At 37.9% G+C, this 72089-nt stretch overlaps 3 protein-coding genes across 7 annotated transcripts; all 3 read left to right on the top strand.

Annotated features, from left to right (window-relative positions):
• The first annotated feature begins 13722 nt into the window (after positions 1-13722).
• On the top strand, positions 13723-17928 carry LOC145819462 (uncharacterized). The gene is made up of 5 exons (XM_082913462.1): positions 13723-14689; positions 14807-15684; positions 15808-16095; positions 17128-17421; positions 17593-17928. Exons 1-5 carry the CDS (start codon positions 13723-13725, stop codon positions 17926-17928), a joined length of 2763 nt encoding a protein of 920 aa, XP_082769588.1.
• A 3380-nt stretch (positions 17929-21308) lies between these two features.
• On the top strand, positions 21309-51953 carry LOC114278275 (transducin family protein / WD-40 repeat family protein). 3 transcript variants are annotated; one of them, XR_014362718.1, is made up of 16 exons: positions 21309-21802; positions 22838-25546; positions 26915-27374; positions 35361-35589; positions 36469-36633; positions 37037-37309; positions 37432-37677; positions 42586-42978; positions 43088-44512; positions 44625-44681; positions 47389-47817; positions 48671-48919; positions 49828-49961; positions 50576-50833; positions 50917-51095; positions 51283-51953. XR_014362718.1 is itself a non-coding variant. In XM_028220301.2 (16 exons), exons 1-16 carry the CDS (start codon positions 21388-21390, stop codon positions 51376-51378), a joined length of 7692 nt encoding a protein of 2563 aa, XP_028076102.2. In that variant the 5' UTR covers positions 21309-21387; the 3' UTR covers positions 51379-51953. The 3 variants fall into 3 exon arrangements, 2 of the variants coding, with proteins under 2 accessions (XP_028076102.2, XP_028076103.2); XM_028220301.2 differs by having other exon boundaries at positions 48696-48919; XM_028220302.2 differs by having other exon boundaries at positions 21354-21802; positions 22858-25546; positions 48696-48919.
• A 7502-nt stretch (positions 51954-59455) lies between these two features.
• LOC114278274 (uncharacterized) lies at positions 59456-65642 on the top strand. Of its 3 annotated transcripts, none has more exons than XM_028220298.2 (3): positions 59456-59801; positions 62614-63581; positions 64842-65642. In XM_028220298.2, the coding sequence occupies exons 2-3, from the start codon at positions 62638-62640 to the stop codon at positions 65323-65325; spliced, it is 1428 nt and encodes a 475-aa protein (XP_028076099.2). In that variant the 5' UTR covers positions 59456-59801; positions 62614-62637; the 3' UTR covers positions 65326-65642. The 3 variants fall into 3 exon arrangements, with proteins under 3 accessions (XP_028076099.2, XP_028076100.2, XP_028076101.2); XM_028220299.2 differs by having other exon boundaries at positions 59487-59801; positions 62534-63581; XM_028220300.2 differs by having other exon boundaries at positions 59488-59801; positions 62576-63581.
• The last annotated feature ends 6447 nt before the right edge of the window (positions 65643-72089 follow it).

Raw genomic sequence — 72089 nt, 5'->3', positions numbered from 1 at the left:
AATTCTTATTATTATTAACGTTCTGCTCCTTGCAAGTAAATATGTTAACATTTGTGTTGATGGGAAATCGGTACAAACTTGTGTAGATATTGAAAGAGCTGAGTACATTGGTATAACTCTGGAACTACTCTGCATTCCGGTTACATTTAAAGATTATCTGTAATGTGCTATAATCTGTAAATTACTAGTGATTCCGCATAAGAATTGCGTACAAACTATTAATGCTGTGAAGTTGGTTAATAGGAAGAAATCGTTAATGTAAGCTCGTGTACCGGAAACATGATATTGAATAGGAACATGACTTTATATGATACTTTATACATGATGCTTTGTATGTTAGTAACCGTTGAGAATTATGCTAAATATCAGATTAACCTATGAATAACTCAATCCAAGGGAGAATCGAATATTAATAACATTATTATGTGACCCACACTATGAAGTGAATTATGCTGTTCAGTTTATCCGTTCCGTTATACTATGATATGAGATGAGTTGTTCGGTATAATCCGTTAGACCTATTAATTTCTGGTATGGAACAAAGTGTTGTACGGAACTAAGTGCTGCAATGCGAGTCACCTCTAGAATCCGTACGAGCCGCCTCTTGAGTCCATACATATGTGAACTGGGCTTAAAGCCGTTTTGTGAAAGTTATGAGGCCTGTGGCCGTTCTGTGAAAATTATGAGACCTATGGCCGTTCTGTGAAAATTTTGAGGCTTATAGCCGTTCTGAAACATCTGTGAGGCCTATGGCCAATTTGTGACATCTGGGCCTATGGCCATTCTGTATGATCTGTTAGTATGAAACAAAGTGCTGCACGGAACTAAGTGTTGCTATACGAGTCATCTCTAGAATTCGTGCGAGCCACCTCTTGAGTTCATACATGCATGAAAAGGGCTGTATACCATTCTGATAAGGGCTATATGCCATTCTGATATGGGCTATATGCCATTCTGATAAGGGCCAATTTGTGAAGCTATGAATCTATGAGGCCGAGGGCCAAATTGTGAATGTGTGAACCCACCAGGCCAAGGGCCAATCTGTGACATTGTGAGCCGACGAGGCCGTTCTGAATATTAGTACAGAATCAGATTAACCACCTGTCTTTTACATTGTATACGCATTGCTTTGTATTATAATTCCAGTTGAACATTGAGTTATTGAAGTACTATTACTCACTGAGATTGTCTCACTCTGTATTTTGTCTGATTCTGTAGGTAATTAATTTGGAGGTCAGCCATAACCCTCGATGCTCGTCTTCCTTTGTCAACCTCTATGTGTGTACCTGTTTATCGTGAAGTTTGTTGAGTTTGGCTTATACTCTGATTGTCTATAAATGTAGAAGTTTCCAATGTTTTTGTTATACGCATATTCAAAGGGCGGGGTTGTATATGTATATGTAAATATTTATCATCTGATTCACTGTTTGTGATCCTGGCATGATAGTGGTCGCTCAATGGATGTAGTTTCTTTTATTCCATGTTATCTTATAATATTTAATGCTTCCGTTTAGGCCTCATATGTATGTATACCGAATTTTATGTCCATTTCTGAAACGGTCATGCCCAAACTTTTAGGGGCGGGTTTGGGGCGTGACAATTACACTCTCCACCCCCTTAAATAAGTTTGGTCCCTCAAACTTGTTTTACCTTAGGGTGAAAATAATTCTGGGTACCGTTGTCTCATTTCCTCCTCTCTCTCCCAAGTCGCTTCTTTCCCATAATGTTCTTGCCACTCCACTTTCACTATAGGGATCACTTTACTTCGTAGTTGCTTCATCTGCCGGTCTAGAATCTAAATTGGTTTCTCTTCATAAATCAATTTATTGTCACGACCCAAACCCACTCCTATAGGTTTAGCGTCGTAACCGGCCAGTAATCCTTGGATTACCAAAGGCCTCATAAGACTTACTTGAGATTAGGGGCTGCGGAAGCAATTACATAAAGAAATATACATAGTCCATCGAGCTGTGCAGACATACATGGAGCTAAAAATCTTAAACTTTATACACATACAAGTGACATCATAGGTACAGTATTTACACGTCACTATCAGGTACATACAAAAGAGAACTGGTTCATAAAACAAAAGAAACAGTCTTATACATCCATATTGACATAGCCACAAACATGACTTGATCTAGAACTTCCTCGTGAGGCGCAAAAGGTGGCTAACCAACACAAAATATCCCAGGCATCATCTTAAGCCTGATCACGAGCCTGCTCACCTACATACATAATAAATAACTAGTGAGCGGAGGCCCAGTGAATAATAACGAAGTAAAGGGGTAAATAAATGATATCCCATAACTGTGGCTGAACCTGAAATTCAAATTCGTATTCACATTCTGAGCACATATAAAATTCAGAGTTCATGCTTAGTCTTACATAGTACATTCATTAGCACTGACAGATCACATACGGAATGTCTTAAATCATACTTGTCAGTTCTATGGAAGAACCTCCGGCCGAGTAAGAATAACTTGTCAGTCCCATAAGGAACCTCCGGTACCAGGATCTTGCATATACTTGAATCATAGCACAATGTCATAAGTGCTTGTTAGACTTGGACAATCATTCATAGCATAAAACATGATATTTCATATAACAGTTCTTAATTCGTGTACAGAAAATAATTTACTTGAATATAACTTTACTAAGTTATTACTCACAGATAATTGGTAGCTCCAAATTGACGGCAAAGTAGGCAATTCACCTATCCTGAGGTGCGTGACCTACATAACATGGCAGATTTATACATTGAATACACACGCTCGGAAATTTCATCTGTTCTTAGTGTGTTCCTAGCCTTTAACCTCTTATGGGGTCTTAAACATGGCCTAGGAGTGCCTAGGATGTAATGAGGATGCAAAAAAATACATTTGAAAACATTTTTCAAATTTTGCTGAAAACAGGGTCCACGCTCGAGCGTGACTTTCCTCGCTTGAGCAGATATACAAAAAGTGAGGGTTCGCTCGAGCGTGACTTCCCTCGCTCGAGCGGACTGTAAACTCAGAAAAAGTACTGGTTGCTTGTTTTTCACGCTCGACGGACGCTCAATCTTGGCTCAAGCGTGAGGCTCAGACCCTCGCTTGAGCATACTGCAAAACATGTGAACTTCTGGATACATGCATTTCACGCTTGAGTGGGTATCATGTCGCTCGAACAGAGGTGCACGCATTCAGATTGCTCGCTCGAGCGCGAACTCCTACGCTCGAGCATAGATTCAAATTCTGGAATTTCTAAATTTGATCTCCAAGCTTCAAACCCAAACTAAACACCTCAAAACTCATCCTCTTGGGCCAAAATGCTGGAAAACATTTAGAAATTCACAAAACATCATGATTTAAAGATCATTCCATGAAATCAAGGCCCAAAAGCATGTCAATTGTTCACAAATTCAACTTAACTTCATGAATTCTCAAAAACATGACATGCATGGAATGGTTGAGCTTCAACTTGCTAAAGCATGATCAAATAAAATGAGAGGATGTAAAACGTGATGAATTTCTTCAACTAAGCTCAATTGGTGACATGCATGAGAGAATTCCTAGTAAACATGCTCCAAATGTAATGAAATGTACATGTATGCTTGAATTGGTCTTCCTTCCTACTTCTTAAGCTTGGTTCATACATTTCCTAGCTCAATTCACTTAAATTCATGGGTGAATCAACTCAACTTCAAGACTAAAGGTTTGGTCTCTTACCTAAAGTCTTTAATTCTTTGAGCTCTTGGTGAATCCTAACTCAAATCTCAAATTCTCCTTTAATTTCCTAGCAATTCTCCCATTTTTGCCTCTTGAGATTAACTCTCACTCTCCAATTCTCTCTTCCCCTCACGCTTATGAGCTTAAAGGAGTAGGGAATGAGGGTGTCAAGTAAAATAAGGGAGTCAAAGTAGCCTTATATAAGCTTAATTAAAGTGGCTTAATTTAAAATTGACTTAAGTTAATCATATTGACATTAATTATTCTGATTTAATCGTTCCTATTCAAATTTTAATTAAACCTATTATAAAATTCTATAAATTCCAAATAACACATAAATCAAATCAATTTCAGAATCAGATGCCGATAAGGCCTTCTATTCACAACCGAAACTAAAACATGAACAGATTTTCCTACGTCAAACAGATATGAACACAAAAATGATGCAATGCACATGTAATTAACTCATGATTTCTTCTTAATTACTTATTAGGCATACATAAACATGAATTAGCGCTAATCATGGGTCGGGGTTGTTACATTTATCATCCAAGGTAATTTGTTGATAATCTATAACATGGGACGGATCTTGAAGATAACTTCGTAACATTGATACATGAAACACGTTATGTACTTGCTCCATATTAGATGGAAGAGCAACACGATAGGCTACTGGACCTACCACTTCCAGGATTTGAAACGGACCAACGCATCAGAGTGCTAACTTACCCTTTTTGCCAAATCTTAAGTGTCCCTTTATTGATGTGACTTTCACAAAAACATGATTACCCACTTCGAATTCTAAATCCCTTCGCCGGTGATCTACATAACTCTTTTGTCTACTCTGTGCAGTCTTTAACCTTTCTTGGATAGTTTTAATTTTCTTTGTTGTCAATTGAACAATCTAGGGTCCAAACAACGACTTGTTACCAACTTCAGTCCAGCACACGGGAGTGCGACACTTTCTTCCATATAAAGCTTCATAGGGTGCCATTCCTATGCTTGAGTGGTAACTGTTGTTGTATGCAAATTCCGCCAACGGTAGATGAGTCTTCCAACTTCCTTTGAAATCCAAAGCACACATCTGAAGCATGTCTTCTAACGTTTGTATGGTTCTCTCAGATTGTCCATCTGTTTGAGGGTGGAAGGCTGTACTGAATTTCAATTCTGTTCCCAAAGCATCTTGTAGACTCTGCCAAATCTTGATACAAACTTTGAATCTCTATCGGACACGATTGAAACTGGAACACCATGTAATCACACAATTTCATCCACATAAATGGTAGCCAGCTTGTCTGCATTGTATTGAGTCCTTACAGGTAGAAAATGGGCTGACTTAGTTAGTCTATCAATAATCACCCATATGGAATTCATGCCCCGAGGAGTTCACGGTAAACCGACAATAAAATCCATAGTTACATGTTCCCATTTCCATTCCGGCATTGGGAGGGGTTGGAGTAAACCCGCCGGTCTCTAGTGCTCCACTTTTACCTGCTGACATTGCAAACACCTTGAGACGAATTCAGCAATTTCCCCCTTCATACGAGGCCACCAAAAATTATTCCTCAAATCTTGATACATTTTCGTATTACTGGGATGCATCGCAAATTTGGAGTTATGTGCTTCCTCCATAATTCTTTTCTTGATTGCTGGCACATTTGAAACACACACTCTGCCTTGAAATTTTAATACCAAATTTTCAATCATGAATCCAGACTTTGGCTTTGTTTTCATTTCATCACAAATTTTCTATAGGAATTCGTCTTCTAGTTGTCGTTACTTGACTTCTTCCATAAATGTCGGTTGAGTTGATATCGCTACTACTATCACATTTTGGCCATGCAACACAATTTCCACGTTCATTCTTTCCAAGTCATGTAACAGCTCCTTCTGCCTCGTGAGCAAACTTGCTAAATTCCCCGTACCCTTTCGACTAAAAACATCTATAACCGTGTTAGCTTTACTAGGGTGGTAATGGATTTGTAGGTCATAATCCTTAATGAGCTCTAACCATCGTCTTTGTCGCATATTTAACTCCTTTTGGGTAAAGAAGTACTTGAGGCTCTTGTGATCGGTGTAAACTTCACAAGTAGTTCCATATAAATAATGCTGCCATATTTCCAAAGTAAAGACTACTGTAGCTAGCTCAAGGTCGTGCGTAGGATAGTTCTTTTCATGAGGTTTAAGTTGGCAAGAGACATATGCGATGACCCTTCCGTTCTGCATAAGTACACAGCCCAACCCTTTGTAAAAAACATTACTATAAATTATGAATCCTTCAGTACCAAATGGTAAGGCAAGGACAGGTGCTATAGTAACCTTGTCTTTAATTCTTGAAAAGCGGATTCCTATTGTTCTGACCACTCAAACAAGACACCTTTTCTGAGTTAACTGCGTAAGTGGCACAACAATTTTGGAAAAATCTTTAACAAATCTTTGGTAGTGCCCGGCTAACCCCAAGAAGCTACGCATCTCGGTTACATTGGTAGGAGTTGGCCAATTCACAATAACTTCAATTTTGTGTGGGTCGGCAAAAACACCCTCATTCGTTATGACATGACCCAAAAATCCCACTTCATGCAACCAAAATTCACATTTTTTCAATTTTGCATACAGTTTCTTATCCCGAAGAGTCTGAAGAATTAACCGTATGTGGTTCTCATGAGCTTCCACACTTGTTGAGTAAATGAGGATGTCGTCAATAAACACAACCACAAAGTCATCTAGGTAGGGCTTAAAAACTCGATTCATTTGATCCATAAAGGTCGCTGGTGCATTGGTAACCCCAAATGGCATAACTAAAAATTCATAATGTCTGTAACGGGTCCGGAAGGAAGTTTTCTCAATATCTTCAGTTTTAACCTTTAGTTGGTGATATCCAAATCGCAAATCTATTTTAGAGAAGACTTGAGCACCCTGTAGCTGGTCAAACAAATCATCGATCCTAGGCAAAGGATACTTATTCTTTATGGTCACTTTATTGAGCTCTCTATAATCCACGCACAACCGGAGGGTCCCATCTTTCTTTTTCACAAAAAGAACTGGTGCGCCCCAAGGAGAAGTGCTCGAGCGAATAAACCCTTTGTCAAGGAGGTCTTACAATTGGACCTTCAACTATTTCATTTCAGCGGGTGACATTCTATAAGGGGTCTTGGAAATGGGCTGAGTTCCCGGCACTATATCAATTGTAAACTCAATTTCATGATCAATTAACTCTCCCTGTAACTCTTCTGGAAAAACATCTGGAAAATCCCGAACGATTGGAATTGCGTTAATGCCCCCATCCACTGGTTGTTCACCCAAAATACTACACAAATACCCCTGACAACCCTTTTGTAATAACTTATACGCCTTTATTGCAAAAATCAGATAGGATGGGGAAATTACCCTCTGTCCCTTGAAAATAAAGTCAGATTGTCTTAGGGATTGGAAAGTAACTTGTTTCGACATACAATCTATAGTCGCGTGATACTTGCTTAACCAATCCATCCCTAAAATTATGTCAAAATAAGCCATGTCAAGAGGCAGCAAGTTGGCATCTACCCAAACATTTCCGATTAGGATTTCATATGAAAAATAAATAGACGCACATACCATGGACTCCCCCGGCGGTGAGGATACACACAAGACATAAGGTAGTGGTTCCATTGGCCTATTTAAATGACTAGCAAATGCTTTTGATACAAAAGAGTGAGTAGAGCCCGAATCAAATAACACATGTGCGGAATAACCATTAACAGAAAATGTACATGATACCACAGCCTCGGTATTCTGCACGTCCCCCGGAATTAGCGCAAATACCCTCCCTTGTTTAGCGGTATCTTTAGCGTTGGCGGGTTTCATAGCTCTCTTTGTAGTTGGAGTTGGATTTGAACGGACTGAACTTGTGGTAGTCTTATTGCCATTCTGACGATCTTTTTGCGGGCATTCTCTGGCTAAATGATCTGTCTTGCCACACTTGAAGCATGCCCCTATTACCCGATAACAAATCCCACGATGTCTCTTTCCACAATTCGGACAAATTGGTGCAGAGTCACGGGTAGAGGTAGATGTACTAGAGGTTCTCGAATTCAGTTTCTTATTTGGTGGTGTCACCGAACCTCTTGAGGCTTGGGTATTCTGTCTTTTCCCTTTCTATTCCAAGACCCGGCTTTGAGCGGCAATGTTACCTTCAGTGATTACTGCCCTTTCCAACACATTAACATACGTAGGTAATTTCAGCACGTTGATCCGGTCGAGAATAGCAGTCCGTAACCCACCTTCAAACTTTCTTGCCTTCTTGTAATCCGTATCCACCATATATGGTGCGAAACGGGCCAATTCAGCAAATTGAGCCTCATATTCTGCAATAGTCCTGTTCCCTTGTCTCAAGGTCTCAAACTCGGTCACTTTCTTGTCTCGCATACATTGGGGAAAATACTTTTCATAAAACAGCTCCAAAAATCTAGCCCATGTTAACCCTTGATGTGCAATTCTTGTAAGCATCCACCACCTCCGTGCTTCGTTTTCAAGAGTGAAGGCATCAAGTTGTACTTTTTGGGCTTCAGTACAAGGAAAAACCTCAAATAATTTTTCTATACCCAACACCCACACTTCTGCTTTCATTGGTTCAATTCCCCCTTTGAATGAGGACGGCTTCATCTTTTTGAATTCCCTCGTGAGTGTAATTGTTCGATCCTCAGCTTGGTAGTCTTGTACCTCTGGTGGTGGTAGAGGTACTGGTGGTGGTGGTTGTTGCTGTTGTTGTTGTTGTTGCCTCAAGGTTTCTGCCATCTCCATAATCATCCTTTCCATTCTATCCAATCGTACAGAGGTAGCATCTTTCGGATCATCCGTTCTTGTCCTCACCATGATCTACATAACGGTTAGTTATAGTACATATATAAAAAAAAAAAAGATACACAAGTAGGCATGGGCCATAGTCATTACCAAAATTTACATATATATCAGTGATTATTGAATGCACAATCTAGCTACCACATATCATTTGGTACGCACCAAAAATTACATGCATGTAACTTAAGTTTTTTCTAGACACTCTAAAGCTCAACGAACTCGTGTGTAAGGTAGCAACTCGTGCTCTGATACTAACTGTCACGACCCAAACCTGTCCCTAAAAGTTTGGACATGACCGGTCTAACCTAAGGTCTCAACTTTGCTATAATAAGTTTTACTTAATATTGGGGCCAAAACGAAAGCAAAAATAATAGAATAAAACATTCATTAAGCTGTTACTACATGCCGGGATCTTAATGCGTTACCATAAATAGGTACATAACATTCTATACACCATTTACATTACTGGATGTGGAAAAGGGTAACGACCCAAAAGTTAGGTATTAACAATATATACACATGTCTACTCTTCCGAATTCCAACAAAGCATACCAACATACGGGTTTCCCAAAAATAAACAAAAAGTCACTTCGGGTGCCTCAGCAAAACGAGTCCAGCAAAAGGCTCCTGGGCTGACCTAAGGTTATCCCGCGACCTGATCACTTACAAAACATCCGTAAAAAAAATGGAGTGAGCAAGGCTCAGTAAATGATAGTAATACGAACATATCAGGAGTACAAGTATAATTTAACAGTGCATATTCTTAAATCATAAGTTGGTCTTATTCATATTTTCCTTTCTGAACGGCCTCAGGCCCATATAAGATAAAACAGCCTTAGGCCCAACGTAATACAGAACGGCCTTAGGCCCATCAAAATACAGAACGACCTTAGGCCCATCGAAATACAAAATGACCTTAGGCTTATTCTAATAACAAAATGGCCTTGGGCCCAAGCGAATACAAAACGGCCTTAGGCCCATCATATTACTCCTAATCTGTTCGTATTACTATCATTCACTGAGCCTTACTCACTCCATTTTTTTTATGGATGTTTTGCAGGTGATCAGGTCGCGGGACAACCTTAGGTCAGCCCAGGAGCCTTTTGCTGGACTCGTTTTGCTGAGTCACTCGAAGTGACTCTTTTGTTTATTTTTGGGAAACCCATATGTTGGCATGTTTTGTTGGAATTCGGAAGAATAAACATGTGTATATATTGTCAATACCTAACTTTTGGGTCGTTACCCTTTTCCACATCTAGTAATGTAAAGTACAAGTTTCATGAAAAGTGCAGACAACCAGATATGAGCATACAATTAGAATCAGCAACCAATCAAGAAACGCTTTTAGACTAAGCTAAATTCGGTTGTTGATTGTAATTGCAATTGTTGCTCGGTATCCTTATCGTAACTCTTTATTGATTCCTTCTTTAGTTAGTATCTAAGAAGTGTGTCAGAAAATGTGTATATAATTGTAGTTTTACTTTTTGGTCTCTATCTTTATTGGTTTGAAGACTTTGTTTTTATAGATTAGGTATAGGTTAACTTTTAGATTTTGTTTTTCTTGAAGATGTATTATATAAATTGGTATTCATGCTAACGGATGAAGCAATATAAATTCTCTCCAATCTTTATTGCAAAAATTCTCCAACTTCTTTACTCAAGTTTTTGTCTAAAAAATTCCAAGTGTTCAAGTGTTCAAGTCTTCCAAGGTTTTCCAGTATCTCAAAATCTATAATATAATCTTTGTAAGTATAATATATATTAATATGACGTGTGAGTAATCTTTCGTTTTCCTTAGATATTTCAAAAGGATAACTCTTCTGCTCTAAAGTTTATTTTCTTTTTGGGAAACTAAGTGCTTGTTTTTAGCACATGCAATTTAAACACATTATTCTATTTAGATCACAAACATCTTATTTTGATCATATCACCTCTCTACCACATCACTTTAACCCCAACTCATATTTCACATTTTTTTCGGTAAAAAGTCAAAAGTATACTAATTTAGCACTTCTCAAACAACCCCTAAGTTTATGGAATGATTGCATGCTTATTAATATTACATGCTTTGAACTTTCTTAGTTTCTATTGTTTTCTATTTCATTACTGAGTAACCTTAGTGTAATGACCCCGACCTCCGATTAATGCTAATTCGTGATTAATTATGCTTAACAGTAATCTAGAAAGGATTTGGAGTTTATATGCATGCGTATTACATTATTTACGTGTTTCTATCTGTCTGCGATAAATGATCTGTTCATGTCTCTAACTTTAAATTGCGAATTGAAAGCCTTATCGGCGTCCGAATCAGAAATTGACTTGATTTATGTGCTAGTTAGGATTTATAGAATTTTATGGTAGGTTTAATTAAATTTCGGTTCGGAGCGATTAAACTAGATTAAATAACGTTAAATTACATTAGTCTAATTATTTACGAAATTGCCCTTTTGTGGGCCACTACCTACAAAATTGTTTGGAGCCTTTGATACATCACTCTTGTCCAACCTTTAGAGACAAAAAACGTGAGAAAGAATGGGAGTGTGAGAGACTTGTCTTCAACAAGAGATTTGAGCTTGAACTTGGAGGAATTGAAGAATTGTGTGCATACTTGAGCTTCTAGGCTTGGAATTGAAGACTTAAGGTAGGAGAATTACCTTCTTAATTGTGAATTGAGTTAGTTCTTGCATGGTTCATATGAAATTACTTACCTAAGCCTAAGATTAGCTCAAACATGTTGAATTTAAGCTTAATTCATGCATGCATGTTTATATCATAACAATTTGAAGTGTTTTCATGGAATTTCTTGCATGCAAGGCTATGTTCTAGTTATAGTCCATGAGTTCATCATGATTTTGAGTTTAATCTTGCATTTGGCTACATTCTTGGAGCATTGGATTCAATTGAACACTTGCATGTTTTGTTCTTTATTAATTCTTAAAGTTTTACTTGGAATTGTGTTCAATTGACTCACCCTTGGGCTTTGATTTTACAAATTGAGCTTTGAAACATCTTATACTATGAGTTTACAAGTGTTTTTCCAAAAATGAGCCCAAAAGGATCGAATTTGATGCATTGTAGTTGAGTTTTGAGCTTGAGGTTCGAATCTGGAAATTCCAGATTTTGGACTCACGCTCGAGCGTACATACTGGGTTCATGCAGTACGCTCGAGTGGGTAAAATGACGCTCGAGCAGTAATTTCATGTATTCAGCACTTTGCATGTGTTTTCAGTCCGCTCGAGCGGGGTAATTCACGCTCGAGTGAGGACTTGTGTATCACGCTCGAGCGGGTATCGAGCGCCCATCGGGCGTGAATTTCATGCATCCAGCACTTTTACTGTAGCCTGCAGTTCGCTCGAGCGGAGTAATACACGCTCGAGCGTATTCCTTTTGTCTGCATGTCCGCTCGAGCGTATAAGTACACCCTCGAGCGGGACCCCTATTTCAGCAAAGTTTTGAAAAGTGTTTTAAAGTGCATCTTTGCATCCCCATCCCATCCTAGGCATTCCTAAGCCGTGTTTAAGACTCCATAATGAGGTTAATGGTTAAACACACACTAAGAATAACGAACTAAGTTACGTCTAACTCGAGCGTCTGTTTCAAGCGGATAATTGTATGCGTGTTCGTGTAGGTCATGCACCTCAGGACAAATGAAGAGCCATTTTACCATCTAGTTTGGCCGACCAATTGTTTGTGAGTAATAACTCTGTAAAGTTATGTTTAACTTTAATTATTTTCCAATGACATGAGATGATAAGTTCTGAAATGCTATGTTTTGAATGAGTGAACGATTGTCCAATCTTCCTTGAAATGTAAACGTGGTATCCTTAGCCGAGGCCTTCGCCCAGGGGACACAATACTGAGGCACATGGTCATGAGGCCCCAGCCCGGGGGTTAATACCGTGGCACAGGCCCTCGCCCGGGGGAAACAATATCATGGCACGGATATGTTACCCGGTACCGGAGGTTCCATTATGGGACTTACTATGCTTGACTAACATTATATGTTGTGCTAAGGGGAATGTAGCACACATGATTTGAATATGGATATGACTGTGATTCTTTTCTAATACGAATATGATTATGTTTCCGATCTGATAAGGGACTGATTTCTGATTTCTGTATTCAATATGGTCATCATTCATTAAACCCCTTTACTCTGTTATTATTCACTAGGCTTTAGCTCACTCCTTATATTATGTATGTACGTGAGCAAGTACGAGACCAGGCCCGGGGTTGATGGCCTACACCCTAGTTTTTTCAGCCAACCATTGCGCCTCCCGAGGAGGTTCCAGTTGAAGTCAATCACCATGGCTATTTTTGTAGTTATGCTAGTCTCTGTCTGTTTGTAAAGTCAAGATCTGGAAGCTACAGTCTGTAAATATTTGTGAATATTGGTGTCCCTTGACTAGTATGCTTATGAATATAAATGTATTTGACTTACTCTGTCCCATGTACGTCATCACAGCTCATTGGACTTTGGTCTAGTTGCTTCCGCAGCCTCTTATTACTTGCTAATCTACTAAGAGGCCTTTGGTAATCCGAGGATTACTGGCCGGTTACGACGCTAAACCTATAGGGGCGGGTTTGGGTCGTGACAGAGTGGTATCAGAGCACGAGTTATACCGCACAAACAAGTCCATATGAGCTCAGGATGTCCTAGTAAGAGGTAGGGACATTTCATCTGCATGTCTTCGAGCATTGTCGGAAAGTGAAAGTATAACCTAAGCATATTCTTATGAACTTGGATAAAATAATGAAGATTAATTGCCAATATTTATAAATTTGTGTTTACCTATAGCAAATGGACAATACAAGAGGTGATGACATAGCGGGCTCCTCGGATGCCCGAATGAACAGAATGGAACAAATGCTTGCCACTTTAACCGAAGTGCTAATGCAACAACAGAGGCGACAACCCTCACCACCTTCGCCCCCACCAGCTCAAGTTGAAATGGGCAACAACAACATGATTAACATGACTCAAAAATTCATGAAGATGAAACCGCCAACCTTCTTAGGTGGCATTGAACCATTGAAGGAAGAAACTTGGCTACTAGAGATGGAAAAATTGTTTGAAGTGTTTCCCTGCTCTGAAGTACAGAAAGTTTTGTTGGCCACCTACACTTTGAAAGACGAAGCTTGAAGATGGTGGTTACTAGTTCGGAATGGTAATGAGAATATGACATGGACTCAATTCAACTCAGTTTTCTATGACAAGTACTTTCCTCAATGCTTCCGAGATCGGAAAGTTTCAGAATTTCAAGAACTTAAACAAGGCAGAATGGCCGTAGTTGAATATGAAGCTAAGTTTACCGAACTGGCTCGTTTTTCTCCACACATGGTAGACACGGATTACAATAAGGCACGAAAGTTTGAGGGAGGCCTGGATTTAGAAGTATTTGATCGAGTGGGTGTCCTGAAATTGCCTACTTACGTGGAGGTACTTGACAGCGCATTAATGGCAGAAGCTACTATAGTAGCAAAGAAACAGACTGTAAACCCACCAACCGAATGGAAGGGCAAGAGGACCGGGTCCAATTTTAGACGGGACCAATCGTTTTCAAAGAGACAAAACACAGGATCCTCCGGTAGTTCCAACCTGAGTAGTGGGTCTATACCGACTTGTGCAGATTGTGGCAGGAGGCATAGAGGAGTATGCCATCGCGTGTCAAGCGCCTGTTACTGGTGTGTCAAAGTGGGCCATATGATGAAAGATTGTCCAATGGGATCAGGGAATACCAGTCACCCCACAGCCAGTTCAGCAGGGTCTGTTTCAGCGACCAAATCAAACTTCAGAAGTAATGCCAGGGGCAACAATGGGAATGAAGCATTGAGGCAAGGAAGAGTATTTGCTTTAGTGCCCGGAGATATGCAAAATACTGAATCGATAGTGTCATGTACTATTTCTATTTATGCTCAGAATGCGTATGTGTTGATTGATTCTGGATCCACACATTCATTCGTATCGCATGCTTTTTCTCAGAAATTAACTAGACCGTTAGAACCCATGAACTGCTTACTATCTGTATCTATACCATCTGGGGGTTCCATGATGTGTGCTTGTGTTTATCCGGCATGTGATCTTGTAATTGGAGAGATGACATTGTATGTCGATTTAATACCCTTGAACATTATTCACTTTGATTGTATTTTGGGAATGGACTGGTTGACTAAATACTGTGCTACCATTGATTGTGCAAATACAACTGTTGTGTTTAGACCACCGCGTATGCCTGAATTTACTTTTATTGGGAATGGGGTAGTTTCTCCCCCATATCTGATTTCAACCCTGAAAGCCAGAAAATTACTTAGGAAAGGATGTAGGGGATACTTGTGCTGTGTACTGACTGCATCACCTGATGACACTAAGGTAGAAGCTATCCCTGTGGCCTGCTATTTTCCTGATGTGTTTCCCGATGATCTGCCCAGGGACTTGATTGATAGGGAAATAGAGTTCACCATTGATGTAACACCTAGGACACAACCTATCTCCAAGACTCCATATAGGATGTTGAGTTCTGAACTGAAAGAACCGAAAACCCAACTTCAGGAACTCCTAAACAAGAAATTTATTCGTCCAAGTACCTCACCTTGGGGTGCTCTGGTATTATTTGTTAAAAAGAAAGACGGATCCTTGAGACTGTGCATTGACTACCAGGAATTGAACAAGGAAACCATTAAGAACAAATATCCATTACCCCGAATAGATAATTTATTTGACCAACTCCAATGGGCCAAAGTGTTCTCAAAAATTGATCTTCGATCCGGATATCATCAGTTAAGGGTTAAAGCAGAAGACGTAGAGAAAACTGCATTCAGGACTAGATACGGACATTATGAGTTTTTAGTAATGCCTTTTGGGGTAACAAATGCACCCGCAGCTTTTATGGATCTAATGAATAGGGTCTTCAAACGATATCTTGATGTATTCATTGTTGTGTTTATTGATGACATTCTGATTTACTCTAAAGACAGGAAGGAACATGAGAATCATTTGAGAACTGCCTTGCAGATTTTGAGAGAAAAGAGGTTGTATGCTAAATTATCCAAATACGAATTCTGGCTTGACAGTGTAGCATTCTTGGGCCATGTAATTAATGGGGATGGTGTTTCTGTAGACCCCCAGAAGATTGAAGCTATTGTGGATTGGCCTAGACCGACGAATGTGACAGAAGTTAGAAGTTTTCTGGGATTGGCTGGGTATTATAGGAGATTTGTGAAAGATTTCTCAAAGATTGCAATGCCATTAACACAATTAACACAGAAGAATGTACAGTTTGACTGGAATGACCAGCGTGAATCAGCTTTCCAAGAACTAAAGACCAGGCTGATAACTGCACCAATCCTAACCTTATCTATTGGTACCGATGGGTTCCAGATTTACAGTGATGCTTCATATAAAGGGTTGGGCTGTGTATTGATGCAAAATGGAAAAGTCATCGCCTATGCTTCTCGACAACTTCGTTCTCATGAAAAGAATTACCTGACACACGACCTTGAACTAGCGGCTGTGGTGTTCGCTTTGAAAATCTGGCGTCATTACTTGTATGGGGTAACTTGTGAAATGTATACCAACCATAAAAGCTTGAAATACTTCTTCACCCAAAAAGAATTGAACATGAGACAGAGGCGGTGGTTAGAACTGATCAAGGACTATGATTTACAAATTTTGTATCACCCAGGGAAAGCTAATACCGTGGCAGATGCTTTGAGCCGAAAATCAATGGGAAGTTTATCATGCCTGCTTACCAGCCAAAGAGAACTAATGTGTGATTTGGAAAGGAACGAAATCGAGATTGTGATACGGGAACAGGGCAAAATACTGGCCGCTATCTCCGCTCAGCCTGCAATCATTGAAGAAATCTGAGAAATGCAACTTGAAGACGAATACATGAAAAAGGTCATGGAAGAACTTGATTCCAAGCCGAGGCCAAGGTTTGTATTTGAAAATAATGTGCTGAAATTTCAGAACCGTCTTTGTGTACCTGATTATGGTGACTTAAGAAAACATGTGATGACCGAAGCTCACAACAGTAAGTTTGCCATGCACCTGGGGAACACGAAGATGTATCATAATTTGAAGCAAAACTTTTGGTGGCCTAGAATGAAAAAGAGTATTGCAGACTTTGTGTCTAGATGTTTACATTGCCAATAGGTTAAAGCTGAACATCAACGATCCGCTAGTTTGCTACAACCACTCCCAATACTGGAATAGAAATGAGAGCACATTACCATGGACTTCATCGTGGGATTGCCTCGTTCTTCTCGAGGTATGGACTCTATTTGGGTTATAGTTGACCGTTTAACTAAGTCTGCCCATTTTCTGCCTGTCAAAACTATTTATAACGCTGATAAATTGGCTAATATCTACATGACTGAAATTGTGAGATTGCATGGAGTGCCAGTATCTATTGTGTCTGACAGGGACTCAAAGTTTGTATCGAGGTTTTGACAGAGTTTACAACAGGCTTTGGGAACTGAATTGAGACTAAGCAATGCCTATCACCCACAGACAGATGGCCAAACTGAACGAACGAATCAAACTCTGGAGGATATGCTCAAAATGTGTGTGTTAGACTTCCAGGGGAATTGGGAGACCTACTTGTCATTAGCTGAATTCGTGTACAATAACAGATATCATTCAAGCATCGAAATGGCTCCTTACGAAGCTTTATATGGAAGGAAGTATCGTTCTCCGATATGTTGGGCTGAAGTAGATGATAGACCTTTATTGGGACCGGAACTTGTGCAAGAAACAACCGAGAAAGTGAAGCTGATACAGCAGCGTCTGAAAACTGCACAGAGTCGGCAGAAAAGCTATGCCGATGTTCGAAGGAGAGATAGGGAATATGAAGTTGGAGACCATGTGTTCATAAAGGTGACCCCGATAAAGGGTCAAACTCGGTTTGGTGTTAGGGGCAAATTGGCGCCAAGGTATGTTGGACCTTATGAAGTTTTCAAAAAGATCAATCCAGTATCGTATCGGGTAGCCTTGCCTCCAGTAATGGAACATATGCATAACGTTTTTCATGTATCGATGCTTTGAGAGTACTTGAGAGATCCATTTCACATCATTGAACCGACACAAGTGCTTCTGAAAGATGACTACACTTATGAGGAGAGACCTATCCAGATTGTGAGTCGCCTAATCAAAAAGTTGAGAAATAAAGAAATATCATTAGTGAAAGTTGATTGGCAGAACCACGGAGGAACCTACGCAACTTGGGAAACCGAGGAAGACATGATGAAGAGATATCCGGATTTGTTCTCTTTGGACCCAATGTTAATTCCGAATGAAGGTAATTCGAGTTTGGAGGACCAAACTCTTTTAAGGGAGGAAGACTGTAATGACCCCGACCTCCGATTAATGCTAATTCGTGATTAATTATGCTTAACAGTAATCTAGAAAGGATTTGGAGTTTATATGCATGCGTATTACATTATTTACGTGTTTCTATCTGTCTGCGATAAAATGGTCTGTCCATGTCTCTAACTTTAAATTGCGAATTGAAAGCCTTATCGGCGTCCGAATCAGAAATTGACTTGATTTATGTGCTAGTTAGGATTTATAGAATTTTATGGTAGGTTTAATTAAATTTCGGTTCGGAGCGATTAAACTAGATTAAATAACGTTAAATTACATTAGTCTAATTATTTACGAAATTGCCCTTTTGTGGGCCACTACCTACAAAATTGTTTGGAGCCTTTGATACATCACTCTTGTCCAACCTTTAGAGACAAAAAACGTGAGAAAGAATGGGAGTGTGAGAGACTTGTCTTCAACAAGAGATTTGAGCTTGAACTTGGAGGAATTGAAGAATTGTGTGCATACTTGAGCTTCTAGGCTTGGAATTGAAGACTTAAGGTAGGAGAATTACCTTCTTAATTGTGAATTGAGTTAGTTCTTGCATGGTTCATATGAAATTACTTACCTAAGCCTAAGATTAGCTCAAACATGTTGAATTTAAGCTTAATTCATGCATGCATGTTTATATCATAACAATTTGAAGTGTTTTCATGGAATTTCTTGCATGCAAGGCTATGTTCTAGTTATAGTCCATGAGTTCATCATGATTTTGAGTTTAATCTTGCATTTGGCTACATTCTTGGAGCATTGGATTCAATTGAACACTTGCATGTTTTGTTCTTTATTAATTCTTAAAGTTTTACTTGGAATTGTGTTCAATTGACTCACCCTTGGGCTTTGATTTTACAAATTGAGCTTTGAAACATCTTATACTATGAGTTTACAAGTGTTTTTCCAAAAATTAGCCCAAAATGATCGAATTTGATGCATTGTAGTTGAGTTTTGAGCTTGAGGTTCGAATCTGGAAATTCCAGATTTTGGACTCACGCTCGAGCGGGAAACTCTACGCTCGAGCGTACATACCGGGTTCATGCAGTACGCTCGAGCGGGTAAAATGAGGCTCCAGCGGTAATTTCATGTATTCAGTACTTTGCATGTGTTTTCAGTCCGCTCGAGCGGGGTAATTCACGCTCGAGCGAGGACTTGTGTATCACGCTCGAGCGGGTATCGAGCGCTCATCGAGCGTGAATTTCATGCATCCAGCACTTTTACTGTAGCCTGCAGTTCGCTCGAGCGGAGTAATACACGCTCGAGCGTATTCCTTTTTTCTGCATGTCCGCTCGAGCGTATAAGTACACCCTCGAGCGGGACTCCTGTTTCAGCAAAGTTTTGAAAAGTGTTTTAAAGTGCATCTTTGCATCCCCATCCCATCCTAGGCATTCCTAAGCCATGTTTAAGACTCCATAATGAGGTTAATGGTTAAGCACACACTAAGAATAACGAACTAAGTTACGTCTAACTCGAGCGTCTGTTTTAAGCGGATAATTGTATGTGTGTTCGTGTAGGTCACGCACCTCAGGACAAGTGAAGAGCCATTTTACCATCTAGTTGGGCCGACCAATTGTTTGAGAGTAATAACTTTGTAAAGTTATGTTTAACTTTAATTATTTTCCAATGACATGAGATGATAAGGTTTGAAATGCTATGTTTTGAATGAGTGAACGATTGTCTAATCTTCCTTGAAATGTAAACGTGGTATCCTTAGCCGAGGCCTTCGCCCAGGGGACACAATACTGAGGCATATGGTCATGAGGCCCTAGCCCGGGGGTTAATACCGTGGCACAGGGCCTCGCCCGGGGGAAACAATACCGTGGCACAGGCCCTCGCCCAGGGGAAACAATACCGTGGCACGAATATGTTACCCGGTACCGGAGGTTCCATTATGGGACTTACTATGCTTGACTAACATGATATGTTGTACTAAGGGGAATGTAGCACACATGATTTGAATATGGATATGACTGTGATTCTTTTCTAATACGAATATGATTATGTTTCCGATCTGATAAGGGATTGATTTCTGATTTCTATATTCAATATGGTCATCATTCATTAAACCCCTTTACTCTGTTATTATTCACTGGGCTTTAGCTCACTCCTTATATTATGTATGTAGGTGAGCAAGTACGAGACCAGGCCCGGGGTTGATGGCCTACACCCCAGTTTTGTCAGCCAACCATTGCGCCTCCCGAGGAGGTTCCAGTTGAAGTCAATCGCCATGGCTGTTTTTGTAGTTATGCTAGTCTATGTCTGTTTGTAAAGTCAGGATCTGGAAGCTACAGTCTGTAAATATTTGTGAATATTGGTGTCCCTTGACTAGCATGCTTATGAATATAAATATATTTGACTTACTCTGTCCCATGTACATCATCACAGCTCATTGGACTTTGGTCTAGTTGCTTCCGCAGCCCCTTATTACTTGCTAATCTGCTAAGAGGCCTTTGGTAATCCGAGAATTACTGGACGGTTATGACGCTAAACCTATTAGGGCGGGTTTGGGTCGTGACACTTAACTGAAGAACCCATGTGAGTCGTGGTTAGGCATTGGGGGTAAATTGTAGGCAAAAAAAGGCAAGGTAAGAAATAGAAAATAAAAATAGACAAGGTCAAATGAGGCTTAGCTTCAAGGTGAGAGTATATATAATGAAAGTATAAATATCACTTAAAAGTAATTTTGCTAAATAAGAGAAAGAATTTTAAAATATAAGGAGAGTAACTTAAATAGAAATATTAAGGAAATATTTTCAATATGATAGTTTTAAAAATCAAACTTCTATACTTTTAGGAGAAAAATTTAGAATTAAAATCAGATACAATACTGAGCATATATAAGAATTAAAAGATTAAAAATAAAAATATCAATATCTATTATCATTAAATTCCGATAAATCTTTATTACATGATAATTTAAAAGCCACACAAATAAATAAACAGTTAATCATTATTGGCGCTGTTTGGGAAGCCTCGGATGAGGCTGTTACAGCCTATTTTCAAAAAATAGCCAAAAAGCGTCACTGTTGAAAACTTTTTCAAAAAAAAAAAAAATATATATATATATATATATAGGCTGCTGCCGGACAGTGCAGGCACAGCTTACACTGTCACAGCCGGACATTTGTTACATCATGGCTAAATTACCATTTTGTCCCTTTATATTAATTTTAAAAATAAAAAATTAGGGATAAATTTGTTATTTTAAATTTAAACATTATTTCAACACACTTTTTAATACAACAACTCAACTAAAAAATCATCTCATATTTCCAAACACAAAACTAAAATAACTTATTAAAATAATCAAATAATCTACTAAAATAGTCACTTCCCAAACGACTCCCTTGTTTCTTTTATTTTGCCGTAAATAATTTCACATATCCAAATCCAAACAAAGTCGCTTTTCCCAAACACTCGGTATACACTTGCTCGTTCCTGCATGACTGTGTATTCTCTCTCACGCACACACAAACACACGCAACAATGCGAGAGAGAAGTTCCACTACTTCGTCCACCATTCCAATCGAATCAATCAACTCAATCACGACCGTGGATTTCGCCGACCACCTACCTCTCCAACTCATCAAATCGGAGACAATCCCTCCGGCGCCGACTCTGTCGGATTCCGCAGTTGATTGGTTGCCGGAGTTCGCCGGTTATTCATGGATCGCATACGGAGCCTCCTCTCTCCTCGTGATCTCTCACTTTCCCTCTCCTCTTTCCGGAGAACAAAACTTGATCGGACCTATTTTCCGGCAAGTCTTCGAACTCTCCACCGACGGTTCCGCCGCCGTATCGGCGGTTTCGTGGTCGCCGGTATTGCCTTCGGACGGTGAACTCGCTGCTGCTGTTGGTAATTGCGTCGGCTTGTTTTCGCACAATTCTGGTTCTTCTGATGGTAAGTGTAAATTAAATTTTAATTTTTTTTCCCAGAATTTAGTTATAAATTTCTGGAATGGATCGTAAAAGATAAGTTTTTGTTGTAATTGTGTGTATGTGTATACATATATGAGATACACATTGATGAGTTTTGACTTTTTTTGTTGTCTATTTTTGCAAATAATGATTTTTTCTACGAGTATTCTTGAGAGTGCGTGCATTCATTGAATGCATTTAAATTAATTTGTGTATTACTGAAGATTGTTATTAATTGAAATCTTTGTAGGGAACTTGGCTTTTAGAAGAAAATGATAATATTAGGGAGATCAGTGGGAGTAGAATTTTCCAAAGAATAAAGGTATTTGAGGTCAAGATAGTATCGAGAAAGATAAAAATAGGAGGGCTTGATAGGAGATGCAGGTCTGGCTTGGAGACTAAGAGCATCTCCAACTGGCTCTTTTTTAATGGGCTAGCTACTACAATATATAGCTATTTTAACAAAATTATTCCAAGCTAGCTACATTTGGAGAGCGTTGGGAGGCTTTTTAAACCAGTTTGTGTGGATAGATAGGTAAAATAAAGCGTAGCGTTGGAGCACATAGACGAAAATTTGGTTAGGTAAAATAAAAAGTTTAGCTAGTGAAAGATGAAGAGTAGCATTGGAGGTGCCCTAAATAATCTTGGAGATCAAACAATACAAAAATTAGGAAACAACCTTAATTGAGCAATCTAAAAATTAAGAGACAACCAACTACTCTACTTCTTGAAAAGCAAGTAACTTAAAAATTAAGAAAACAAAATCAATGTAAATGAAGAAACCTCATAAATCTAGGATATTCATACCAAATTATAAGATTCCTAATCAAATACTAATTTCAAAATCCTAATAGTAAAAATATAAATACTCTTAAAATATTTTCCTACATCAAGAAGTTCAATAAATTTTCACCATAAGTATTAGTTATTGGGTATCATTTATACACATACATATCACATATATATCCCTCTCTATTTTGTGAATATCTTAAATTTGAACTTCCTTACTCATATTCAGGTTCTTTTTCTTGGAGCCAGACTGCAGTGCTTGTGCAACATACGAAAGTGGAAACCATCAAATGGACGGGCTCTGGCGATGGGATTATTGTAGGTGGTGTTGAAGTGGTCTTGTGGAGAAAGAAAACCAGGTCCTGGGAAATAGCTTGGAAGTTTGAAACAGAACTGCTTCAAACTTTGGTTTCTACAACCTTCTCTATTGAAGGACCATTGGCAACGGCACCTTTGAATACACTACATGCTGATGAATCATCATCCCGGGTCATTGAGGCAAGCAAATGTGTGCTTGTGTGTTATGGTGATGGAAAGTCCAATTACATGAAAGTTGAGCTACGGCATCCTATGCCCGTTTCTATGATTCAATGGAGGCCTCTAATAGGAAAACAATCGAAGCTCGATGCTAGACATTCACCGAGGCATGTGTTGCTGACATGCTGCCTAGATGGAACAGTAAGGTTATGGAGTGAGATTAGTGATGGGAGGGGCAGAAGAATAGGTAAGGACATTCATGATCAGAAAATCACGAGAAGATCTTTCCATGTTGCTGCCACAATTGAGATAAACCAAACATTGGATGGTACTCTGGGCTCCAATATATTTGTTAGTTGGGCAACAGAAATTGATGGTTTGGTAACTGCTGGTAAAGAAGCCAACCAATATTTTTCTTCTGGAGGTCATCATCAGCATGACAAGATTGGAAGGTGTGAGTGGTTAGTAGCATTTGGGCCTCATATGTTGGTGACCTTCTGGGCCATTCACTGTCTCGATGACGTCCCAATGAGGTCTCCACGAGTGACTTTATGGAAGAGACAAGAATTAATGGGTGCGAACATTGGAACTAATGGTTTCCTACTCAATAAAGTTGTTATCTTGAGAAATGAACTTTTTGGTCCACCAAACATATGCTCTTTAGTTCGGTTATTGCCTTGTAATTCCTTCAGCTGGTCACAATTTTATACTCCGATATCAACTAATGTAGAGGAGGGACCTTTATATAAATCTGAGAAAGAGAACTTTTTGTCAACTCATGCTTGTGGAGTTCTAAATATAGATGGTCATACTGGAAAAGTTTTACAAGTTGCAGTGCATCCGTATGGATCTGTCATTGAACTTGCTGTTTCTTTGGATACTGATGGATTGCTTTTATTTTGGTCACTTTCAACCAATTCTAATTGTGTTATGGGCCTGCCTACTTTGTATCCGATGTGGAAACTTTCTGGAAAAATTGAAATGCAGGATTCTTATCCCAAATATATGAGCTTGACGTGGGCACCTTCAGTTTTAGATGAGGATACGCTTCTTCTTATGGGACATGATTGGGGCGTTGATTGTATTGTGGTTAAGTTTTTCAGAAATGAAGAAGAGAAGATATTATGTCATAACTTATGCACTATCCCTTTTACTGGCCACTGTCATGGAAATGGGCCCACCAATATCTACTCAATTCCTTTGCCTTCATCCTGTAAGAAAACCTTTAGCTTTAACAATTTTTTGCTCTTAGCAATATGGAAGAAGGGCTTTCAGGCTTTGTCATGGAAAATCACCATTCATTCTTATGATTTGGATAATAACTTTTGTGGATGCAATTTTGATACTGGAAAGGCAGTTAGAAATAGTTCGTGGGCATTTGAAAGCAATTTTGCCGGAAAAAGATATTGTATTGTTGTTGATTCTTGTTCTTCGTCATTGCCAAAACCACACAACAAGGATGAGGTTACAAGTTTTGCCGTGGTTTGTCCTGGTATTTCTTTTTTCTCTGAAGAAGAAAATAGGACTTCTGTTGATGAATTGTGCTGCAATTATTCTGTATATCACATGGCCACAGGCTGCACCAATGGTAGTTTGAAGCTATGGAGAAGTGTGTTGACTGAACAATCAAACTCAAATTTACAGTGGGAACTTGTGGGTATGCTTGCCGCACATCAAGGCCCCATCACATCAATATCTTTAACCGATTGTGGCCGGAAGATTGCAACTGTCTGCCCTACAGGTCCTTCAAATACTTCTAGCGCTGTTCATATATGGGAATCTGTGCACCTTGCAGGCACAGGCAGTTTTTTACTTGAAGATACATTATTTTTTGATGGAGAAGTTGTTGCTTTAAAATGGTTAACTATGGGAAGTGGCCAGCTATTACTTGGGATTTGCTTACAAAATGAATTGCAGGTATATGGTGAAAGACATAGTGATTCTCAGCCTCTGATGAAACAGGGAAAATCTTTAGGAGGAAACATTTGGTTTTGCATTGCATTTGCTCATGCTTACCCTGCTATCCGTGAGTTCCTTTGGGGCCCTAGAGCCACAGCTGTGGTTGTTTATGATCGGTATTTTTCTCTCTTCAGTCAGTGGTTATTCTTGGCTGATAAGAAATATCAGACTAAGTTCAATTCAGGAAGTAGCAAGGACAATTTTTTTAATTACAAGGGTGGATCAGATAAAGATATGGTTAGTGCAATTTTCATTGCTCATGATATTTTAGAATCCAAGGAATCAGCAGCAAAAGACAATTGCGAAGAACCACGGTCCACACTCCCTATGAAGATGAATATAAAAAATGATATTCTGTCAAGCATACTTGTAGCAAGCGCTCTGCAGAAATATAATTCAGATATCAAGATTGCTTTCTGTAGTATGCAAGAAATAGCAGAGAAGTTACATGGATCTCTACCTGTTTATCATCCCAAGGCACTCCTATTGAATATTTATTCAGGTTTGTAATTTGTGAGTGTTTTTTCTTTTGGAAACTCCTACACTCAACTTTCAGCTTTGTAAATCTGAATAAATTTTAGGACGACCATTTATTAGATGCTCAAATTTGCACGTGCACATAGCCTGTTGGACCTCTCTCTCTCTCTCTCTCTCTCTCTCTCTCTCTCTCCCCCCCCCCCCCCCCCAACACACACACACACACTCTTTTCATTTCTGTTCACAATGTATTTATGGGGAACAGTCATCTTAACAGTGACATTGAGATTTTTGAATTGTACTGGAGAGGGGGCAAGTGAGTAATATTCATTAGAAGAAAAGGCTAGTATGTACATTTGCCTTTACTATATGTTTCTTTCTTTCTTTCTTTTTCTTGGTTTAGCAGCACAAAAATTTATTAATGAAAGATAAGAAGATTATATCAGGCGACTAGAAGAAAGATCAAAAGAAGACAAAGAAAATAAGATTAGAAATCATGAACAACTCTCCAATCTCTACTATTCAAAAACAAAGGAATCCCCTTAAAAGGCGTCACTGACGGCCAAAGCAAAGACAAATAACAGATTTTATCCCATAAGCCTTCAAGAACATCAAACTTATCCCTATAAATTGGTGGCGCTTCTCTCCAACCAAATAACCTAGAACAAAGTGAAAATGACACAACTCCAAAGCACCAGACCCTTCCTCTATGTTTCTTTTTTAAAACAGAATCAGCATAGTCTATAAAATATGTCAAAACAAAAGTGTAGAATTTTGCAAACAACAAAATTTTGGAATTTAGTTATTCTACTAGGTATTGAAGATCATGTATGGGGTAAAGGTTGGTGGCTAGTGGTGTTAATGATGAGAGCAGAGTGGTGATGGTGGTGTTGGGTGGTTAAATAGATGATGAAGGCATTGTTCAATATTCATAAGGTAGTGGAAGTTTCGATTCTGGATTGTTGAGGAAGCGGCAGCAGTGACGGTGCCATTGGATCTGTTGGTGTGGTGATGGTAGAGGTGGTTTTTTTTATGGCAATCATTGTAGTGGGGTGTAACAGAGTGAAGATTCAATTTTCTTTGTGTTTAAACTTTGAAGTAGTGATAAACGCACCATTGTTTTGCAGAAAAGGTACTCTTGTGCTCTAACTGAAGACAGCCTATTTTCCTTTGTTTTCCTGTTGTGTTTCCACATGCCATTAAAGTTCCAATCTGCAATAATGTTATCCATCTTCTGTTTAGATTTCAACTCTCTATTTTACAATATGCTCTTTTTCAATTGCAACTATATTTGAATGCTATTAATGCATATCTGAACACAGATACAAGCATGTAATAAGTGTTTTCTTTCAGCTAAAGTTAATTTTAACCAAAAAATTTCATTTGTGTTCAGGTCACTGGAAACGTGCATGTGTAGCTCTACGACATCTTGTTGAATATCTCAGTTCTAGTAATGCTTCTCTGAGAGGATATTGCTCTGCACAGTGTAGCCATGCCATTCCACTTGTTCACTTGTCAAATTATGTTGAAGGAGTTATGTCAACAAGTTTGAGTGGCAAAGCATTCCAGTGTAGGGACAATGCCTCGTTAATCACCTCACATTTGCAGCTTCCTAAAGACTTGAATCAATTTGCATTTAGTTGGGGGTCTGATACTTCCAGTAAAACATTCACTTCATCTTCAACAAATTCTGAACTTAGTGGCTGCATTGAAGCAGTTGAGAAGTTGCATGATATTGCAGCTATAAGCAACACAGAAAAGATGCAAATTCTTGCTGTTGTTGATCTTCTCTGTGACGTTAGCGATCCACACTCTGCTTCTGCTTATAAAAGTCTTGATGAACCTGGTCGAAGGTACTTATGATTTTTGTTGATTATGTGGGTACCATGGATTTAACATATATGTTCTTTGCCATTTGGGGTATCTCTTATATAAAGACTTCATGTCTAGGTTATGATTTTACTGGACTTATTTTGATTTTGAGGTTGGTCTATTCTCTTAGATTTCTTGTACCAAAAATCATAAAACTGGTTGTTTGACAACCTAGTTGCTAACTTTCTATTGAGGAGGATGGGACTTCACTTGTGTTATGTGGATGGAAGAAATGCTGAAGCAAAAACTAGAGGATTGTATTGGAGCTCGCTTCGCTCTTGTACTCTTGTTCATATATGTTTTGTCGAGGCAATAGGGACTGTCGATCTATGTCACTACTGAGTAGGTGTGCTTGAGCGGTGCTCTGGCCCAACGCCTTGGACTCCCCGTGCTTTGACTTTCTTCATTTGGTGCTTTGGCATGCCTCTACGACACTGAGTGTGTTAGTGGGCCAAGCTATCATACTTGGTGATTCATGTGCCTTAGGCTAGGCGCATAACTCCAATAGTTTGTTTAGTAGATGTCATGGCACCCTGAGGGCATGCCATGCGGAGGTCGTATTCCTAAGTTGTGGGTGACGTGGTGTTGGATTGTGTCCCCATCACCTGGAGTTGCCCCATTTGTGCTGGTTATAAGGCTTCAGAATGTGGGCTAGGCTTTTCAATTTGGTATCAGAGCTTGGTTGGGCTTGTGACTGGTGTGTCGTTTGTCTGGCTACTGTATATTGTGGTTCAGGAGGTGTATTGGAATGTATCCCACATCGTCTGGAGTTGCCCCCATTTGTGTTGTTTATAAAGCTCTAGTTTCCCTTTTCTTAACACCTGGATTTTAAAGAAAAGTGTGGGCTAGACTTTTTAATTCGTGGTTCCCATGGGGCCTACCGCATACTGGGGGTTGTTAAGTCACCTACGCTACCATATCCGTATTTTATGCTGTTAAAATCCACCCACTACACCACTACCACCTCACCTACTCCACTAAACCTAACCCACTACACCACTATCACCTCCACTTCACCTTCTCCACTAAACCTAACCCACTACACCATTACCACCTCCACTTCACCTACTCCACCTACCACCTACTACCACCTACTCTTCTATATATAGGAATCATTGTAACATATCAATATAAATCAATCAATAATACATCAATTTTAACATGGTATCAGAGCAGGTTTAGAACCTAGCATTTTTGCTTCACCGGCGGGCGGCAACTTCGCCTTGGCCGCCCGCCGGACCTCAACCTAGTCCGCTAGAATTTTCTACACATACCTTGAAATTTCTTTGAGTCCACCACCACTGCCCCTCCTCTCACTGTTGTCCTCCCATACACCACCGTCTCGGTCGTCTTCATTCACCCCCACATGTCCAAACCAGCCGCTGACTGTCCTCATCTCCCTCAGGCAGGTCCTCAGCATCACTTTCCTTATCATTTTCTTCCTGATCCTTCCCGCCAGAAACATCATCAGCAGCTCCTTCCTGAGGCTTTGAACTCCCTTCTAGTTCAACATTACCAGAAACAGAAGCCGAAGATGATTCACCAATTACTGCATTTTTAACAGATCCATCTTTATCAGAGAATTGTTGAGATTCCAGTTTAATGCAGCTTGCTTCTTCAAGTTCCACTGCTGTTGGTGCCAATGTCTCAGCACGAAGAACCGCATCTTCAATCTTCTTTCTTAAAGAGAACATACCCAGTTCTTTGTAGACCTTGTTCTTGTCCTCCATAGGCTGAGAAGCTCGAATTGTTGCAGATTGAAATGGGCAAGCATTGAATTTGACACTTCTTGAAGCTTTCCATTTTGGGGTGAATGAAGCATTTGAATCAACTGTCCATACAGATACTGATTCAGCAGCTATTGTAGCCATGGAAGAGCAACCGAGTCACTCTTCTCTTCGAAGCTCGACGGTGTTTCGGCCTGCAACTCCGCCAATCTGCTTTTCAATTTTTCATTTTTATTTTTCAAATACACAACCAAGAGGGCGTGCAGTGGCCAGGAACACAGAAATAGAGAGAGACTCTGCTATGCTAGGGTGCACAACTCAAAATACGAAAATGCATTTAATCTCTGCCAACTCAAAATAGGAAAATGCATTTATTCTCTCACCTTCTCTCCACTTTATCACGTGAGTTTTGTCCCCTCTTTTCGTTTCTTTTTATTTTACTACCCACTCTTCTTTTTATTTTATATATATATGTTTATCATACTATATTACTTACACCTCCACTATGTCAACTTTTGCCCCGACTATATCAACTTTTCTCTAACATTCCTCTCTTTCATGGATACACACCAAAAAAAAAAAAAAAAAAAAAAAAAAACCACCGCCCAAAATTTTTTTTTTTTTCTTATCAAAGCTTAATTGGTGCTCTTGATTCGCCCTGTTCCCCACTCCTACTTTTCTTATTTTTTATTCATCATTATATATTCATCATCACCATGCTCAAAAAAAAAAAAAAAAAAAAATTTACAAATTTTTCACAACAACCCATATTTTATTCATCTCAGGGATCAACCCCGATCACAATTTTACACACACACACAAAAAAAAAAAAAAAAAAAAAAAAACCACAAAACACAAACAAACAAAAACCCAAACAACCACACCCACAGTGGGATTTTTCTTCTCTACTCTGCCGCCGGTCTCTTCTTCTTGCCTCCGTCCTGGACGGCCCTTGCCGGTGTTGCCTCCGTGTTTCCCACTCCACTGGGCATGATCACTACTCCCTGCTCCTCCACTGCAGCATATGGCGGCCCTCCAAATCGGAACATCACGGTGGCCTTCCGCTTCAGCTCATTGTTTTCCGCCTTTAGCACACTTATCTCTGCTCGCGCATCCTTATACATGCGTTGGAGCAGAGTGTTAAAATTGTAGTATTATTGATTGATTGTATATATTACAAGATTGATATTGTTGATATTACAAGGCTTCCTATTATGTAGGAGAGGATTTGGGAGTAGGTGAGTGTGTGTGGTAGGTGTAGGAAAGTAGGTGAAGTAGGTGAGTGTGTGTGGTAGTGGAGGTGGTAGGTGGAGTGGGTTATGGTAAATTCTAACAGCCCCCCGCAAACTCAAGGAGGATAGAAACTAACCAACTTGAGTTTGAAGAGAGGAACAAAACAAGAAAATACATAAAAATAAAAAAGGATAGGAGACACTGTATGGTGGTGTCATAACGGTGTAGAGGACACTGTATGGGGGTGTCAGACCGATGTAGAAGACAGTTTATGGGGTCATGTCGGACCGTTGTAGAAGACAGTTTATCGGGTCATGTCGGACCGTTGTAGAAGACAGTTTATGGGGTCATGTCGGACCGTTGTAGCAGACAATATTGTGACAGTTGTTGGGACAGTTTACGGAGTCTTGCTGGACCCTTATAGAAACTAACCGGAATCAATGTCGGGACAGTTTACAGAGTCTTGTCGGACCCTTGTAGAAACTAACCGGAATCAATGTCGGGACAGTTTACAGAGTCTTGTCGGACCCATGAAGGAGCTAACCGGAATCAATGTCGGGACAGTTTACAGAGTCTTGTCGGACCCATAAAGGAGCTAACCGGAATCAATGTCGGGACAGTTTACAGAGTCTTGTCGGACCCATAAAGGAACTAACCGAAATTAATGTCGGGACAGTTTACAGAGTCTTGTCGGACCCTTAAAAAATGTACCCTCAAAAGGTGTGCCCAATTTTTCAAAAAGCGTGCCATCAAAAGGCGTGCCCAATCCATAAAAAGGCGTGCCGGACATGATGATGGCGAGGCACGTGAGCGCCTTGGCTGGCGCGCCCGTTTGTCGTCGAGCGTCGAGCGGCGCATGATGCGCGTGTCTGCCGCTTCGTCAGGGTCTTTATAAATCGAAGCGGGGGCTGAGGCTGGGAAGCATAACAAACCAGTCTGAAACCTCTGAACCTTTGCAGTCTGAAACATTCTGTAAACACTCTGTAACCAACCCGTCTCTGAAACACTCAGCAACATGGCCTCTTCTTCCCGTCCAGCTACCCAAAACATGGCCTCCTCGTCCCGTGGTCTGCTCACGCTCTTTCCAGAACTGAACGAGCCCACAAGAGAAGTAACTGGTGCGGTGGCCAGTGAACCTCAACCAAACACCTCTGTGTTTGCTCCGTTGAACTTTCCGATGCGGTCGGTGGAGCAAAAAATGGCAGTGCAAACGGACATTGAAGCCAATCAGTATACTTTGAAGTCCTGTGTGGAGACGATGACGGCAGTCACAAACTTGTCGCACCGGCTGCAGAGCAGGACAAATGAGGTGCAGCATTTAAACGCCCAACTGGCTCTGCTCCAACGCATGTATAAGGATGCGCGAGCAGAGATAAGTGTGCTGAAAGCAGAAAATAAGGAACTGAAGCGGAAGGCCACCGTGATGTTCCGATTTGGAGGGCCGCCATATGCTGCAGTGGAGGAGCAGGCAGGAGGCAACTTGCTTGGTGGCCTAGGAAGTACGGAGGCAATACCGTCAAGGGCCGCTCAGGACGGAGGCAAGAAGAAGAGACCTGCAGCAGAGTAGAGAAGAAAAATCCCGCTGTGGGTGTGGTTGTTTTTTTTTTTTTTTTTTTTTTGTGTAAAATGGTGATCGGGGTGAGACCCGATATGAATAAAATGAGTTTGCAGTTGTCTTCTTCCTCTTTGTTTTTTTTTTTTTTTTTTTTTTTAAATAAAATAAATAAATAAATAAAATAAAATAAAAGAAAGAAAGTGGAGCAACGGGTGAGGTGCAAAAGGTGATGATAATGTTTTGTGAGTGGAGAATAAAGAAAAGAAAAGAAAGGGGTTGTGTGGTGTGGGTGGTGGAACCAAAGCTGGGCCGAGTAGCAACTTAACAGAAGGAATAATAATACTTATCTAAAAAAAAAAAAAAACCTTAATAACTAGGAAATGATCTGATCCACGAGGCCTGTTCCAAAAAAGGGTACTTTGCAGCAAGCATGTTCACATGATCCCTCGGGAAGATTGAGAGTCGTCTTCTATTATGTGAGCCAGGCACATACAGAGCCATCTGCAGCTGGCGTGTACTGTATGGCAGATAGAATAAGTGAGCCTTGTCAGGGTCCCTGGTGACGAATTGCTTGTTTTCCTCCATTAACTTCATAAACCATCCTTCAGATGAATAAATTCCTTGGAGATTGGTTTAAATAAAATAAAAAAATAAAAAGAAGAAGAGAGACAGCCGCTGCTGCCCTTATTATTTATTTATTTATTTATCATGGCCTTGAAGAGAGAGAGCTCGAGGATGTTGGAAACACCAATGAGGTTTCAGAGGGTGATGCTTTTAGCATAAGAGCCAGCAACGGACCTCGCGGATGTGGACGGAGAACGCTGAAGAGACGATGCCGAAGAAGATGCCGAAGAAGATGTGCGTGAACAGCAAAGCCGAGGAGGCGAGGGCACGGAAGACAGCCAGCGAAGTCGAACGCAAAGATCGCGATGCTCCGTTGCTGGAGATAAAGAAGACCAGTACTGGCGCGAAGCCGAGGGCTCGAAGTCGCGCGCCGCCAAGAAGCGGGAGGAGGAGAAGGAGAAACGCACCGAGGCAGCCGCTCGCAAAGCAGAGGCGCGCCGGATCGCCGAACAGGAGGAGAAGGAGCTCGAGAAAGCTAGACGCAAGCCCAATAAGAAAGCGAACAGAGTGTTGATTCCAGTGCCTAAAGTCACCGAGTCGGAGCTCCAGCGGCAGAGGGAGGCGGAGCAAGCGCAGATTTTGAAGATAGCGGAGGTCCTAAGGTGGGTGATGAATATGACAGCGATAGTGAAGGTATGTGTAGAGGTCCGGCGGGCGGCCAAGGCGAGGCTGCCACCCGCCGGTGAAGCAGAATTATTAGATTCTAAACTTGCTCTGATACCATGTTAAAATTGTAGTATTATTGATTGATTGTATATATTACAAGATTGATATTGTTGATATTACAAGGCTTCCTATTATATAGGAGAGGATTTGGGAGTAGGTGAGTGTGTGTGGTAGGTGTAGGAAAGTAGGTGAAGTAGGTGAGTGTGTGTGGTAGTGGAGGTGGTAGGTGGAGTGGGTTATGGTAAATTCTAACACAGAGCCAGTTGGGCGTTTAACTGCTGCACCTCATTTGTCCTACTCTGCAGCCGGTGCGACAAGTTTGTGACCGCAGTCATGGTTTCCACACATGACTTCAGAGTATACTGATTGGCCTCAATATCAGTTTGCACCGCCATTTTTTGCTCCACCGACCGCATCGGAAAGTTCAACGGAGCAAAACCAGAGGTGTTTGGTTGAGGTTCACTGGCCACCGCACCAGTTATTTCTCTTGTGGACTCGTTCAGTTCTGGAAAGAGCGTGAGCAGACCACAGGAAGAGGAGGCCATGTTCTGGGTAGCTGGACGGGAAGAAGAGGCCATGTTGCTGAGTGTTTCAGAGACGGGTTGGTTACAGAGTATTACAGAGTTTCTCTCTCAGCAAAGGAAGAGTTTTTCAGAGGTTTCTCTCAGTTTTTCTGTCTCAGCTTCTGCCTCAGCCTCAGCCTCCGTCTTGGTTAAATAGCCGAGGCAGCCACGCGTATCGCGCGCCACTTGACGCCAGACGACAAACGGGCGCGCCAGCCAAGGCACTCACGTGCCTCGCCATCATGTCCGGCACATCTTTTTATGACTTGGGCTCGCTTTTTGATGGCACGACTTTTTATGGATTGGGCACGCCTTTTGATGGCACGCCTTTTGAAAAATTGGGCACACCTTTTGAGGGTGCGACTTTTTAGGGGTCCGACAAGACTCTGTAAACTGTCCCGACATTGATTCCGGTTAGCTCCTTCATGGGTCCGACAAGACTCTGTAAACTGTCCCGACATTGATTCCGGTTAGTTTCTACATGGGTCCGACAAGACTCTGTAAACTGTCCCGACATTGATTCCGGTTAGTTTCTACAAGGGTCCAGCAAGACTCTGTAAACTGTCACAACAACTGTCACAACATTGTCTGCTACAACGGTCCGACATGACCCCATAAACTGTCTTCTACATCGGTCTGACACCGCCATCCAGTGTCCTCTACACCGTTATGACACCACCATACAATGTCCTCTACAACGTTATGACACCACCATCCAGTGTCTTCACCAATGGTCTGACACGACCATACAGTGTCTCCTATCCTCTTTTATTTTTATGTATTTTCTTGTTTTGTTACTCTCTCCAAACTCAAGTTGGTTAGTTCCTATCCCCCTTGAGTTTGCGGGGGGCTGTTAAAATCCACCCACTACACCACTACCACCTCACCTACTCCACTAAACCTAACCCACTACACCACTATCACCTCCACTTCACCTACTCCACTAAACCTAACCCACTACACCACTACCACCTCCACTTCACCTACTCCATCTACCACCTACTACCACCTACTCTTCTATATATAGGAATCATTGTAACATATCAATATAAATCAATCAATAATACATCAATTTTAACATATGCCCTTAAAGATAGTAATGCATATGCCATTTTATTTTATTTTTTGATAACTCAGTATCTGGCCTATTGGATCGACTAACCTGGGGGACTAATCCCACTGCCCACTTGCAGGGGTCCCAATTAAAGCCAGGGAAAAGCCCTGTATGGATTAGTCCCAAGAAATTGTTTGCACTTAGGAGGTTTTGAACTTGAGACCTTGGAGGGAGCACACCCCCAAGCCCCAAGCCTTGACCACCAGGCCAACCCTTTGAGGTTGCATATGCCATTTTATTTGAATTTTTTTAACAAGTCTACCAAGGGCTTTGTGTTAAGGTGCCTTTATTGCTTTGAAATTATCTTTAAAAAAAAACTGCGAGTTAAGTTCTTTGTTCATCATATCTATGCAGTTGTATAGTATTTTGGTTCATTGCCATGATTGCCTTCGTCTCTATTGGTCTTGCTCTTGATGCTACAATTGTGGTCTTTGTTAATTTTTTCTTTTTATCAAATTTATTTATCATTATTTTTTTGGGTCAAGATTTTGGGTGGCTGTAAGGTTTCAACAACTATATTTCTCCCGAAGATTTGGTAGATCTGCACCGGTGGGAGAGTTGGTTGTTGACTCAGGGCTGTTTGCTTGGGCTTTTCACTCTGATTGTCAAGACAATTTGTTCAGTTCACTTCTACCAAATGAACCATCTTGGCAAGAAATGCAGAATATGGGAGTCGGATTTTGGTATATAAATGCAACGCAATTGCGCTTAAAGGTAATGTTTGGAGCTACTTTGTTTAATCTCTTTTTTCCTACATGAAATTTCTTGTTGCTTTTGTAATATTACTTAGTTATATTTTTGACAAAACCCAATCTATTAAGGTGATTTAAAGCATTTTGGGTGTGCTTTTTCTGTTTATGTTATCAATTGTGTTTTTCTGCTGTCTGCTGTTTAGTTGAAAATGAGAAATTGAAGACGAGCATTGAATTTCTGTTGAGCTTTTACGGAAAGCAATAATGCATGTTTTTCATGAATTTTAATTGCAAATGGAGAGAATGCTTTTGCTTGTTCTCTTCTTTTCTTTTGTTTTACCACTTCATTTCCCTTTGTGAAGGATAAAGAGATATACTGAGGCGTTCCATTGTAATTGTTAACCTGTGTTAAGGTTTTTAATTGAGCACTTCAAGGGTCCATTTTCTATTGCTACCAACAGCATTATAGTATCTAAGTAGCATTAATTTGGTGGATGTAGTAAGAATATGTTTAATATCTGTTGTATCACCATGTATACTTTCTATATTTTTCTTACATTACTGGAGTACATCATATATATATATATATATACACATATATTAACTGCACTCTTGTTAAGCTTTGGTTTGTGTTTGCTAAGTTAGCGGTTGTCTTTTATAACATGTTTCATATTATGAGAAATTTGTTAGGTCTATCATGTATGCATGCAAATTTATGTTATATATACACAAGCACATGGATAAATTTATACATATCTCATTTGTATTTTGTTTGGCTGTTCATGCCATCAAATTTATCATTCTTATCATTTTCCACAGCTGTTTCTAAAGGAATGGTTTTTAATTTAAGTTCTATTTCATACAGCTTCTCCCTGACTCTGATAAGGTTGTTATATTGTAGATGGAGAAGCTAGCTAGACAACAGTATTTGAAAAGTAAGGATCCTAAAGCCTGTGCACTTTTATATATAGCATTAAACAGGCTTCAAGTTTTGTCTAGTCTCTTTAAAATTAGCAAAGATGAGAAGGACAAGCCGTTGGTGGGATTCCTTTCACGCAATTTCCAGGTATCTTCTTGATTTATGGATATTGAGTAATTGGTCCACATGTTGCAGTCTTGAATAATTTCTTTGAAATTTACTTTTATTTTCTAATGTGCATGAATTCTTTAATGTTTCTGAGGATAATAAGTCATCGATCCTTCTTTTGGTACATTGGATAAACAATTGGGAGCCAAAAATGTTTATTTTCCTCCTTAATTAATCTTAATCAACTTTTGTCTTCTCCTGTCAGAGTCAAACTGCAAACTAAGGCTTACCCCACATAAAATTACATTTAATTTCGTCAAGTTTGTGGCTTGCATTTTGCTTCTTGTGCATAGGATGCTGTTGACTGCTGGCATTTCATAAAATGGATTGAATTTTTTTTCTGTTGTATCCAATGAGCACTCACATGGACTCACTCTTACAGGAGGATAAAAATAAAGCAGCTGCTTTAAAGAATGCTTATGTTTTAATGGGAAGACATCAGCTGGAGCTGGCTGTTGCTTTCTTTTTGCTTGGAGGTGATACCTCTTCTGCTGTTAATGTCTGTGCAAAAAACCTTGGGGATGAGCAGCTTGCTCTTGTAATTTGTCGCCTTGTTGAGGGATATGGTGGGCCATTAGAGCGTCATCTTATATCAAAGTTTCTGCTTCCATCTGCAATTGAAAAAGGCGACTCCTGGCTGGCAAGCTTTCTAGAGGTGCTAAATTAAGTATTCAAGTTTGTTCATAAAAAAAGGGGTTCAGGACTATGGCTTCATTTATGATATTTCATTATTTTTTGGTGTGTAATAATTCTTGTTAAATCTCATCTGTTTTGCAGTGGATGTTGGGGAATTATGCACAATCCTTTCTGAGCATGCTTGGTATTCAAAAGGATTCTCCTATCAATAACTTGGCCCTGTTTTCCAATCATACTTCTTTTTTGGATCCAAGCATTGGTCAATACTGCCTAATGCTGGCAAACAAGAACAGAATGAAGAATGCTGTAGGAGAGCATAATGCAGCAGTCCTGGGAAGGTGGGCAGTTTTGATGAGTTCTACTGCTCTTAACAGATCTGGCATGCCTGTAAGTTCATCTAAATGTATATTCTTGTTATCTGGTTTATGGCATGGTATTAGCTGTTTTTGTTGAGTTTACTTTTTTAAAGTTTTCATTTCTTTTTTGATATTGACAACCCACCTTCTTAAGCCAGTTTTTATTTATTCATTTGGATCACTTGTATGACTCATAAGCTAAGCAAGCTGTTGAAATTATGAAACACTTTGTAATATTCAAATGCACAGTTGTCATTGTTGTGTGTGAGTCTGTACATAATTACCCTGATCTTTTTTGATGATTTTTATTTATTTTTATTTTTTTAATATCTTCTGATAGGGGTCAAATCATTTGGCCCTTAGATTGGATATTCTTGTTTTATTGAGAAGTTGAGATATTCAAAATATTTTTTAGTTGTTTGAACCTTACCAAACTTTGTACCTTTGTTGTGTTTCCTAATTAATACTAAAGAGTGCCTAATTAGATGTGTTTTTGTTATGAAATTTTTTTCAATTGGAGTATAAAATAGAAAACCTATGTTACATTCTCACATGAGAGTTGGGATTCAAGTTATTGTTCAATTTCGAGGTTTCAGTTCCAGAACAATTTCCACTTGTCTCATATATATGTTGGGAGTCTTCTGACTGATTTGGGTTAACAGGTGTGCCAGAAGCTAACTCAGCCTGATTTCAACCTTTGCACAAAAATGAATAAACTGAGCTGTATCATTATTCATCAGTTACCCTTTTCATCTAGTGACTCGATGGACAGGTTATTCCCTAATAGGTCCTGATTTCATTTTTCAAGGAGTTGATAGCTAAAGCCTAGGAATTAGGTTTGATGTTTAAAGTGAAGTTTGAAGGTGAAATATAAAGTTGAGTGTAAGTGAATAACCTTCTATTTCTGAGGTACGAGGAATACAAATACAGAAAGATACCTCACAGTGCATTAGCTGCATGACAGTACATAGTACAAGAATAATATGTGAGAGATGAATGAAACAGTTGTGTCTGTCTGTAGAAATGGCCTGAGAGTTGAAGCTCTCTGACAGATTTAATATGCATGAGGGGAGTTCATGGCTCTCTTCAACATATCCACTATTTTGCTTCCTTTCGCACTCAGCCCATTTGTTTTCTAACTTATTATTTGGAATCAACAGGGATCTCTATCTTCAAATGTGATATTGTTAGAATTTACCATCACCTACCACCACTACCACCTCACCTACTCCACTAAACCTAACCCACTACACCACTACCACCTCACCTACTCCACTAAACCTAACCCACTACTCCACTATCACCATCCACTACACACCATCCACTACACCTACATCTATATAAGGAACCATTTGTAATAGACAGAAAATAACTACAACAAACATTATATCAATCAATAATACATCATTCATTCTCTATACAATTCTCTTTATACATTGATTCCTTCATGGTATCAGAGCGGGTTTAGAACCTAATATTTTCGCTTCCCCGGCGGGCGGCAACCTCACCTTAGCCGCCCGCCGGACCTCAGCCTAGTCCGCTAGAATTTTCTACACATACCTTGAAATTTCTTCGAGTCCACCACCTTCACAACCAACTCCTTCTGAAACTGCATAGCAGACGAATTGGGCTCTGCCGAAGCACCCATTGGGAAGAAAGACTTGATGGTGTCGACAATGGCATCGGAGTCCATCGATGGCGGCAAGAAGCTCGAGTTGTTTTCGTTTTCATCGTTACCCATCTACTGATCCTGAATCTCACATCTCGCAACGACAGTGTCTTCAGTACCCATCAAAGCATTTATCTCTCTCCTAGAAGAAGAAGAAGAAGACCCACCAAGTTGTTGTTGTTGTTGCTGCCCCTGTGGCTCTTGATTTTGCCCAAAACTTGCATTTGTTGAAGCCACAGATCCACATGCCTACATAGGTACTCATTCACCTCACACCATTATAATATATTATAATATATTATACAACGCAATACCACCTCAAACAAATCACCGTGGGAACACCATAGTTTGCTCTCACGTGGGAACTTTTCAAAAACAAAACCAGCACACAAGTTTTCATATACCACCAAGGATGTTTGCATTAAAAAAAAAAAAAAAACAGCTGGCTCTGATTTGCACCTCAATACTCTTACTTTTCCTCGTGGGCTTGTTCCCACCACACTATTATACTATATTCTATTATTATTATTATTATTAAAAAAAAAAAAAAAAAAAAAACATTGCAGGTTTTTCACAAAACCGTGGGTCACGAAACCTTGTTTTCATTATCTTTTCTTTGCGCACACAAAAAAAAAAAAAAAAAAAAGAAGAAGACGAACTGCACACCAAACCATATTTTATTCATCTCAGGGATCCACCCCGATCACCATTTTACACCAAAAAAAAAAAAAAAAAAAAAAAAAAAACAACAACAACAACAACAACACAAATCGAAACAGTGGGATTTTTCTTCTCTACTCTGCCGCCGGTCTCTTCTTCTTGCCTCCGTCCTGGGTGGCCCTTGACAGTGTTACTTCCGTGTTTCCTTGTCCACCGAGCACGTTCACTCCCCCATACTCCTCCACTGCAGCATATGGTGGACCTCCAAATCGAAACATCACGGTGGCCTTCCGCTTCAGCTCCTTGTTTTCTGCCCTTAGCACGCTTATCTCTGCTCGCGCATCCTTATATATGCGTTGGAGCAGAGCCAGCTGGGCGTTTAAATGCTGCACCTCATTTGTCCTACTCTGCAGCCGGTTCGACAAATTTGTGACCGCCGTCATGGTTTCCACGCATGACTTCAGAGTATACTGATTAGCCTCAATATCAGTTTGCACCGCCATTTTTTGCTCCACCGACCGCATCGGAAAGTTCAATGGAGCAAAACCCGAGGTGTTTGGTTGAGGTTCACTGGCCACCGCACCAGTTATTTCTCCTGTGGGCTCGTTCAGTTCTGGAAAGAGAGTGAGCAGGTTCTGGGTAGCTGGACGGGAAGAAGAGGCCATGTTTTGGGTTGCTAAGTGTTTCCGAGCAGGGTTTACAGAGTATTTCAGACTGCCAAAATTCAGAGGTTTCAAACTGGTTTGCACAGCCTCTGCCTTCGTCTTGGTTATATAGCCAAGGCAGCCACGCGCATCGCGCGCCTCTTGACGCCCGACAAACTGGCACGCCTTTTCATGGCACATCTTTTGATAAAGTGGACACGCCTTTTGATGGCACGCCTTTTGACAAAATTGGGCACACCTTTTGAGGGTGCCACTTTTACAAGGGTCCGACAAGACTCTGTAAACTGTCCCGACATTGATTCCGGTTAGTTTCTACCAGGGTCCGACAAGACTCTGTAAACTGTCCCGACATAGATTCCGGTTAGTTTCTACAAGGGTCCGACAAGACTCTGTAAACTGTCCCGACATAGATTCCGGTTAGTTTCTACAAGGGTCCGACAAGACTCTGTAAACTGTCCCGACATTGATAGACTCCGTAAACTGTCACAACAACTGTCACAACATTGTCTTCTACAACGGTCCGACATGACCCCATAAACTGTCTTCTACAACGGTCCGACATGACCCCATAAACTGTCTTCTGCATCGGTCTGACACCGCCATCCAGTGTCCTCTACACCGTTATGACACCCCCATACAGTGTCCTCTACAACGTTATGACACCACCATACAGTGTCCTCTACAACGTTATGACACCACCATACAGTGTCTTCACCAACGGTCTGACACGACCATACAGTGTCTCCTATCATTTTTTTTTTTTTATGTATTTTCTTGTTTTGTTCCTCTCTTCAAACTCAAGTTGGTTAGTTTCTATCCTCCTTGAGTTTCCGGGGGGCTGTTAGAATTTACCATCACCTACCACCACTACCACCTCACCTACTCCACTAAACCTAACCCACTACACCACTACCACCTCACCTACTCCACTAAACCTAACCCACTACTCCACTATCACCATCCACTACACACCATCCACTACACCTACATCTATATAAGGAACCATTTGTAATAGACAGAAAATAACTACAACAAACATTATATCAATCAATAATACATCATTCATTCTCTATACAATTCTCTTTATACATTGATTCCTTCAGATATCCCACCTTTCTTTGTCTTTCCCTGCTTTCATTTTCTATCCAGGTCCAGCAAATTGTTTTTCCAGTTCCATCTTTCTTGTTTTTGTTATTTTCTAAAGTTCGTGCTAGTACATGCCATGACAATGAACTCTTTAATGGCAAGATTCAAGTCTTGTTCTGTGATTGTTGAGACTCTACCCATGTATCAGGAAGAAAGGTGAGGATATTGTTGTCCATGTCTAATCTATCCCTTGCAAATATCTCTAATTCTTCCTTCTTTTTTTAACACCAACGAAAACACTTATCATGAAATTTTCCATTGCAAGTATAGTTTCTAAATGTTGGCAAATTTAGAATATGCATTTGGGAAGATTCAAATAATCTTGGAAAATAGTGTATGTTATGCACACTGTAGACTCAGGTACCTTAGCTGACTGTGTATGGGAAAAGGTTGGGTGGCAAACTTTCTCATATACTTGTAAACACACTCTCAAACAATTGCTGTTTGTATAATTTGTAGAGCTAGATTTATTCTCACAGAATGTGAATTCATATTAGATATAGTATATCATAATATGTAACAAGACAATAACTCCTGTTTGAGCATGATTCATAAATTTTCTACGGATGTTTCATATTTGTTGAATATGCATGTTGCAAGTAATGGAACTACATAATCATTGAAGAAATTATGACGAATGGGGATTTTCAGATATTTAATTCCTTTTTCTTTTCTTTTATTTTTTTCTTTTCTGGAAGTTCTTTGAGTGTGTGTGTGTGTGTGATATCACGTATCTATTTTGCATAATTTCATGCCCAGGTAGGCATATTGAACTGATCCATTTTGGATGCATTTTAAGATTGAAGCTCTGGAGTGCCTTTCATCTCCTTTGAACATGCTTGGAGGTTCAGATCAAGGAAGCAGATCAGATATTGGAAAAATTGAAGGCTTAAACAAACTGCTAAAGCCATTCCCATATAATTCCTCAAGTAACTGGATATCAGATGATGTGGCTTTTCATATGGAGACACATGCTAAATTAGATTTAGCAATGCGGTACATTTCAAAATTGTTAAGAGAGCATCCAAGCTGGCCAGGTACCAACATGGCACCTACAGAAGCATGTAAATCCTCCAAGTATGAGACTCAACAGTTCAAGATATTACTTGAAAATTTTCAACACAAATTAATGGCAGGGCTTGCATATTTTGAGCAGAAGTTCTGTTTGATTCCTCTCCATTTAATTAACATGGTATGTAGTTTATTGACCCATGCATACACATCTCATTATCTCATCTGTTTTGATGCATGCCCACTTTCTTCCAGGTGAGATTGATATGTTCTGTTTTCTCATCCTACAGATTGTTACTTCCCTGTCAAATAATGGATTACTCTTTATCGGATACCATATATTGCATGGCTATGCTTCTCAATATTCCTCACAAGATAAGAGGGCTGAATATGACAGTTTTCTCTTATATCCTATCAAGCCCAAGCTACTTGTGAAGGCTACTGAAGAAATGTCCTGTTTGTTTTCGAGATATATTGTTGCCTGTTCTATAACTTGCTCTCTGCCAAAATCACGTTCCACCAATAGTAATGTTGCTGGTGAAAATGGATTCGACTGGTCGGCTGCTTGGCAATTTTACATGCAAGGTCTCCTATGGTCATTGTGGAGGTTGAGAGCCACATTGAAGTTGTTCCCTGATTCTTGTGTTGAAGACTTCATCAGGATACCTTCTACCATTCTTGATTTATCTGAATATTGTGTATATTTTGCATCAGCTTGGCTTCAAAGGAATTATAAAGGTCTTATTCTGATTATGAAACCCCTTTTGCTCTCATGTATAAATGGGCATGCTTATGAAATCACCATGGCAGATTTGAAGAAGCTCCTTCATGAGAATGAAGAGTTGTTTTCTCACAATACATTGATTGATAATACGAGAAGTGCTGTTCAGTTCACAGAAGCAGCACAACCTGATCAAGACGAGGTCATAATATCTTCACTACCAGAAGATGTAAGATGGCAAATCATTGGGGCTGCTTCGTGGGGACACATGTCCGCTTATCTAAAACATCAGATGAATTCACTATCTCAGAATCTTGAAGACAGTTATTCTTTTGGTCCCTTTTATAGACTTTCCTCCATGTCTAATCCTGACATTTCTGAATCTGATGGAAATAATATGCATAAACAAATGAGGCTGGTCTCTGTGGTTTTGGCTAAGTTACTGAAGACTACGTCTGCGCAAATTTCTTCTTCTTGTACAAAGAAATTTGCATCATTTGTGCTGCAAAAAATGGAGGATGGATCCAATGAACCTATTCTTATGTGGTTAGAAGGGTTTAGTGAGTCACATCAAAAAACCCTTGATAAGCATCTTAGTCAAGATGTTGACAGTCGGGATGTGATGAACACTGAAAATGATTTATCAGCATTTGATATGTTATGGGATTTTTTTGCTGATCCTAAAGTTATACTTGATGGACTTGCACAAGAAAACTTTGAGTGGAAACAGTATATTAAGCCAAAGTCCTCTAAAGAATGGAGTGACATATTTGTGGCAACCACTGGTGAGAATAAAGCTGAGGAAAGTTGTGACCAAGAAAGTAGGGTTGGCAGTATTTTTGCTGGCAGTGGAACTGGATCACCTGTACGGGGCCCATCTCCAGACGGTCATTCTTTTCTAAGTTTTGGACAATCAAATACAATGCTTTCTGAGAAGGTTTTGCCTTTCCAGAACACTAAAGAAGTTTATAAGAGAAATGGAGAACTTTTAGAGGTACTTCTTCTGCTTACCTTCTATTATTTCTTATGTCACTGACATCCTGGCAACCAAATATTCGGAGCTTCATAATGTATTTGATGATTACTAATCCTTCATGAATGAGCAGGCATTGTGTATCAACTCCATTGATCAAAAGCAAGCTGCTCTTGCTAGTAACAGAAAGGTGAGACCCCATCCATAAATTTTTTTCATTCATCTGAATTATTTGATGATGTGGCTGCTTGGTGAAAGATGCTCGTCTTCTTCATCGATTGTCTTTGTTGTACTCTGCTTATCCACATTTGCATTTTGCATGTAATTGAAAGTGTACCGTATGCAAAGAATAACCTTAGGGCTTTCAGCACCTAGTTATCTCTCTCTCTCTCTATATATATATATATATATATGTGACCTTGTGAACTTTAGCCTGATAGACCTACTTGTGAAAACTAAAAACCAAAAAAGTGAAGTGCCTTTCTTAGGAAATAATTGATGCAGGACAAGTATGGAAACTTCGCCTAGTGTTGCCCACAATTGGTTTGTGGTAGGTTTTGGTTATGGAAAGCTTCAAGTCTTTAGAGTTCCTTCTTTTTTGTTGGAAAGTATGTGTGTTATTACCATGGCTATCAAAATCCCGATCCGGATCTTACGATGCTACGATCTTACTATCCATTTGAGTACAATCGATTCAGATCGTGTAAAAAGTTCCTTATAGGTAGGATTTTTCGATCCTGGTAATGGGATCTTATAGGATCGTGGAATTCGAATCCGAATCTGATCCTATCAGATCCAATTTACAAGTCTTGTTTTGTATTGTATGACATGTTTTATTGTAAATTTTATGTTTGTCGTCTAAATACCAATTTATGTGGTCAAAATAAATAATAAAAATTGAGTAGTATTGAATCAAATAGACTAAGAAAAACAAAATAGAAAACAAATATTCAAATATTGCGGTAATTTAAGAAAATTAATTGGTTGGAAAAACAAACTTAGCTTTAGCAGAGTTTAAGGAGGATAAGATGATTGCAACTTTATCCCAATTTTTGGATAGTTTATTTTTGTGACTTGAATTTGCTCCACTAGGGATGCTAACGACAAGCCTTATCATTCAGTTAAGCTGCTCTTTTGAGTTCTTAATCTATTTGTATATCCAACTTTGTTAAATATTTTTTCTTCACTTTTTATGCATTATTGTAGATTGTAAAGTATTTTGTTATAGAATTCTTCTTCTTCACCTTCTTTTTTGATAAAATACAAAACTTTAACCATTGAGTTTTCTATTGTATAATATTATATGTACATTTTACATGGAGTATTATCACGATATCTTTACTTCTTTTCAATAGAATATAGGCTCATTTTGTGTATACTTTTTGAGAAATACTTATTTAAATTAAATTATTATGTAGTTTGTCTTTTTCGGTAGGATCTTACGATCCGATCCTAGAAACACTTCCAGCGATCCAACGTAGGATTCCGATTTTAACAACCTTGGTTATTACAAAAAAAAAAAAAAAAAAAAAAAAAAAACACTAATGATTTAAAATGAAGTTCAAGACACACCATAGGCAAACACCCCCTCTAGAGGGGAAACACATGCATATCCTACAACAGATAAAACCTCTCATAACCTGAGTGGCTAGGCCAACAATACTCCTAAATGCCTAGTCTATAATAATAAAATCTTTCACAGTGATACTAGGCAGCCAATTCCAAAGGAAACAATCTCACACCACGTGAGCACACTAGAGCATGGCCTAACATTGGAACACAAAATCTGGCCAAAAATGGCATGGCCCAAAAACGCACCAGCCCCTAAGGAGCCATAAGCACCCATTCGTGTTATAAATAGTGCACAGTGGGAAACCACCAGCAGAATAATAAACCAAAAAACGGAACATCAAACATGCATCCCTACCAAGCTTAATCTGTGGCCAACTAAAAGAAAAAGGGTAAAAGAAACAGCTGAGACAAAGGAGATAGAACAGGGTGAGTTTGGCTTGGTTTTTAATGTGTAGTCACAAGGTTTAAGGAATTCGCTGAAATTCTTTAAGGAGTTTTGGCGTTGAATTAACAACCGATGGGCAAGGGAAGAGTTATGCTTGATCTAGAAGAGTTTTGAGGCTGAAATTGTGGCTGTGTATCGTACCCATGAAACAATATTTTGGTGATTTTGTAGAGAGAAGAAGGGCTTATCCTCAAATAAATACAATCACAGGTTCTCTAAAACTCAATGGATAGAAAGGTTCCATGAGTATTTATAGGTTGATGAGTTCTCCTAATTGTACTGACCAACTAGATATTCGAGGCCTATTAAAGACTCCATATAATACCTAGTGACATTGTTCGACTTGTACTATGAGCCATGAACCCATTATGTAGACAATATCTAGCAAAATTTTGAATTACCTAACCACCCGTAACTCTTGCAAGCTAATGAAATTTACATAGTCACTCCAATAAAAAAATGCTTTTATTCATTTTCCACGTTAGCAGGAATACATTGAGTTTAATATTTTAATTTACATAAAGGTAATCTTTCAAAAAGAAAGAATTTGTGAATCGAGTTACAAAATCATGATGCGTGTTGCTCTTCTTGTAATTGTATTGGTGTATGCTGTAAAAGTGTTTCTTAATCCCAATTTCCAATCAGGACAGCATGAAGGTGAAGACTGCCATCTCACCTAGGATACACCAATTTTCTTAAATGAATGAGCACTAGTCACGTGTGCTTCAGGATGTATCAGGGCTTCAATTTGAATAAATTATTGATATTATGCATACATGGAATTGAATTTATTTTCCTTTTCATTTAATGGTTTTCTCGTAATATATCTCAATTTTAAAATCTATATGTTTCCCTTGACATCATATTCTATCTGATTCAGGGGATAATATTCTTTAATTGGGAAGATGAGCTGCCTATCAGAGATCATTCTAATTACATCTGGGCGGAGGCTGATTGGCCACAAAATGGGTGGGCAGGATCTGAATCTACTCCGGTCCCTACATGTGTGTCTCCTGGCGTTGGTCTTGGGAGCAAGAAGGGGACACACCTTGGGTTGGGTGGAGCAACCATTGGTGTAGGTTCTTTGGCAAGACCAGGGAAAGACTTAACAGGTGGTGGAGCATTTGGAATTCCAGGTTATGCTGGTATGGGTGCATCTGGCCTAGGTTGGGGGATTCAAGATGATTTTGAGGAGTTCATTGATCCACCTGCCACTTTGGAAAACATTAATACAAGGGCATTCTCAAGTCACCCTTCTAGGCCTTTCTTCTTGGTTGGATCTAGTAATACACACATATACTTATGGGAGGTATGTAGTGTCGACCAAGAAATCTCATTACTATATACTTTTGCCTCTGGATTTTATTCTTTTCAGATATGCTCTAGTAAACTTTTTCAGAGCAAGAAATTGTTCCAGATTACTCTTGTGAGGGGGGAGTACTATAATTTCACCTCTGTTTTCTGTGAAAAATTCTTCTTGGTTTTGAGTCTCATTCCATGTGGTAATTCTCGTCATAATCATGACCTTCGCAACCTTACCTTAGATGCCAATAATGTGGTCAAAATCATCCATGAATCCAAAATGTAAGAAAGAATGAATTAGCCAATGAATTGATTAACAACCATGCTCAAGTTGCATATTTAATACTCAAGTGTATAGCTGATGGACTCTGAAAATACAGAAACGCCAATTCAAATTCTGTCTTGTATATTGGATATTTGGACTAGTGTTGTTGTATGTCACCGGATGGATTTCACCAATTTTTTCCCATGTCCTACATAGATCCACAATAAATGCCATGTCTACATGTAAGACCCACCATATCTAGAAAATAATGGGACCAGCCTATTTTTTTTAGATATGGTGGGTGCTAAATGTACACATGACGTTTGTTGAGTGAGTCCACGTAAGGGATGAAAAAAATAAGAGTTAACATTTATCTGGTGACAGATATTATATTCCATATTTTATTGTCATTCATATATATATTCAATGAAAGCATGGCAAATAGTTATATGGGAAAGTCATAAAAACATAACTAGTCTTACGTACAAGGCATACTGTTCAAATTTTGAAGTTGCAGTGCATAATTGCAATTTTTTTTTTTTTTTTTTTTTTTTTGAATTGGTACTGGTGTCTCTCATATGAACTGATAGAGCAGCTAACAAAGACTGTAACAAGTGCAGTTCGGTAAGGACAAAGCTACTGCAACATACGGAGTGCTTCCTGCTGCAAATGTACCTCCGCCATATGCTCTTGCATCAATATCAGCTGTGCATTTTGATAACTGTGGACACAGATTTGCGACTGGTGCATTAGATGGAACTGTATGCACATGGCAGCTTGAGGTGGGAGGAAGGAGCAACATCCGTCCAACAGAATCATCTCTATGCTTTAACAACCATGCATCGTATGTACATTTTCTGAACTAACTTAAATATGCAATTTTGGTTTCTGTTTTGTTCTATGGAAAAATTTTATGCACAATTCATTAGGTGCAGATGTTGTAAGTGGCCAATAAAAGCACGTCACAAGTGTGTCATATCTGCAAGTCAAAGTGAACATTTGTGGGGCCCAGCATTAAAGCTTAGATTTATGAGTGGGAAAGATGAACGCACAACTTGCTCTTATTAGACACTTGCAGCACTTGCACCTAAAGAACCCTTCCCAAGTTCTTTCCTTGTTCCATTCATGCTTTGTTGATTCTAAAATCCTTTTAAAATATATGTTTTGGAGTCGACTGCGCCACCAGGGATGCTAACGGCAAGCCTTACCGTTGAGCCAAGTCGTCCTTTCAGCTGAAGAAATTTTATAGTTATGCTTTTTTGTCAGCTGCGATTTGAGAGTTTGCTGAAGAAGAAATTGCTTTCTATAAATTTGAGTGGTTTTCTTTTTAATCGCCTACCTTTATGGTCCCTTCTATGTGTGTGTTATGAATGGCTTGATGGTAGTTGTAAAACATGAGTCCAGCGGAAGTCTAGTGGTGCTATTCGTGCTATTTCCTTTTGGTTTTATTCCTCTATTTCTGGACCATCCAGTTAGATATCTGTCTCCTCTTTTTATATTCTGGACATTATCCATTGAAATTGGTTTAAAACGTGACTGTTATATGGATAGTTTTATCTTCTAAAGAGTATTCCTTCAAAACACGTTACATAAAATGAAATAGCACATAAATTGTGCTGTTAATGTGTTGTATATATGGACAGCAATCTGGGGTCTCCATTCACATTCTGTATTGGTTTAGATAAATGTCCTCTATTCATAGGTTTATATCAGAGTGATACTACCGTGTCATATTTGTACTTCTTGTTGCAGGGATGTCACTTATGTTACTGCCAGTGGATCAATAATTGCTGCTGCTGGGTATAGTTCCAATGGTGTCAATGTGGTTATATGGGATACACTTGCTCCACCCACAACCTCTCGAGCTTCTATAATGTGCCATGAAGGTTTGTTTATATCTCTATAAACTGTTAATTGCATTTTATTATATTGCTTGTATTATTTTCCCGCCTCAAAGTTACATGGGATCTGACAATGAAGTCAGTTACAACTGTCGATGGAAGCTGTACTTTTTTTCTTTTAATGTTGTCAGAAGCCTGGAACCAAAGCGCTGGTTATGTTAGTATTGGTAAAGCATTTGTTAGTTTGAGGAGGAACTGATAATTTGTTGGTGATGACATAATTACTAAAGGAAAATAAAAAAAGAAAATTCGATGTGGTTTTTGGAGTTGGATGTCGTGTAGATGTCTTATCAAATGAATGAAAATCTGGACTAGGTTATGCATGCTAAAAAAAAGGAACTTGGTTGGGATTAAAAGAATTGTAAGCTAAGTTAAATGTGTATTATCTTCTTCTTTCTTTTCTTTTTTTCCTTTTATTTTCTCTTGTTGGGGAAATAATTATAACCTCAAAAGAATCAATAGCTCATCATCTTTCTGTGTAATTTTTGCTATCATGATTGGCACATATAGGGAAATTTTAATTGCCTTTCCTTTTAACTTTTTTCCATGATGAGTTTTCCTTGTTGAACCTGCTTCTGCATGTATACTTGCACGAGCAGGTGGTGCCCGCTCCCTTTCTGTGTTCGATAATGACATTGGAAGTGGTTCTGTTTCTCCCTTCATTGTGACCGGAGGAAAAGGTGGTGATGTTGGACTTCATGATTTCCGTTACATAGCTACTGGAAGGACGAAGAGGCACAGACATTTTGCTAATAGTGAACCAGACAGCAACACATCTTTGACTGCTGATGCGCAGAACCGGACCGGGGACCAGAATCGAGACGGGATGCTTTGGTATATACCAAAGGCTCACTTAGGTAATGAAACATTGTCTTCTGTGGAGTTACATAACCGAATATGATAAATTTTCTTATTAATGTTTTGTTTGATCTTATTGAAGGGACTGTTACCAAAATATCGACCATCCCAAACTCTAGTTTATTCTTGACCGGAAGCAAAGATGGAGACGTTAAACTTTGGGATGCAAAAACAGCCAAGTTAGTATGTCATTGGTCGAAATTGCATGAAAGACATACCTTTCTCCAACCAAGCTCACGGGGCTTTGGTGGAGTTGTTCGGGTAATCTATTTAACTAACCCAGTTGATCTTCCAAGTTTTATTGTATATTCTATATGTTGGAACTAAGAAGCACAACAAACATGAAACTCGTTACAAAGTCACGTGTCCATATCTGTGCTTTTTAGGTTGGAAGCATATATTGCTTTTTACTTGTGATCGTGACCTAAATGAATCAAAAAAATTGCAGGCTGCCGTTACAGATGTTCAAGTGATTTCTCATGGTTTTTTGACTTGTGGCGGAGATGGCTGTGTAAAGTTGATTCAGTTTAAAGGTCAAACATAGGAATTTTAGCGAATGAAATCAAATTTTGCTTGGGGTCTGAAAATTCTCGACTAAACCTACAGAAGTTATTTCTTCTCGGAAATCACCCAACAGTGAAAGGTTGATTTTGCTGTCCATTCTGCCCGATCTGTGGCTTTGTCACCGACATCTTACTCTTTTGTGCTTCAAGTAGCCATGCCATTCTCTGCTTGGGCGTTGAAATGAACCTAAGCTATGGGAAATATTCCATCAAAAAGGATGATTGATTTAGCACGGTCACTCCATGAGAGCGAGAGGTAAAGCAGCCACTAATTGACAAGTTTTCTTGTTCTTCACGCTTTCTTTTCTCAGAACTCTAACGTCTTTGTGCCGAGTTTGCCCAAAAAAGAAAAAGAAAAAAGAGAAATGTATTTGTGGATTGGTGAGTGATTGAATGGAGTTGATTGTTGTATTTAGGTGAGCTAACGAGCCCGGGGAATGTGTAGTGAGACCCAAGCAGTTGGGATACGAGATCTTGTTAATTTTTTGAGTTTAATGTACATATTGGAAACATTTCATAAATCAAATGCAAAAATAAGATTGGTTGCATTTATTTATTTATTTTTGTAGTTAAACCCTTGTATGAGTTTCTATCATTTTGCTAGTGAACATCTGAAGCACTGAGATGATGGTTAAATCCTTGTATGTGTTTATCATTTTTGTTAAATCCTTTAATCTTATTAAAACGGAAGTTAATGTAATTATGTTAAATTTATAATATAAAAATTTCAAATCTCAAGAGTGGTAATTCACTCTTCAATTTTTTTTTCTTCCATGACTTCAAGATTCAAACACAATTTAAAGTGAAATGATATTTGAAACAGGATTTTTTTTTTTTTTTTTTTCTTCATGGAGATTTACAATTTTTAGTGAATATAATGTGCTTGATACTGTGGGTAAGGTCCATAGATTTAGATACAAGTCACTTTTTAGACGGTGAATCTTTTGGGGGATATTATATCTGTTTGGTGCTAATAGTTTGGACCAGTCAAAACCAGTTGCAGCTCAGGGATTTTTGAGATTCAGGCTAAACTTTAAATTGAGATCTTATTCAATTATGCCTAATAAAATTTGAGGCTTTCAAGAATAAAATATTTTTAAGCTTTAAGTGACTAAGTAAGTGACTTAATGGTTGAGTCACTTTTAAAAAAATAGTCCGAGCAATGAATTTGTGTCATGTCAGTAATTTTTATAAATAAAAGGTTTAAATTTTGTGTATTTATTTATCCATTATATATTGGGTTTGGACTTTTTGTTTTGATCTGATATCGTGTTTGTAAGTACGTAAATAAAATCTAATTTACAAAAAAATATAGACGTGATAAACATTTAATTCTTTAATTGGATAATGAATTTAAACAATCCAAACGGAAGACAAGCTCGACTCTAATAATAGTTGTAAATTTTGAGTTGTATTTGTTAAAATTTTATTTGATATCAATTCATTTTGTAAATAAATCAACCGTGAATATATTTTAAATTTATAAACTTTTTAAACTCAACTTGAACTCAATTCGATAAATTAATACATTTTTATGAAAACTTAAGGGTCCGTTTAGTTTAATTTTAGAATTATGATTTGAATGTGGAGTTATGTTTTGAGTTTGAGTTTTTAAATCAGGATTTGAAAAAAAAAAATTGTATGAGTTTTGAAAATAATTTTGAGATGATTTGTTTAGTTAATATGCTACATTCAAATCATGATTTAAAAAGAGAGTTAAGTTTTGAAAAGTAAACCAAACGGTACCTAAATTATTTTAAAACTTATTTAAAATTGACTTAAAAATACGTGAGTTAAATTTAAAAAATATTTTCAAAATTCATCAAAAGTTTTAGTAACTTTTATTGAACTACTCATTTATAATTTTACTAATTAATTAAATAAATAAAACCATCTCACATGACCAAACCGACTGGAGAGGGAACAGACAAAGTGTTTCTTAAAGAAGTACGCGTGCCAAAAACGTCGTTTTAAGCATCCAATTCAATTCAGCCAAAGACTTGTTTGTTTCTTCTAAAAAGTCTATTCTAAATACATGAAGCTTTTACTACAAGAGAATGATTCTGCTACGTTACTTCCATAGAGATATTCAACCCTGCTTTTATTTTTTCTTTTCTTTAGCCACCCCCAAGAAAAAATAAAAATAAAAAACTAATTAGTGTGTTTGATTTTCATTTTCTAAATTCAAATTTTTGAAATTGAGGTTTTTATGTTTTTTTATTTTATTTTTAGTGAATATTTTTAAATTTTTAATTAATTTTTTTTATTTTTTAGATGCACCTTACTTAGATGTAAAAAAGTAAATTATTTGTAAAAAAATTAATAAAATAAATACACAAGAATACGAAAAATATATTGAATTATCGTATTTTTTTTATATTTTTGGTATTTAGTAAATTTTCTAAAGATTTTTTTCACAAATATTATACTTTTTAAGTGCATTTATGTTAGCTGTATTTAAAAATTAAAAAAATTCAGCAAAAATATAAATAAAAAAAAACAAAAAATAAAACATTTTAACTTTTTGAAAAGTGAATCTTAAAAATTCAAACCAAACAAGCTGAATGTCACCTTTGCATATATTACTTTTATAATTGAGTATTCAGATCAACTTACATACAACTTAACTAATCCCCGAAATCTTAGACTTAGGCCTCGTTTGGCAAGTGATTTTTTTAGCCAAAAAATCAAAAAGTAACTAAAAAAACCAAAAAGCCAACAACTCATACCAAAAAGGCCCTGTTTGGTAGGGTTTATTTCCAACTTATTTCAGCTTTTAGCTTAATTTAAGCTATTTTGATGTGTTTGGTTCAACTGAATAATATAGCTTATAGCTTTTTGTAAGTCAAAAATCAACTTATTCTTTGAGTGGGGGAGGAGAAGCTTAATTTACAAGTAAAAAATCAGCTTATGTTCACAATTATAAGCAATAAGCTGTTAAGGTATAACTTATAATCACTTTCCCACAGTTCTACCAAACGGAGCCAAAGTCAAAGATTCTCTTTTCTCTCTATTTTTTGCACATCTTTTCGTAAAAAGTCAAAAAGTCATCTCAAACATACTAGTTTTTTTTACATCACATTTTAGCTAAAAAATCAAAAAGTTACTAAAAAAGTCTGTTCCCAAACGAGGCCTTAATGATTGAATAAACCTCCGATGACTTTTTAAAATGAATGGAACTTAACTGGGTAATATTACTTATTCTTCCCATTTGAAATCTCACATGAAAATAAGAAATTTAGGAAGGACTTATCCCGCCACATAAAAATATATATCTACACAAACGTATATTTTTTCTTTGCTTAATTATTCTTAATTTTATTGTTAAACATAAGTGAAAAGAATCGATCATAAAAAGTCTAGACAACTTTTTAAACGTACAATATTCATAAATACTTTCTCAAGTCAAAGTTTAGGAGTATAAATTTCTTATCTCCCCATCCCAATAGATCCCCCAAATCATTAAATTATGCACCAAATTTTTAGATTGTAGAGTGGTCACAAAATTAATAAAGAAGTGGGCATAAATTTTAATTGACATGAGGCTTTTTTACCACTAGCCCATGATGGTCACCCACCTACTCTAGGGAGAATTTTGCAAACCAGGCATTCAAGTGACACGTGGACCATAAGATCTATTCAACAACCCTGATTCGTCTTCCACCCAAAATGGGGGTATAATGACTTGTGATACCATGGGCAAGCCACTGATTTTAGCTTTATTGATTAGAAATGCTCATTTTTTTACTTTTAAAATTTTCACATTCTTTTACCAAAAGTAAACAGTCTTAAAAATATTGGGTTCGTTTGGTTTGAATTTCTGAAAAAATTTTGAGAAATTTTCTCTACAAATAAGTTTTTAAAAGTAATTAAACCAAACAAATTTTTCCAAAAAAATTTCTCAAAACTTGTAAACCAAACAAGTTTTCCAAACAAATCTCTCTCTCACATACATCAAATCAATCACTTTTTTCAAAACTCTCTTTCAAAATAATTTTTCAAAACATTTTTTAAAAAAAACCAAACCAAACAACTTTTCGTACTTTTTATCTCTAAAACACATCTCTCAGACACAAACCAAACATACCCATTATTCTTGTATATTAAAACAATCATGGCCTAATAGATTGTGCCTGTTTAGTGCAGTTTAAAAGTTACTTATTTCAGCTTTCAGCTTAATTTAAATTATTTTGATGTGTTTGGTTAACAATACAACTTATAATTTTTTGTAAGTCAGAAATCAGCTTATTCTTTGAGTGGGACAGGAGATGCTTAGGCCAAGTTTGACAAGTCCAGAATAAGTCAAAAAGTCAAAAAGTTACTCAAAAAGTTAAAAAGTTAACACTATTTACCAAAAGTCAACGATTACGGCTGCACAACTCCCAATTCTAATTTTCTCTTACAAACCAATTTTTACAATTTTTTATTACACATTTTTCCATAAAAAGTCAAAAAGTTAACCCAAACATCTATATTTTCTTCCTCAATTTTTTAGTTCAAAAAGACAAAAAAAACACTTATTTAGGACACCCCAAACAACCCCTAAGTTTATAAGTCAGAAATCAGCTTATGTTCATAGTTATAAGCTATAAGTACTTTTCCACAACTCTACCAAACAGGACCATTGTTAGGTTCGGGCTTGTGAGTCCACCAAAGTTACATTCGATTTGTTGATTTTTAAAATTTTTAAAAATTATTTATAAAAAAAATTAAATTAATTTGATAATTATAATTATATAATATTAATCTTTAAAAACATATGATATATTTTAAAATTATATTTATAATCTATTTTTATTTTTGGTAAATTACAAACACACTCTCTAAGGTTCCCTTAAAATACAGATTGTCCCATGTGATTTGAAAAATTACGAATTCTCCCTTGTTATAATTTTTTATTTAACAGAATTAACTGAAAAAATAACATTCATAATTGTTCTCCCATACAATAATAAAATTACGTAAATTATTAATTGAAACATATTTCTAACATCGTTAAAAATTGTTAATTGACTTGATAATTTATAAATAAAATGAGCAATTTCTTATGAAATTAAAATCTCAGGGGTTGAAATATAATTTCCAAAATCACAGGGGAGCGATTCGCATTTTAATTAAATGTCAAGATTTTTATTTAAAAAAAGAATTTAAATAAAATTTGTGACTACGATAATGAGATTAATTTGAATTTTTTATTTTTATGAATGATATATACAAAAATTTATAAATTTAATTTATCATTTTATGAGAATGAATTCTATAGTAGGCCCACAACCTTATACTAGTCCAATTTGGTTCATATCGTCCCATCCATACACATGAATTCAAGGGAAATCCAATCTGTTTTTTTTTTTTTTTAAATGATAACATATTATGACGTAGTATTCTAATTCAATTTATGTAAATACATCACTTAAGTATGTTTATAGACCCGGGCGGAGCCACAGAAGCCCCGGGGGTTCACGTGACCCTCTCAATTTTAAATTTTTTTTTTGTTTTTGTTTTTGTTTTGTGGTTATATATAAAAAAAAAAAAATTCTTTAATATTTTCTTTGGTTAAGAATTTATTATATTGTTCATAATAAGTAGATATTTGATACTTTTGAAGCACTATGTGGCATTGTTTATCTAGTAGGCTAAATCAATAGTGTAGTGGGAAATCTTACGAATTGAATATAATTAATTCATTATTTTTAGATAGTTGACAAACTGCTCAGTGTGATTTGTGATTTCTCATGCTTTGAGCATCACATAGGCAACGCGATATGATATTCTAAGACTATTTAATAATTTTCATTCAAAATACATCATTTATAAGCAATATCATCTCTTTAATATTTTCTATCAAATAAAAATTAAATAAATTTTATAATAATTTGTACTATAAATGATGTGTTTTTATTTTCTAAAATTAGAAATTTTGATCCATAATTTTTTGTGTTAAAATTACAAACTTACGTCACCATCCTGCACCAAGCTATTATACACTATTATAGAATTTTGATTTGTTTCTATTAATAATGATTTTTAATTTCTTATGCTTAAATTTACCTCATAAAATTATTGTTATTATCTTAATGTTGATCATGATTTATTTTAAATAAAAAACTATAATTCATAAATACCCCTCTAACTTAATTCTTAACTCCGCTGCTGTTCATAGATATACAGTTTATATATTTCTTTCTAAGGGAAAATCCCAAAGGGGATAGTCGTGTTGTTTGGTAACAAGTTCCTCTTAAGGGATATATTTATATAAACATTTCGTGATTGATCTTAATAAAGAAATTTGGGGTTGCTTGAATTGAATTGTAGCCCTGCTTACTCATAAAAAATAAAAAATAAAAAAACAATTGGTTATCCCTAATTTGCATCACCACTGCTTGGACCACCCCAAAGTCCAAGTGGCCCACCAAACTTGAAAATATGGTTCCTTCCAAAGTTGCTCTTGCTTGGGGAGTCTCTTTCATTTCATGGTTGTGTATTATTATCATTAGAACAAAATACAAGATAATAAATAAAAAAATCTTCCAATGCTTTTCATACCCAAGATGAATAAAATACAATAAAATAAAATAAAATTGGATGCAGAGTCATGTCATCATCTCCCTAATCGCCTCCTTATCTCTTCTATGAACAATGTGCGTCCCACCACTCATTTTGATTTATTGTATGATAGACAAGTGTCTTTGTTAATTTCTTTTTTCTTTTGTTTCTTTTTACGATATAAATTAATTATAATAACTCACTTCATGTTCATATGTATCAAGTAATTAGCAAAATTAATGATCACTAATTCATTTTTAAGCTTACAATCCATTATTTTATATATATATATATATATATATTTTTTTTTTGTATTTTTAATTTATGAAAGTTATAAGCTAACACGTGTACTGTGATTGAGCTCTAGTTAGTACTACTATTATAACCAAAAATAAAATAAAATAAAATGTTCTCGACATGAATTAAAAAAAATACAGAATTACTAATATTTAATTCTCTTACAAATGCTATCTAAAAAACAAAAAAAAAAAAAGATAGAATAAAATTATTTTAAAAATATTTTTTGTAACAAGTAAAGTACCTCTAGAAATAAATAAATATATATATATATATAAATATAAAATAAATAACACAAGACACTTTCATTAATTTTAAGATATTTTTTATTAGTTTTATTTTTTTAAATTAATTTTACAAATAAGGCTTGTTCAGTGTAACTTTTTTCAAACTAAAAATTAATAATAAAAAAATATATGCTAAAAACACATCTTTACTATCTTTCACAAAATCAATTTTTTAAACTTATTAAACAATTTAAATCTCAAAAGCTATAAGTTAAAATTACATTAAATATTCTAACATAAACTCTAAAAAAAAAAAAATTTACCTTAGAAATGAGAGTGTATTTTGCTTCAAGAGAAAATCTGTGTAGCGCTCTAATTTGAAGTTGATTGATTATAATAGATCGTCTTACTCTTATGTGAATATTAGATTTGGTGTCCAAACTTCATTCTCATGTCGCATGATAGATTTTTATTTACTAAAATAAAAAATTATTATACTACAATATAAGTAAGGTTTGAACACACTTACCATTTAAGCGAACTTACATGTTATAATATTAATTTTTTTATTTTTATTTTTGTTCTTGTTTATTTGAATTACACACGCATTATGTGTGCTATCTGTTAGTTCTTATAAATTGTACTGAAGATCATTATATTGGATTTCATTAAAAACACACTTATCATTTAAGCAAACTTACATATTATAATATTAATTTTTTTATCATTTATTTTTGTTATTAAATTACACACATATCATATGTCTTATCCGCTAATATTCTTATAAATTGTACCGATGACCAACAATAATTAAAATTTATTATAACTATAATTTTCACCATAATTAGAATGAATCTAAGCAAAAAATATATATTTTATTTTATTTTTATATTCTAATTTTATGAAACACAAATGACACTCATGAACCCCACCTTGCCACCCCACCACACACCTATGATGTGGACAATTTAGGACAGAATGGTGGTCCAAATAAATACTACACGACACCGTTTTCTGAAAAGTTTTGTGCGTTGTGTAAGGAGACTGAGTCATCTAAACGTCGTCGTTGTATGTACTTGCTGAAAAAGCAGTACGAACCGACAAGAAAAATGGAAATGACAATTGAAAAACAAAACGGAACTGGTCTCGTCTCGTCCCCTCTCTCTCTCTCTCACTCTCTCGCTCTCGCGTTAGGATGAAGAAGAGGGTTCGCCTCTTTACACCTCAACAACTGTAAACGCTTCCTCAATTTGGGATTTGGATTCAATCATCAGATCTACAAAACCCACTTTCCCAATTCATTTCTATTCAATTCTTCTGTTGGCTTCTTTCAGGTCCTTTTTTTTTATTATTTTTTCTCCTCTCTCTCTCTCTCTCTCTCTCTCTCTCTCTATTTATAATTATATATGTTTGTATATGAACTATTTGGTGTTTGGTTTTTCATTATTTCATTAATGTTTATCCTCTTTTGTTCTATTTTTATTTGGGTTTTTATGTATTATGTTTATGGATAATAATATAGTGTAAGGTTTTGTCCACTGTGGATCATTCTAGGTTTTTCGTATCTTTTTTACTATTGTGAGTGATGGGTTTTTCTGGGTATTGGTTAATTCTGGTATTCCTCTGGTGATTCTATTCCCTTTTTTTATTTTTATTTTTATTTTTAAGTTTTGTGAATAAAAGTTTTGTTAATCATTTGAATGATTTGGAGACTTTTACTATCTCAGTTTTCATGAGATGTTGAGCATGAAGGTTATAAATTATTTGTTGTGGATCTGATTTGTTTTTTTCAGATCAGTTGTGTTTGGCTTGCTTTTAGCTTAAAAGTGGAAAAATGATATCTAAAGTAGGATCTCTTGCATTTTACTTTAATGTAAACTTCTTATAAATTATTCAAGTTTAAATAAGGGTCGCTTTGGGGTAAAATTCACAAGTTTGCAATAAAGCTTCTCTCTTTGACCTGACTTTATTTTAGGTTAATTTTTGTCTTTGATTTGCAATCTTTTATGCTGAAATCTCACGTTTTCACCCAATAAACTTTTTATTTTATTTTTATTTTTTTGATGTAAACACATGGGTCATTAAATACACTGTATCTAATAAACAAGCATTTGAGCAATCAACATTCATCTATACATCATAGTGCACATTTTTTTTTTTTTTTTTTTTTTTTGGGTTATATAATTCCCCTATGATCTATAAATGTATTGACAAGCATTTACTTTGACACATACCATAATGTGTTGTGCATTGATATTTCTGTAGATAGTTAAATTACAAATGCAAACACACACAAATAAAATTGTGCTTCTTTGAGTATAGATGGAGCGTATGGGACTTAAATATGGAGTCTGGTTGGAGCTCCTTTGCTTACATGTATGCCAAGTAGATGTAATCTTGATATGCACACTTGTTTCTCAGACACTGTTTTTGTTATTATCTTGACGCCTTTGTTCATTAAGTGTTATGCAATTATGTGATAGTATTTGTTAGTATTTTATATGATTTAATTAGTATCTATGAAGTACGGGTACGGGTACGGGTACGGGTACGGTATGGGTACGTCGATACGGTAAAATTTAAAAAAAAATATCGTTAGGGTACGGGTACGGCTTGGTATGCTTGTAAAAAAATATTTATTTTTAATTTAGAATAATGTAAAAAATAATTAAATGGTTTCATTTGTTAAGGTCCAACCTATAATTAACATTTAATGCCAAAAGAAAAAGTATAAATCAAAATTAAATGTCAATATATTAAACAACTTACAAACCATAGTTTAATTTTAAAATCATGCTAAACATAAAACAAAAACTAAAAAAGAAATCTAGTGAAATTAGTTTTATCTCTGTAGTAGAAGGAAAATATTATTTCAACTGAGGTACGGTACGGCTTGGATATATACTAGGTATGGCTTGGATATATATTAGGTACGTCTGGGTACGTCAAAAATGAAGAAAAAAAAATTTGGGTACGTGTTTCATGTACCCGGTACGTATGTGCAGAAATACCATACGAGGTACGGTACGCCGGTAAGTATCCGGTACGGGTACGGGTACGGTATGTTTTTCGGAGTACCCATGCTTCATAAATTAGTATAGTGTAGTTGACACGTGCATGTACGTTGATACATATAGGAACTGCTAAGATTTCTTTGAAAGCTTGTGTTTAAGTGATCTGGAATGGGTTGATCAGAATCTTCTTTCCCTTGGGCCATTTCTATTATTCGTCCCAAACACTAATGCTGTGTTTGGTTGGGAGATTTAGAGAGGGATTTGAAAAGAGAAAGGGAAAAGGTATGTGAAATTAGGTGAAATGTAGGTATATTTTATTCACATTTCACCTAACTTTTTCATTTCCCTTTTCAAATCTCTCCTCAAATCCCCCAACCAAACACAGCATAAGAGACTCTGAATTATTTGAAAACCTGAGTTGTAAACAGGGAAACCATATGATCTTTTAGTCTTTATTTTAAAACTTATTTGTTTGTTTGTTTGTTTGTTTGTTATGGTCTCTTAGTCTTAGGTGCGAAAACAGGATAGGGAACATTTTAGTCTCAAAAGGGCCGGGACATTGCCTTGGGACTATGTTTGGCTTCACCTTGGGTTGCGTTCCAACCTGTATTCTATTTCATTATTTTATAGTTCCATGTAGCTGACTTTTGAGTACATGGAATCATAACTTGAAAAGCAATGCGGACTGTTTCCAGAAATATATTAGTTATTATTTCTTCATGAGCTTTATTTTGTTTTAATTCTCAGTATTACTTTTTAAAGCCGTCGACTCACAGGTGAGAGAAGATAGTCATTTGCTTAAGTTTCTGATTTTCCTTTTATTTTTTTTTATTCTAATAATAGATTTTAGTCGTGTGACCGATTGGAGTCTATGTTTTTAAGGAAAAGGCTCTTTCTGTGTGAATAATGATTTACTCAGTTGATGTATAGAACCTCATTTTTGCATGTTGTTTCTTCTTCTGCAGCAACTTTTGAATCTGTATTTGTATCTATCAAATTTCCGTTTGTTTTCATATTACTACATCTATATATTTGATTTTATTTAATGACAGATGTCTTGTATTTGATATCAAATCCTTCCTTTACTCTTGAAGACGTCCATCCTTTTCTGAGAAATTCTTCCTCTACGCAGTAAAACACCTTGAAATATGGGTGAATGATGGCTGCAGCAGAAGCAAGGGCTGCTTGGCAAAGAACAGCTAACCGTTGCTTTGTCCAAGAAGATGCCAAAAGAGCTCCAAAATTAGCGTGCTGCCCCTCAGCATCTTCATTGTCCAAACAGGTTGATGCGGGACCTGCAAATACAGCAGACGGCCATGATAATCCCAATGTAGGTTTCATGCCTCTTAACCGAAACACTTCATATTCCAATCTACCCCCCGAATCAAGATGGTGGCTGCAGCTGCAACAGCAGCAGCTGCAACCTAATTACGGGCGCCAAACAACTTTAACAAACGAACAGTTAAATACATTGGAGGAAGAGATGGAAACTTTTCAAGCCGGTGTTTTAAAATCTACCGTTAAACCAAGTGAAGTCCACGATGGTTCGCACATCGATGACCACTCTGAACCCTCCCTCGACGCTTGTTTTAGGACTTCCACAACTTGTATGAAGAAAGATCTTGAAGTCGAGAATAAAGAGCTAAAGACTGTATATAGTAAGAGTGCCCAAGAACCTCTTAAACCTGACAACATGGGGGAATATTATGAGTTATTGGATATCGATCCTGTTGGTTGCTCAGTTTCTAAGCAACCAAATGAGCTTGGTTTTGATTCGGACTCTCCTTGGATTGGTGGTGAAAAACCAGAGCCGTGGTGGCGTATGGCAGATAGAGGTGAATTGGCTTCATTGGTTGCACAGAGATCACTTGACCTTATTGAGAATTGTGATCTCCCTCGGCCTCAAAGCAAGCATGTTAAAACAGAAGACCCATATGCTTATCTTGGCAATTTTGATCGTGATGGGATTTTACCGTCATCTAAAGATTTCAAGGTACAAACAGGTAATGCACTAAGCAATCGCACCGTACGAAGTGCATGTGGGAAGCAGTGGACCTTATCTGAGGAGCAACCACAATATGGTTTAGATAAGCAAAACAGGTAATGCTTGAATTTTATTTTTCTTTGTTCTGTCTCTACCATTTTCTTGTTGAAGTATGTCATCTGGTTTCATTTCTCCAATTTTATAAGTTAATTATAATTATTTGTGATATTAATTGTCTTGTATTGTAGTTAAATTTGTGTTTGACTAAAAGTTTGATTGTGGGAGCACAATATTTGTATTAACTGCATGGGGTTTGCAACATACATAGGCTACTTGGGGGCTTTGCTTGTCTCATTTTGTTGCTCTATTTGGTTTTGTTTTCAGAATCTATTTTCTGAAAATACTAATAATTAGTCTTCATTCAATTTTATGTGTGAACCTCTACTTGTGAAGTTACAGCTGCTGAGTTCTCTATAGTTGAGGACTTTTGTATGATCTACTTTCTTGTTTGCCTTTGCTGTTACATTGAACTTTTCAATGAAAATTAGGTCAGAAAGTTCAAAACTTTAAGAATTAAGCATGGACTTGATAGGGTACCAATTTCTTCAAAAGTTACAGTTAATGATTGATTAGTGATGATGGGAGTTAGAAATGTAAGACGAGAGATAGAAAAGTAAAAATGAGTGTTACGTGTATTATTTTGGTGTTTTAGTCCTACTACATTTAAGAAAATTGAATTATAATTTATATTTATTATATACATATACAAAGAGATCTAATAATTAACAGGGGTGTGGGCAGGGGAATGAAATCTCGTCCTGCCCCACTTCCTTATCGGGGGCGGGAAAAACCATGTGGAGCGGGGGACGTGGGGGCAAGGGAAATTGCCATCCCTAATTATCTCCCCCAATTTGTTTGGATTTTCATACTTAGATGCGTACATATGAAGAAAATGGTTCATATTTCACCGTTTGGTTGGACCCATTTTCATAATTTTGAGGTCTTCCTACGAATTTGAAGAATTACAGGGTTATGAAATTATTCAGGCAGGTTTTATTGTTTCATTAAAAATCCCTTTTGACAATTTTTTGCAAATTAGTTATAACCTATTCTTTATATTTGTTTATTTATTTGGAGGATCTCTATCTAAAGACTTGACAGAACATAAAAAACATGGATGTTTACATTTGTTGTCTTTTAGCCAACACACCCTGTGATTTCAAAGCCACATGAAAACAAAAAATATGTTTTGTATTATATTGTTCTTTGATGTTGAATATGATCACTAAGCCAAGAACAATTGAATTTTCTCTATTATGATTTTCAAATCTTTTAACGTTATCTTGGTTGTTGGAACTTCATGATGTCTGAAACAGTGATGGCCCAGCCCGCAATGGTATGACCGAAGCACAATTTTCCGACACTGATTCCAGCAAGGCTCAGCTATTGGAAGCACTCCGCCATTCTCAAACACGTGCAAGGGAAGCCGAGAAAGCTGCAAAACAAGCCTACGCAGAGAAAGAACACGTTCTCAAGCTCTTTTTCAAACAGGCGTCGCACCTCTTTGCCTACAAGCAATGGTTGCAACTTCTTGAGTTCGAAAACCTTTTTTTTCAGATCAAGAACAATAACCAGCCAACATCAACTCTGTTTCCTGTGGTGCTACCGTGGATGATGCCAAACAAATCTTGGAAACTTCCAAAGAGGTGTCAAAAGCCTGCCAAAGGAAAACGAGGAAAGCGGGGTCGTCCCCGACGCGGCATTAGTAAGTTTGCAGTTGCTTTTGCGGTGAGCTTGGGTCTCGTTGGTGCGGGGTTGATTCTGGGATGGACTGTTGGATGGATGTTACCGACCTTTTAAGTTGTGTGCGTTTGTGGTGTTATCTGGATTTATTGTTGTTTGAGGTGATTGGTTACAGGGAAAGTTTGTCTGGGCCGTGTATTTCATTTTTAGTTCTCATTTTATGTATATAATCTTAGAGTTTTTAGGTTTTGTACTAGAACTTTGATGAGTTTGTAAAAGTGGTGTAAAAGTGGTGGTGACGAAATGTTGGTTTACTTGAACATATCAGCAGGCCTAATTTAATTAGTCCTTTGATGCTGTAAATATGATGTGATGAGCAGGTCTTTTTCAAGAAGTCCTCTCTCTATATATATATATCGCCCATATTTAGCTCACTTGCTAGACATGCGTGCAAAAAATTAAGTGCATCTTCGGCTCATTTATTAGTATATGAAATGAACACGAATGGGAGATTAAGAGATGGCCTAATAAATGAAATGCTTCATTGTGCATGTGCCTTATGCACGATGCAATTTTCTCTTTTTCTTTCTTAGCATGAAAAAAAAATGCAATTTTATCATTTTTAGCATAAAAAAAAAAGATATGTTATATGAGGAAGGGTATCTAAGACGTGCAGGGGAGCTAATTTTTCAATATTGTTGGAGATCAATGGGTTCACTTCATTAATCCGAGTTTATTTTTTAATTTTTTTGGTGAAGGACTCATTAAGCCTATCATTTATGTAAAGAAATGAAATTGATAAAAAAAATAATAATAATTACATGCTCCTAACATTTATTTTTTATGATATGATTATGTGATTTTAATATTTGATCAATTTAATTTTTCTGTGTATATATATGATTTGCTTAGTGGATCTTACATTATGATCACTTCTTGTGCGTGGTGAGCGTATTTTATATGTATACGTATTATTCATTTTTGTAATTCAATCAATGTGATTATTGATATTTAATCAATTTGATTTTTTTTACATGAATGATTCTCTTGGTGGGCTGTCTTAAGGCTAATCAAGGAATTCGTAATCCAATCTGATTCAGTCCAATCCGGTAAGTTTGGATTAGTTTTTTAAATCCATGGTTTGGTTCCGGATTGAAAAATTAAAAATTCATAATTCACAATTGGTTTCGGATTGAACCTCACAGTTTTGAATTGGAACTGATCTAGACTGTATACAAATAGCCTATATTTATATTATACACTCTCATGCATAGTATCTTCTCTTATTCCATATAAAACCTAAACGCAAACCTAAATCCACGTAGTATCTTTTTTTATTGCTTTTGTTTGTTAGTTTTTAGTTTTAACTTGTAATGGTCTAAATACTTATGGTGGAATCAGTTTTCTTATGGTTGTTTAAATTTTAAAACAGTATGTCACTATTATGGAAAAACATATTGCTATTGTAGAACTAATATGATATTATGTTTATGTTTTATGAAATTAAAAAATTCTATATTTTTTTTGTTATTTATGTGAATCCGTTGTTCTAAACCGATCTAATCCGTGTTTAAATGGATTGGTTCGAATTGGTTTCACGATTTAAACGGATTGAATTGGTTCCAATTTTTCAGAAACTGTAGATAACAAATTGATCCTAATTTTATCCTGACGTGGTTAGGCCCACAAAAGTCATAGCCCACTATGAACAACCCAAGCCCATCACTTATAGCCCAACACATAACCCAACTGATGAGATCCTGAACAGCTGGAAGCCAACATGGCACAAAGAACCAATGATATTCAGATATGTAGCAGGTAAAGGACAAGCCACATCAACAAACAAAGATCTGCAAAGTTATTGCCACTGCATATCGCCATTAAATGCAGTCCATCACAGCATTTATTACGACAACACCTCTCTGTCAGAATAGCACTCCCTCACCCTGAACAAGGTAAGCTACAGTATAGACTTTCGGCCAAGGTGGTAGGTCGGAAGGGATGGCGAAATGATTACCAAAGGATATAAGCAGATGTTGAAGACAAAAAGAAGGTTAAGTTTTCTATCGCCAATTCATATCTCCACATTCCACTTCTCTCTCTAACTTGCTCGTCGGAGGGTTCGTTGGGGGACTCCCTGTTCCCCTGTTGAACTTGTGTGCAGGTTCTCTGGTGGGCTTAAACACTCAGTTACCGGTTGAAGAAGCGTGGATTAGTCCGACCCATTCCACCTGGGACCCGTTGTGTAGTAACTGTATTATCAGTTGGCGCCGTCTGTGGGAACGCTTTGCTCCTCGCGCTAGTTGTGTTCACTGTTGCCGGAGACCCCGTTCCAATAACCCTTTCTCGCTACCCATCGAAGTGTATGATCACGACTAGATCTATGGCTTCTCACCAAAATGTTGCCGACCACCAAGCCGACGCCCCCAATCCAAACAACCCACCACCATATTTCATCGAGCTTACCAATAGCATTAACTGCATAGCCGAGCAAAACCAAGCCCTGATCAATGCCCTACTCCAAAGAAACCTTCTTATGCCCCCTCTATCACCTCCCGATATTCCTCCAAACTACGAACAAGCCCCGAGCCATACTATCCTGCAGCCTAATCCGCCCAACAGAGAAGGCTTGCAACCCCCTCCCCCAGGTATAAACCTACCACCCCGGGGCCCACAACCATCGATCCCGCTACCAATCCTTGAAGGAGAGGCCAGCAGCGTCCAGCCCCTGTTGCTCTCCGGAGGTGACCACATCCCTCTCTGGGACGCGGAACTCCGAGCCATGAAGCTCCAATTCCAAGGGGTCATGCAGAACATTCAACATAAACCCTCTACTACAGCAAACTCACTATTTGTCGCCTCCATCCGTGACAAACCTCTACCCCCCAAGTTCAAGATGCCCACCATCGACTCTTTTGACGGCACGACGGACCCAGTCGACCATCTGGAGACCTACAGAACCCTCATGATCCTCCATGCATTCCCTGACGAGATCATGTGTCGAGCTTTTCCTGTGACACTGAAGGGGTCAACTCGGTTGTGGTTTAGCTAGTTACCAGCAGACTCCGTCTCCACTTTTCAACATCTCAGTGACTCCTTCCTCAGCCATTTTATTGGAGCCCAGCGCCAGCGACGCCTGGCAACCCAACTCCTCAACATTCGACAGACCAAGGGGGAGTCGCTACGCAGTTTTGTTACTCGCTTCAACACCGAGGCCCTGCAAGTAGCGAAAAATGATAGCAAGGTCATTCTCACCGCTTTCATGGCCGGTCTGCGGTCGTCCGACTTCATGTTCTCCCTCTCTAAAAACCCCCCGACATCCATGGCAGCCCTACTCTCCAAGGCCCAAAAATACATGAATGTTGAGGATTCCCTAGCTGCCCGGCAAGATCCAATAACCAAAAACCCGACCCCTAGAGAAAAGAGAAAAGACTGAGAACCAAGAAACACCCAGTATAATAGCCAAACACCACACTATACCGATCAACCCCCCCGAGCTGACCGGTCGGCACCAGCCCGACTGCCCGGTCGATTCGAGCGGTACACACCCCTTAATTCCCCACGGAACAAGTCCTCAATCAGATCCAGCGGGACTACCCCCTTAAATGGCCCCAACCTTTACGAACCCCTTCCAATCAGAAAGACCAGTCCAAATATTGCCGCTTTCACCAGGACCATGGCCATAACACCGATGAGTGCGTTAGCCTCAAAGATCAGGTCGAGACCCTCATACGCCAGGGACGTTTTAGCTGGTTCACGGACACCCGCCCTCAGCAGAGGCAGAGAACTAAACCCCTCAGAAACAACCGCCGGTGCACCCCCTCGGTAGCCAGCTCAACCTAACCAAGGCCATGATCGCCCTCCACAGCAACCTCGGCCGCCAGGCAACCCCCTCTACCTGTTGGAGAAATCAGAGTCATTTCAGGCGACCTTGCTTGCGGGGGACCATTGTAACAACCCTCATACTGTTTACTGATTAATGACTGACCGATTACTGTTAAACGAAACTGATAATGACTGATAACTGACTGATAATCGAACTGAATGAAATACTGAACTGACTGACTGAAATTAAAACTGAATTGACTGAGTATATGTTAGTTAATTGCATTCTATCTGTTTGATTGTCTGATTATCTGTTCATGTTTATATGTTTAAACTGCTAATTGAAGGCCTTATCGGCGGCCGAATTAGAAACCGATTGATGTTCCGTGACCCTCATAATTAATGTGATTTTATGGTATATTTATCTGAAAACTGATTAGGTATGATTAAATTAGATTAAAAATAAGCCAATTAAAGAGTTTGCCATATTTACCATTTTGCCACTATCTCATATACACACACTTGAGCCTTATACTTGAATCAAAACACATGTGCTCAGCCATTTTCTTGTGCTTAACCGACCAAGAGAGGGAGAGGGAGAGAAATTGAGTTCTACCTTGTGAATTGCTTGGAAATTGAAGGAATTGGAACATAGGTTGCAAATTTAACTTCCACACCTTGTAACTAAAGCTCTAGGTAAGGAATTCAACCCCTCTTTGTAATGTGTTTGAGCTCATTCATGTTAGATTCTTGAGCCTCTAGTGATTCAAATCTAGAATTGGTTCATTGTGTTGATTTGGAACTCATTTCATGCATGCATGTTTGTAATGTAGATATTTGAGTTGTTTTCATGGCAAAAGGTTACATGCATGTCCATCTTTTGGTCATACCCCATGAATTCATCATGTTCTTGAAGAAATGAGTCCATTTGAACAAGCTTTGAAGATTTAATTTGGTTTGAAACTCATGCATGACATGTTTGAATGTTGTTCTTGATAATGGGTTTGAATGTGGTTTTAATTGACTCACCTTTGGGGCTTGAATTCATAAATTGAGCTTTGAAACTTGTTATACATTGAATTTAATGATGTTTTCCAGAATTTGGGCCCAAGAGGTCGAGTTTGGAGTGGTAGAATGCTTGGTTTGAGCTTGGGAGGCAGATCTGGAAATTCCAGATTTGGCTTCCTCGCTCGAGCGAAGGATTCCCCGCTCGAGCGAGCACCTTTGTCCAGGGCTCCGCTCGAGCGACCATCGCGCGTAAAATCTCAGCATCCAGTACTTTTACTGTTTTGCAGACCGCTCGAGCGAAGGATTCCTCGCTCGAGCGAAGCCTTTGATTTTGGACTTACGCTCGAGCGGAGAAAGTCTCGCTCGAGCGAAGCCCCTATTTTCAGCAAAGTTTGCAAAATGTTTTCTAAGTGTATTTTTTTGCATCCTCATCCCATCCTAGGCATTCTTAGGCCTAGTTTAAGACATTTAGATGAGGATATCGTTGTAGAACACACCAAGACAAATTAGGGATTAAGTTATGATATTTCCCAACTGTGTAGCTTAGTGTGTTCAACCTGTGAACTGTGTAGGGTTGGCAACTGGGGAGACACGCTCTAGCCTACTGTAGCCCAAACTCTGTGAGTAACGATTGTGTAAAGATATGTTCACAAATGATTATTTTCTGAACAACTGAACTGTACTGTTTTCTGAACTGATTACTGGTATTACTGAATGAATGTATGTCCTTTATTTCTGAACTGTACTGTGGCATCCTTAGTACCTACTGTTTACTGTTACTGTTACAGAGATCTCTGTCGGTTCCCTCGTGGAACCACTACTGTTTACTGACTGATGGCCATCATTACTGTTCGGTCTTTCAAGACCTACTGTACTGTTATGCTAATGGATGTACCACATATGACTGTTTACTGTACTGAACGACCGAAATACTGATTGAATTGAACTGTTTTCATTACTGTAAGGACATTCATTCTAAACCCCTTTACGCTTTATGTTATTCACTGGGCTTTAGCTCACTGCTCATATATATATGTAGGTGTACAGGCACCAGACCGCAGCTAGAGGCGTCAGGGTTACTCCAGTTTTGTCAAGCCAGCCTTTGTGCCTCACTGCGAGGTTCCGAGTTGCCATGCTATGGCTTGGGGGTGTTTTGTCTGTTTTTCCCCCTTCTGTACTGTTTTACTGTTTTGTATAGACCGTACTGTTTTGTACAGACGGAATGTTTTCTGTACTGTTCTGTAGGGTTGAGTCCCTAGTTGAATGGATGTGAATATTGTACATACTGTTCTGTACCGTTTATGTGTGAATATATGAAAAGCCTTTTCGCATACAGACTGTCACAGCTCAATGGACACTATTTATTTACTGTATTGGCTTCCGCCAGGCCCTGTACTCTGTTTTACTGTATTACTGTTCAGCAGGCCTTCGGTAATCTCGGATTACTGGCCGGTTACGGTGCTAAACCCATAGGGCCGGGTTTGGGTCGTGACAGAGTGGTATCAGAGCGATACTTACCACGAGTTATACCGCACACACGTGTCCAAATGAGCTATAGGGTGTCCTAGAAAAGTCATTAGGGCATCTCATGAGCATGATAAGTGTGTGGTTATGTTATGACTGAATGCATTGCTAATGTGGTAAACTGTTAAACAAATGACTGCTTATGTTTAAAACTGTTATAACTGCTTATAGTGAAATGGACAATGCAAATGAACCTGAATCCTCGTCTACTGAGGCAAGAATGGAAAGAATGGAAAGAATGATAGAACTGATAACTGCTAGACTTGAGCAACAGAACCAACAGCCCCCTCCTCCTCCTCCTCCGGTACAGCCGGAACCTAATGCGAATGTGGATGATGGGGATATTATTGCTCTCACCCATAAATTCAGCAAGATGAAACCGCCATCCTTTCAGGGAGGCCTCGAACCGTTAAAGGCTGAAGCTTGGGTGCTTGAAACAGAAAAACTATTTGAAGTGTTTCCGTGCTCAGAAGCAAATAAAGTATTGTTAGCTACCTTCACCCTACAAGAAGAGGCTAGAAGGT

The sequence above is a fragment of the Camellia sinensis genome, chromosome 2 (genome assembly GCF_055761805.1).
Source record: "Camellia sinensis isolate YWXY chromosome 2, ASM5576180v1, whole genome shotgun sequence".
Taxonomy (NCBI): domain Eukaryota; kingdom Viridiplantae; phylum Streptophyta; class Magnoliopsida; order Ericales; family Theaceae; genus Camellia; species Camellia sinensis.
The sequence above is the reverse complement of the archived record's forward strand: the minus strand, read 5'-3'. Positions and strand labels throughout refer to the sequence as shown.

Excerpts from the sequence above, each read along its gene's own strand:
- LOC145819462 (XM_082913462.1), top strand. The coding sequence starts at position 13,723 with ATGACATGGACTCAATTCAACTCAGTTTTCTATGACAAGTACTTTCCT. Across the intron at positions 14,690-14,806 it reads GAACATTATTCACTTTGATT|TTTCTCCCCCATATCTGATT; the intron begins GTATTTTGGGAA and ends GGAATGGGGTAG. Across the intron at positions 15,685-15,807 it reads CCCAGAAGATTGAAGCTATT|AAGAATGTACAGTTTGACTG; the intron begins GTGGATTGGCCT and ends CAATTAACACAG.
- LOC114278275 (XM_028220301.2), top strand. The coding sequence starts at position 21,388 with ATGCGAGAGAGAAGTTCCACTACTTCGTCCACCATTCCAATCGAATCA. Across the intron at positions 48,920-49,827 it reads TGCTTTAACAACCATGCATC|GGATGTCACTTATGTTACTG; the intron begins GTATGTACATTT and ends TTCTTGTTGCAG. Across the intron at positions 50,834-50,916 it reads TATACCAAAGGCTCACTTAG|GGACTGTTACCAAAATATCG; the intron begins GTAATGAAACAT and ends ATCTTATTGAAG.
- LOC114278274 (XM_028220298.2), top strand. The coding sequence starts at position 62,638 with ATGATGGCTGCAGCAGAAGCAAGGGCTGCTTGGCAAAGAACAGCTAAC. Across the intron at positions 63,582-64,841 it reads GGTTTAGATAAGCAAAACAG|TGATGGCCCAGCCCGCAATG; the intron begins GTAATGCTTGAA and ends TGTCTGAAACAG.